At 36.3% G+C, this 52275-nt stretch overlaps 3 protein-coding genes across 5 annotated transcripts in view; all 3 read right to left on the reverse strand.

Annotated features, from left to right (window-relative positions):
- Nucleotides 1-8009: 8009 nt before the first annotated feature.
- LOC307158275 (uncharacterized protein) lies at nucleotides 8010-15649 on the reverse strand. 3 transcript variants are annotated; one of them, XM_079870708.1, is made up of 8 exons: nucleotides 15571-15640; nucleotides 14871-14962; nucleotides 14488-14688; nucleotides 10577-10770; nucleotides 10296-10355; nucleotides 9833-9916; nucleotides 9692-9740; nucleotides 8010-9432 (listed from the first exon to the last, which is right to left on the reverse strand). In XM_079870708.1, the coding sequence occupies exons 2-8, from the start codon at nucleotides 14947-14949 to the stop codon at nucleotides 8852-8854; spliced, it is 1248 nt and encodes a 415-aa protein (XP_079726834.1). In that variant the 5' UTR covers nucleotides 14950-14962; nucleotides 15571-15640; the 3' UTR covers nucleotides 8010-8851. The 3 variants fall into 3 exon arrangements, with proteins under 3 accessions (XP_079726834.1, XP_079726835.1, XP_079726836.1); XM_079870709.1 differs by lacking the exon at nucleotides 10296-10355; XM_079870710.1 differs by lacking the exons at nucleotides 9833-9916; nucleotides 10296-10355 and having other exon boundaries at nucleotides 15571-15649.
- A 3132-nt stretch (nucleotides 15650-18781) lies between these two features.
- On the reverse strand, nucleotides 18782-34549 carry LOC307159129 (uncharacterized protein). The gene is made up of 13 exons (XM_079872343.1): nucleotides 34482-34549; nucleotides 33863-33950; nucleotides 33441-33638; nucleotides 33147-33340; nucleotides 32582-32650; nucleotides 27231-27287; nucleotides 24856-24991; nucleotides 22841-23041; nucleotides 22537-22730; nucleotides 21650-21733; nucleotides 21442-21489; nucleotides 19482-19551; nucleotides 18782-19394 (listed from the first exon to the last, which is right to left on the reverse strand). Exons 2-12 carry the CDS (start codon nucleotides 33888-33890, stop codon nucleotides 19534-19536), a joined length of 1227 nt encoding a protein of 408 aa, XP_079728469.1. The 5' UTR covers nucleotides 33891-33950; nucleotides 34482-34549; the 3' UTR covers nucleotides 18782-19394; nucleotides 19482-19533.
- Nucleotides 34550-45673: 11124 nt separating this feature from the next.
- LOC307158651 (uncharacterized protein) overlaps nucleotides 45674-52275 on the reverse strand; it is a 17013-nt gene continuing 10411 nt past the window's right edge. Inside the window, exons 3-6 of the mRNA XM_079871405.1 lie at nucleotides 47398-47553; nucleotides 47111-47301; nucleotides 46627-46654; nucleotides 45674-46449 (exon numbers count right to left, since the gene is read on the reverse strand). Of these exons, the coding sequence (XP_079727531.1) occupies nucleotides 46247-46449; nucleotides 46627-46654; nucleotides 47111-47301; nucleotides 47398-47553 (578 nt within the window). The 3' untranslated portion in view covers nucleotides 45674-46246. The remainder of the gene's footprint in view (nucleotides 46450-46626; nucleotides 46655-47110; nucleotides 47302-47397; nucleotides 47554-52275) is intronic.

Here is a 52275-nt window from a genome sequence, read left to right on the forward strand (position 1 = left end):
AGATGAGCGGCTAGCGTGGTCATTGGCTGTGCTGCGGCAACTGCACGAACCTATGACGGGGCGTCAGAGCCTGCCAGAATGGGCGTGGCCAGAGGCTATAAATTCAGCCCATCGAGCCGTCATAGATTAGGTTAAATCGACTGAAGCGATACACCGATTAAGCACAAGCACTGCGGTTTACGCAATAGTCGTTCCCTCTTCTCAGGGAACCGAGGTTACGTTAGTAACCAAGACGTTCCCTTTCGAGAGGTCTCTCCTATTGCGTAAGTAGCTTACGCTATGGGAACCCCCTTCAAAACGGTGTGCGTGCTTGACTTCGCTCTAATATAGCCCGAGGCAGATGCCTGAAGCCGTGAGAGTAAAGTATGATCCCAATAAGCCAGTCAGTGACGGGCTTCATAAGGAAAAACACAAAGAATGGCCTAATGAGGGCCAGTCTTAATGATATAGTGGCTGGTTAATACTGTATATATGAACTATAGTTCTGTAACAGGACTGGAGATAACGGGCCCATGTTAAACAGAGAAAAAACCCCTATGTGATGTATGCATGGTATAACATATGAACCATAGTTCGTGTAAAAACAGGACCGGATAGTATCGGGTCCACGTTTCATGGGGGGGGGTTTGTGCTTACACATTCATACCGAAAGTATACTAGAATGCAGAACAGGGACTTGTAGGTTATAAAACCTGATAAATGTGGATGGTGAGGCCCAGCCGGCCGCTGCACAGATATCCTCGATGGGTATTCCACCTGACCAACCCCAAGATGAGGCCATGCCTCTTGTGGAATGAGCTCTGATGCCTAAGGGGCAGTGAAGGCCCTTAGATTCATAAGCTAGCACTATATCATCAACTATCCAGCTCGATAATCTTTGCTTTGAGACAGCGAGACCCTTGGTGTGACCACCAAAGCACACAAAAAGCTGTTCTGACTGTCTGAACGCCGCAGAATGCTCTAGATACACTCTGAGAGCCCTGACGGGACAGAGTAAATTTGTGTCTCTTTCGTCCTCTGGTGAGGAGAGAGCTGTTAGGGAAATAACCTGTGCTCTGACGGGAGTAGAGAGCACTTTAGGAATATAACCTTGGAATATAGTCTTGGCCTAAGGACGGCTCTGCAATCATTAGGTCCAAACTCAAGACAGGACGCGCTCGAAGACAGCGCATGTAGATCGCCCACTTTTTTAACGGAGGCGAGCGCCAGTAAAAGAGCGGTTTTGAGCATGAGGTGCTTCAGGTTGGCAGACTGAAGTGGCTCAAACTGGGCGCCATTTAGCGCTTCCAGGACCGTGGAGAGGTCCCAGACAGGCACAGCGGGAGGTCGCGGAGGGTTTAGCCTCCTTGCCCCTTTAAGGAAGCGGACAACAAGGTCGTTTCTTCCTAATGATTGTCCGGCCACCGGAGCGTGAAATGCTGCTATGGCCCCCACATATACTTTACATTTACATTTACATTTATTCATTTAGCTGACGCTTTTATCCAAAGCGACTTACAATTGCTATATATGTCAGAGGTCGCACGCCTCTGGAGCAACTAGGGGTTAAGTGTCTTGCTCAGGGACACATTGGTGTCTCACAGTGGATTCGAACCCGGGTCTCTCACACCAAAGGCATGTGTCTTATCCATTGCGCCGCCACCACTTTAAGCATGGAGGGGGTGTGACCCGCGTCCAAAAGCTCTTGTAAAAAGGCGAGTACACTCGGTATCTCGCAAGAGTGTGGGTTCAGGTTTCTAGCGGCGCACCAGCTAGAGAACACCCTCCATTTCTGAGCGTAGAGGCATCTGGTTGAGGGCGCTCTAGCTTCAGTGATGGTTTTCAGCACCCTATCCGGGAGGTCCCTGGGTACCCGTTGAGGGGCCATACGTGAAGGGTCCATAAGTCGGGACGGGGATGCCAGATTTTCCCGTTCGCCTGCATGAGGAGATCTCTCCTCAGCGGAATCGGCCACGGGGCTGATTTAGCAGTTGTGTCAACTCGGAGAACCAGAGCCGGTTCCTCCAGAGGGGGGCTATAAGAAGCACTGCACATTTGCTTTCCCTGATCCGTTTGATGACCTAAGGTAGCATCGCGACTGGGGGAAAAGCATACAACGGGCGGTTCGGCCATTCGTGGGCGAGCGCGTCCTTGTTCCTTGAAAAAAATAATCGCAATGAGTGTTGTCTTCGGAGGCGAAGAGGTCGACCTCTGCCTCGCCGAAGATGCTCCATATTAGCTGAACCGTCTGAGGGTGAAGAGACCATTCCCTTGGGGAAACCTTGCCTCTGGATAACATATCTGCACCCTGGTTCAGAATGCCTGGCACGTGCGCTGCCCTCAGCGAGCTCAGGTTGTGCTGAGCCCATAGAATGAGACTCCTGGCCATGGCGTGCAAGGTGTTTGACCTGAGGCCGCCTTGGCGGTTTATGTAAGTCACCACTGTCATGTTGTCCGTTCGGACCAGGACGTGGTCACCCTTCAGATATAGGAGCAAGGCTTTGAGTGCTAAGGCGACCGCTCTCATCTCCAGACAGTTTATGTATAAGCGCTTCTCTGGGCTTGACCAAAGACCAGAGACAGGCCTGCCCTCACCTTTCTCCTTGAAATCACACCTAAACTCACGCCCGACTGGTACCAGTCGACAGCTTTCCAGGGAGTCAGGGCTTTGATCAGTAAGTGGCCGGAGCGCCACGCGTGAGCTGGGACACGGCTGTTTAGCCAGCGTTGGAGAGGGCGCATTTGCAGTAATCCGAGCTGGAGTACCGCTGATGCTGAGGCCATAAGACCCAACATCCTCTGGAATCTTTTGAGGGGGGTGCGGGCGCCCGCTCTGAAAGACGCCGCTAGGTGCCGAACAGAGAGCGTGCGCTCCGAAGAGAGGCGCGCTTTCATATACATATAATCTATTACTATACCCAGAAAAGAGATATTCTGGCTGGGAGATAGTGTGCTCTTGGAAAAGTTGATCCTTAGACCCAGGCATTCTAGATGGCTGAAGATCCAAGATCTGTATGTTATTAACTGTGCCTCTGAATGTGCTATAACCAGCCAATCATCGAGGTAGTTCAGTATCCGCACTGCCCGCTGTTTCAGGGGGGAAAGTGCTGCATCCATACATTTCGTGAACGTACGGGGGGGGGGGGGGGGGATGGGTTGTGTTAACGATAGGCTGAACGGTAGAACCGTGTATTGGTATGCCTGTCCCTTGAAAGCGAATCTCAGAAATTGCCTGTGATGAGGCGATATTTGGATATGAAAATAGGCGTCTTTCAGATCCACTGAGAAAAACCAATCTCCTGGGCGAATTTGCGCGAGGATATGTTTGGTCGTCAGCATTCTGAACGGGCGCTTCGCAAGCGCTTTGTTCAAGCGTCTGAGATCTAGGATGGGTCGGAGACCGCCATCCTTTTTCGGGACGAGGAAATAGCGGCTGTATAAACCCGACTCGCTTTGTGAGGGGGGAACTGCTTCGATAGCACCCTTCTCCAGCAGTTTGAGCACCTCGGTGTGGAGAACGTGTGAAACATCTTTTCTCACTCTCGTCTCGACCACGGCTGAAAGCGCGGCGGTCTGCGAGCAAGCTGTAGCGAGTAGCCGTGTTTTATTATGTTCAACACTCATTTTGATATGCCGGGGATAGCCTCCCAGACTCTGGCCCGTACCGCTAGGGGTTGAATAAAGGCTGGGGACGGATCGTTGTGAGATAGGGACCCGGCCGTCAGGCCGTTTTGAGCTATAGAAGCCGTGTGTACATCGCTCATAAGCTGGGGCGCGCCCTGCACAGCGGGCGTACCCATATTCACATTTCCAGCATGAGTTAGAGGGAAAACTGATGCGGGAACAGTTTTTATGTGTAGATGTGCGTGCTGAAGAGTGGACACATAATCTACGTTTATTGTTTTTATTTATTTATTTTTCCTTTTTTTTTTCTTCCCTTTTTTTCATTTATTTATTTATTTATTTATTTATTTATTATTTTTTTTATTAGAAGAAAACAATATACAACAGGAAAAAAAAAAAAAAAAAAAGTCAACAAAGGTAATACATCTAATAATCTACGTTTATTGTCTCTCCCGCGCTGGTTGGGGGGAGAGTGAGTGTCGAGTTGACAGTATTTGTGTGTAGGGGTGCATGTTGTGAAGCAGGCACGCTCACTACTTTTATTAAACTTCCCGCGTGAGCCGGGGAGATATTTGTGGCTGTGGGAACAGTGCTTGTGTGCAGGGGTGTGTACATGACAGTAGGCACGTGCGTGCGCTACATTTATGAAACTTCCAGCATGAGCTGGGGAAAAGTTTGAAACTGTGGGAACAGTTCTCGAGAATATTGAAACCATTTTTTAAAACGCAGTGTAGCTACACAGCGCACACAGATGAGCGGTGAGCACGGTCATTGGCTGTGCTGTGGCAACTGCACCAACCTATGACGGGTAGTCCAATCAGGGCAATTCGCGCCCTGACACGTCAGAGCCCGCCAAGATGGGCGTGGCCAGAGGCTATAAATAGAGCCCATCATCCGTCAAAGTCTTTCGATTTAATCTCCTTCAGCGAACCACCACTTCGCTGAACCTCTGGATTAGAAGCCTTCGCCGCCGTTGACGAGCATCCGTCCTATGTCAGCCCCTGAGGACGCCGGCTTCCTTTTCGCCGCCTTCACCTGCTGTTCTGCTGAGCCAATCCGACGCGCCATATCCTTACTAAAGCTTGTGTTTGCCGTCGCGACACATTCTAAAAGAGAAATTTCCAGCGAGGCGTTGTTTCAAATTCCTCGCACCAACTGCGCCTCGTGCAGAGGCCCTCTCGTCGGTGGAGACCGTCACATCCTCTGCGCTTCCTGTCTGGGCCGTTACCATGCAGAAGCTGCACTCGCTAAGGGCGGCTGCCCTAAGTGTGACGAGATGGATCTCCCCACCCTGCGGGCTCAATTGGCTCAATTGGCTCCCCACCCTGCGTTCACAAGGGATGTCAGAGCGGACGGTCACGAGCAATGTTCAGTGCCCGCGGCTAGCTTTCTTTACGTTCAAGAAAGCTACCCCACCCTCGTGCCCCGTTAATGTGCGTCACTCACCGGCGAAAGGAGGAAAGGGAGTGTTTTAGTCCCGCAGAGGTCAGACCAACCTCCATTTCTCACACATTTCTCAGTCCCCTCTTAGTTCAGGCGGCTGGAAATGTCAATATTGCAGCAAATAAGCCTGTTATATGCACGCCTGCAAACAAACGCCAACACAAAATATGATGACGCTCTCTTATGTGCTCACGCTAACTGAAAGCTTATGTCATTTCCCCCTGTGGCGATATAAATTATGCTGTTCTCTTCTCTGAGCTCACGGCCAGCTTTCTTACGTACAGAAAGCGAAACCGCCCCTCGCGCCCTCCCGTTCACATGGCGGAGCTCGAGTATTTATGAGCGCTTTAAACATATGAGCCCACGCCGGGGGCGCAACTACCCAGTGTCAGAGGGGTATGCAGCAACAATTCTGGCCTAATTTCTATACTTCACATTAAAGATGTGATTGGGCCAGCCCAGTGTCAATCAAGAAAAGAACCAATGGGCAGCTGATCTACGTGTTTAATGAAAAATGTCAAAAAAAAACTAACGCTGACTTTTTTTTTTGACCAATGCATTACAACGGCACTAACCCAGCGGCGCCAATTAAGCAAAACAAACCAAAACAAATGGGATGCCGATGTACGAGTTTTATGGGCCATTTTTTTTTACAGTCTATGGTCTAGGCGTGTTTAATCAATTAGAAAGTAATGAAACGCAAAGCCTCCTAGGAGATGACAGATATAATGCAGTGACTGAACATGAGATAATCTGATTAATATCGACAAACAGAACATACATTATATCAAACATTATTACTAGGACAACGTATTTACGACTACTTACCAACATCTGGCACACGTGAACTGATGCCAAATATGGGTTGCTAAAAGTGCATCTATCAATCATAAAAGTGCTCCACACGGCTCTGGGGGGTTAATAAAAGCCTTCTCAAGCGAAGCGATGTGCTTGTGTGAAAAAATATTAATATTTAAAACTTTATAAAGTAAATAAACTAGCTTCTGGCCAAACAAACTTACGGATTCGACTTAAGTCTAAGAGCAACTTAAGGCCATCTCTTTTATGAATGATAGATGCACTTTTATAGACTTCAAAACAGAAACAGCCATTCACTGTGTTGTAAAGTTTTCTTTCATCGAAGCAGAGACCAGGAGACAGTTGGGATCACGTTCAACAGAAGTTATTCTTTATTGAGAACTCCGCTGTACGTGGCTGCAGGAATCCAACATAATCTAAAGTATATAAATTTACATGGTGTCTTATAGGCATTTTAGGAGGAGGGACTTTTGAAGGTGGAGACAAATTCAAACAAAGCATGTAAATGAGTATACAGGTTAAGGAACCCGCCCCAGACCGGCAGTCTCAATTTAATAACCACTCAAATGCATATGTGCTAATCCAATCAGCCAAACGATTCAACGTCTGGACTGTGGCTCTTGCTCCAAGAGCCATTAAAGACAATATGTTAGCGTCTCCGTGATCTGACTCATTTAACTTACAAAGGAAAAACAGGTCGGGCAGGAATATCTTGCTGTAAATTCAATAATCACTTTCTCAGTTTATATACTATCTAAATTAAAACCTCAAATGCTAAAATCAGTATTCTTCACCGTGATGTTATGTAAGGAAGCATATCTGAAATAGATTCTTAAATTTGGAATCCTTCAACTGCCATTATAAAGCTTGGAAGAGCCAGGACATTTTTTATTATAACTCCGATTGTACTCGAAGAATGTCATACAGGATGACTTGAGGGTGAGCAAATTTTGGGCTAATGTTCATTTTTGGGTGAACTATCCCTTTAAGGAATTAAATACATTTGCATCCTTTTTAATAAAAAAAAACTCTTTTTAATGGCTTTCAGTATTCTTCTTAGTAAATTTTGACACCGGATATACTGTATATATATACGAAAAGCATTTATGCATTAACACAAATGAATTTCTTGTACAATTTCCAATCTTTTACAAGAAGGACTTGGAGGGATGATTTAAACCTTCTCGATTGCCTTTCGAGAGACTTTATTCATCCCTTTATTAGCACAAAACATCTGCCCTTTACATTCCCGGTTTGGCCTACAATTCAGTTTTCATTCAGATCAGCTTTAGAATTCATATTTCAAAGTATCACAGTATGCAAAGATCATTTTAATGTAGAAAACAAACATAAAACATTATTTATACCAGAGCGCGCTCACCTTTCACCTTCACTATGAGGAGACAGCCAAGAACAATGAATACTACAGCAGTTTTCATTTTGGTTTTAATCTTGTAAAATCAGTTCAAATGTCTGGGCGGATATTATGAATAAAGTGATTTTCAGCAGCTCTAAATTTCTAACGAAATTTCCCCATTGTGGGATAAATAAAGGTTTTCTTCTTCTTCTTCTTTTATACTGCCAAGGTCTGGCAACTGAGGTGACTGTCACTTTTTGTTTCATTAGATCTTCCTCCATCTGTAACAAGAAATTGAAGCTTATCTTTGTAAAGAGAAGCTTTGTCACAAGGCAATTGTTTTTAAATGCAATATATATATATAGTTTCAGAATAGGCCTTTCCAACCTTTTATTAGGACATCAGTGTTCAAGCTGGAATTATCCATTATCTTCCACATATTCCACTGATTGTGTACACGTCAATTAAAATCTACTTTATTCACATTACGCTCATTAGATGATATTTTGATATATGATATATCATGCATGATATATTCATGGGGACTGTCAAAGAGAAAACATATAGCAAAAGTGATCAAGCAAAGTACTGATCCCCCAATAATTAGATATGGCCTATATATTGAAATGTTAGATGTGAAAATGGAAATGTTAAGTGTGTAATATCCAGTGATGCAAACGTCTTAACTTGAATACTTAACTTCTCCTTTTGTGTTGCACATAAGAAAGAATATTATATGAGCTTGGATCAACATAAGTGTGAGTAAATGATGACAGAAGCTTCATTTTGTGGGAACTGAGCCTTTAATATTCTGAAACTAGTAGGGTTTGTGTGCTGCATTCAGCTGCTTAACAGAAAATATATGCAATACACAAACATTTTATATTCAGATTACAAAGGGCAAAACACAGCGCCCCTGAACAAGTCACTATACTGTTCCCAGATAAATGAATAGTACTGTACATTGAAACTGAAGCACTTTACATAACAGAAAAACTCACCCAAAGCTATAAAAAGCCATTACACTCTATAGCTATAATATTTTGAATATCATACTTATTGATTTAATTTCACTGCATACATATTACAGTTCAATAAGTGTAGTAAAATATCTACTTAATTACTGTCATTATATTTTGACTGTATAGCCATGAGGAGAACTGGCCCTCTGGTATTGACTGTTTCTCCCAAGTTTTATTGTCCCCCTCCATTATCCATTAAAAAGTATTATGCCATGACTTTCATTTAACTCCTCAGGTAAACTGCGTAATTTAACCCTGTCATTTAACCATAGTTTGATTCTCGTCACCAAATTAGTCTTGTCATTACACCAAATTGTTATAAATAGAATAAAACCTCACATGATTTATAATTCTCACCACATAACGCATGAATTAACCAATCGATAAATAATAACTAATTATATAACTATAAGTAGCCTATATCCAACCTAAACCAGATATAGTACACTCACGTTTAGCGGTATTATATAGCAAATCTCAACTGCTGAGCTTTAATCTGCTAAATGTGATTATAAGGCATGAAGATATTATAACATTTTGCGTCATGCTTTTCTGTAAAGCTGCTTTGAAACAATGTGTATTGTGAAAAGCACTATCTAAATAAACTTTACATTTGTAACATTTCAAAAGGCTCACCATCACTTCCTGCCACCATCGTCTCTACCTTCTTCAGCAGCTCTGAAACCTGAGGTCTACTTCCAGTCTCACTGATATCGAGGGCATGAAAACAATTTCCAAATTTTCCAAATTTATGGTTTTCAATCTTTAGCTTTTCATGTTCATCAGAAACAGTGAGAACGAGCATGAGCCTCTCCCAGCACCTTTCCTCAAAAACAACCTCCATGTCTTTCTCTATCTCTCTCTCCTCTTTAATAAACTGATTTGCTGGTATGACTAGGAGGAAAGCGTAAGGACCAGCTGAAGCTAGACGGGTACAGAATTTTATGTTTTGTTTAATTTTCTCCGGGGAGAGTCCAGAGCCGAACCAGTCAGGGGTGTAGATCACAGCCACCTGTCTCTCATCCACCACTCCATTCTCTGCTGTAATCATCTTCAGGGCGGCTGAAGAGGTATTGGCCTGACTCTCTTCTCTGCCAAATATCATGTGTCCTACTGCAGTCTTCTCAGATCCAGGCATGCCCAGCAGGACAAGCATCAGTTCTGATTCAAACTGAAGATCCGTCTCACCTGGAAAAAGAATGAATGATTAGGAGTTCAAGCCAAAGTCATTATGAAATCATTGGAGTCAATTTGACCCACATAGAACAATAAAAACAAAAATTAGTGAGTTAAACTGTACTGAAAACTTTTCTGAAAAAAAAAAAAAAAAACTTCTTAAAATCAAGGATGGTATAAACAAATATTTTATTAGAAAAATCTTTATAGTATAAGATATCTTATAAAAAATATATATATATATATTAAAAAAAAAAAAACACACACTCACTGAAATATGCTTTAGGCAATTCTGTCTCTGCTCGTCTATCCTGTTGTGTCTGAAATGAGTGATACAAAAGATATTTGTTAACGGAACATGACTGCTGAGCTGGACTGCTGGATCAATTAACAGAGTTCCAGCATACTTTACCCAAAATGTGCACCAAAAACCGCTGAGTGATGACAATATGTTTTGCATTTTTGAAAACAACCAGTACCAGTTCTGCTCCAGACACTGTTAAAAGTGCAAAAAACAAATCAGTTTACCATTTCAAGTAGGCTACTGCTTAGAAACTAACTTTGTTTTTATGCTTGCAGCTAACTTTGTAGCATTTTGTGTTTTGCACTTGTTTAATCATCACTTTAAGTAACACATGTATTTAAAGGGTCTTTTATCTATTTCGATATATGTAAAGTGATTGTAAACCACAGAAAGTCAAATATCAATTCATGCTACACAACTGTTAATCTACCATAATAAGCTAAGCTGTTGTCTTGAGAGGCTACAACAGGTTAGGGGCTCACAACAGGTTTTGCAAGGGAACGCAAATATCTTTGCGAGCGAACGCAAAACTTTTGCGAGGGAATGCAAAGTTTCTCATTGGAACACAAACGTTTTGCGAGGGAACTGTGGAACACCAACGTGTCCCTTTAGCGGCTCCGTAGAAATGAGACTGGCGGAGAGATCATAAGGAAGAATTAGTATTCATTAGTAAGTATTTATTACAGTAGTAATTATATTACATTTAACTATGTTTTTAATGCAAGTAGACTATCTCTAATGACATATTTGTGACTATATTCTTTATTTACCCTAAACCGTACATTTAAAAAAAAATACTTCACACTATATTTACTGTTTAATTTGTATCATTTATCCTGAAGAACTGGATACCTCTGGCTGCAGCCATTGTTTAATTCCTTCCAGAGCTTCATCATTCCTCACACACTTCAGGAGTCCTTCATCCTCGTCAAATAGACAGTCGATAGTGAATGTTTTCTTTCTGGTCACATATCTCCTGCTGTCTGGTACAATCTTCTCTGGGTCAAATGTGTGATGCAGCACCATGAAGAGAGCTGGTTTAGACTCTGTTGAAATTAAGTGGGCATATGGTTGTTGTATGTATTCATTACTAAAATGAGTTAGAATCAGATAAATCACTGATGATGATACAAAATACTACATGCACATGTGTAGCAACTCATAATGTATTAGACTTTTTTTTTTTTTTTACAGTCTATGGTAATAACAAAGCTTATTACACGGCTCTGTGGAACACTTGATTCTGATACTTGATACTGATACTGATAATTATCAATCGCGCCAACCAGCGGTATGTTGTTCCCTGATAACAACCGGTAAAAACTGACAACACAGTAAAAACCCCTTCAGGGTGATGCAAGACCCATCCGCTTCACGTCGGAGTCCTGATCACCCTGCTGGGGTTTATTCTATAACAACTGGCTGGATGTACATTATCCCTTACATCAGGGTTTCTCAAATTCGGTCCTGGAGGGCCACTGTCCTGCACAGTTTAGGTCAAACCCTGATCAGACACACCTGAGCAAGCTAATCAATGTGTTTGATCAGGGTTGGAGCTAAACTGTGCAGGACAGTGGCCCTCCAGGACCGAGTTTGAGAAACCCTGCCTTACATGATATAATAACTGCACATCATGTAATAGGTATTACACTATTAATGTTATAATATGTTGACCTCATAATGTAATAAGGATTTTCCAAAGTAATAATGATTTTTCACATTATGCGATAGGTTATTGTGAGAAATGTATTGTATTATGAATTTTATCTTTCAATGTAATAATTTTGAGCACAAAATGTAATAACAGATCCATGTAAAATAATCTATTACATTAAAAGTAGGCTAATTAAGCTACACAACAGTTTCATTAAGAATTTTGTGATTATGACATGCGCATTATTATGAGTCACTTTAACCCAGAAATACATTTTAAGATTTATGCACTAATAAAATATAAGTTTCTGCTTTCTATTATTGTAATTATACGTTTTTATACAATTTAGTCTTTTAAATGGTTGTCAAAAAAAAAAAAGTATGTTCTATAAAAATGTAAAATGTACTAATAGTTTTAGTTATTGTCACGTATTGTCATATACTGCTGGTCAGTAAACACGACGAAGGAAATTCACAGAAGTCTTTGATTTACATCCAAAAATGCTCAGGAGAGTACAGGAACAAGGACGATCGAACACAAACCAAACACACAATGTTTCGTTACATCACATTATCGCAAGAACTGGGGAGAACTAAGAGCTTAAATACATATAATTAACAGAACTGAGAACAGGTGTAGAACTAATTAGAAACCGTGGGAACCAACAAGGAAGTAGAACACAGGCAAATGGACACAGGGAAAAATCTAACTAAAAACACAATAAAACCAAACAGAACAAAAGAATAAACCTGACAGCTTTATGATTCTTTATAGATATTCTTTATTTTTTCTAAATAAAAAAAAAAATAATGAACTAAAGACATTATTGGGTTATGCAATGCACTGACAACCAAAGAGACATTTAATAAAAAATAAAATAAAGAAAACTATCCGGTAAATATCTTTTTTAAATCCTGCCACTCTTTAGTTGTCATGGTAATTCATTTAATCAGCACAGGTGTTTATCATTATTTTATTCATTTGGCTTGTACTTAAGTTGCTGTCTGTTCTCTCCTCTGTTGTCCAGTCTCATTAATGTTGTTTTGAGTTTGTCTGCCTGCTGTTATTTGAGATTTTCAGATGGCTGCACCGTGTCGGGGACCTGACACTTGCACCAGCATGAAACAGGAGAAATGCTCTTTTTGTAAAGGTGTCTTTTTTTTTTTTTTATATAAAGTCAGCCCGCCCTTTCTGGCGGGCTAAAAAGTCATTTGTCTGTGAAAAGCACAGACATGAACCAATTAGGCTTCAGTATTTGGAGAAAACTGAGTTTCCCCCATACGTGTCAGAAACTGAAGCAAAGGGAACCTTGGAATCACCAACAGCATAAGTGTTCACATTCCTGAACTAATACTTACTTTGATTTAATTACAACACTCAGTTTGTTTGGATAGGAGTCTATCAGCTTGGCACATCTTGACTTGGGAATATTTTCCCACTCATTGTCATGGTGAAAGGTGAAAAATCTTTTCATGCCAAAATCCAAAATTGTGTGCCAAAATCGACTGGTACATGGAGCTATTCACTAAATCCCCAGTCTCAGAGGAAGAAAAGCAGTCCTAATGCATGATGCTGCACCTCCGGCTGTTTTTGTGCCATTCCTTTTACAGTTTTGGCCAAAAAATTCAATCTTGGCCTTGTCAGACCATAACACATATTTCCAAATACTTTTGGGAGACTGAATATGTTTTTGCAACGTTTAGCCGAGCTTGGATGTTTTTTAGTCAGAAAGGGTTTCCCTCTCAAAGCCCAGACAGGTGGAGAATATAGGAGATAGTTGTAACATGTAGGGATCAACTAGTACTTGCCAGAAAGTGCAGCAATTCTTTTAATGTTGCTGTAGGCTTCTTTACAGCCTCCCTGGCCAGTTTTCTCTTTGTCTTCTCTTTAGTTTTGGAAGGAAAATGTTCTTGACACTTACTTTCTCAACTTGTTGATGAATGTTGTCACTGTGTTCTAAGGTATATCTGTTGTCTTTGTTTCATGTCTCTATGTTTGTGTTGTGCTTGAACATAGGGCTCTCTCTTTGTCTTTGTTTGTGTTATCCATGTGCTCCTCTGTTCTTGCCTCCTTGTTTCCCAGTACCATGCCCTCTTGTCTAGTTGAGTCCTCGTTTGTCTGAGTGTTGTCACCTGTTCCTCATGTTCTCTGCTCCCTTGTTGGGTCCTTGTTTGCCTGAGTGTGTTCACCTGTGCCTTGTCTGAGTGTGCTCACCTGTTCCTCTTGTTCTCAGCTCCCTTTTCTTGCCCTAGTGTTTTGCCAGTTCGTTATATACTTTCTATGTGCCATAAACTTGGTGTGCTACATTGTTTGTTTGACAGTCTACTGTAGTTTCTAGTCAGATCTTACTTTAGTCTCACCTTGTCTATAGTCTCGTTGTGTCTTGTGCTTGCTGTGTCTTTTGTCTCGTTTGTCCTCCGCTTAAACCATCAGCCAAGCAGCAAGACCGGTGCAGTAATTGTTCGTGCCCTGAGAGTCCATCCCCTTGTACTGTGCAATCCTGCAGGCACCTACTGTTCTCCTCCAGTGTCTTGCTGCCATTCTGTGTATACCATCCCTCATGCTGTCATCCTGGGTTGGGTTCAGCGGTTGCTCTCTCAGCCTGCCTGTCTTTGTGCCTCATCCCTGCATGTCTACTGTTTGGACTGTTCACCTTCTCTCCCTCACAATATCCTGTCTTGTCTGCTGTCTTTCAAATAAACCCCTGATCACTCATTTCTGCATTTGAGTCCTCCCTCATAGATCCGTAACCGTATACCTTATGTATATAAGAAGTAGTAGTAGTAGTAGTAGTAGTAGTAATACTACTACTACTACTACTACTACTACTACTAATAATAATAATAATCTTATGGATTTTGTAGGCAGGGTAAACAGGATTTAGATTTTTAAAATGTACCGTAAAGGAATACCAATGTTTTATGGTTAATAATAATAATAATTGCATGAATATTTAAATCTGTTGCATTTCGCAGGTAGTTTAAGACGTTTTGAGAAAATTATTACATTATGAACATTTTATTACAATAATAATGGAATACTTATTATATTATGTGCAGTTATTACATTTTGAGTTGCTACAACATGCATTACATTAAGAGCACATTACCTGAGAGGGAATTAAGTTGATTCACTGCAGCATCAATGTCAGTTCCTGTCCTAGAAACAATAATGCAGAAAACCAAAAGGACATCACACTCTGCTACGGTGGACACCTCCTGTAGACCTGGTATTTGTTGAAGGGCATTTCTTAGGATGTCCTCTTGAGACTTCAATGTCTTCCCAGGTAAAAGGATATAATATTTATTTCCTACAAGAGAAATACAACTATTGGTTAATGTAACTTAATTCAGGTAAGGCATCTCAAACAATAAAATCATTCAGTTTATTTATTATTTTTAACAATCTTTAGAAGTCTAGAGTCTTTAGAAAAGAGCACTGAATTTAGTTATAATAATAATAATAATAATAATAATAATAATACTGGTATACCAGTAGGACGTTCATCTCTGGGTTCTTCTGTCACAACATTGCACAGCTGGTCATCTCCACTATCAGTTTTCTTCTCCATTTTAAGTTTAGTTCTGAAATTGACAGCACACAAAGTAATATGCTTGATCATCTTTTCTTTTTTTTTCTTTTTTTTTTTTGATCATCAGCCTATATCTTTATTTAGATATTTTTCCAAAACTAACCGAGACTATTTGTTTAACTATTTGTTATATATTTTAATTAAAATTTTATTTTCATAATCTGGGTCTGTTCTTGTTAAAATCTACACATTAAAATAATTCCTGAGATTCAATCATGTGACGTCAGTGAAAATAACAGCGCGCTAAGTCTTTTGAAGACAATGTCCATCCACTAGATGTCGCTAAACTATAATGAAATATATTGCCCTTTTACAGAGTCCAAATATCTGCAAAATCACAGTAAGCAAACAAAATACAAGCGTTTATGTAGTGCAAAATACATGGTTGCATATGTATTATATAAGCTATAAGGCCTTCAGAAATATTAAAATGTGTCGACATATCGAGGCCTACATATAGCTGACATTCATGCATAAATTGCCACAGCGGTTTATCAAACGTGTAGCATATAATTTATTCGAAAAATAAGTCTAATGCGGATAAGTTATGATAAGTTATGATAAGATATGTTTTTTTTTTGTTTGTCTGCTGCTACTCACCCGAACAGCAGCTCTCCTCTCTGCCTTCGGTAGCCTACGATCTTTCCGTTTCGTTTAGATTTTCAGACCTGTTACACGTTCTTGTTTCACTTTCACTTTTCTCTGTTAGAGACAATCCTACTTTTTTTATTTCTTTGTGAGTGTTTAACTTTTCAAAATTTTCCCAACATACTTTTGGGATATGTTCTTATTTTTTATTTTATTTTTTACATTTCCTAAGATTTACAAGCTTGCGTTTGATCTAGTAGGCTAGGGGTTAACAGTTTTGTAGCTGCCTTCAAAGGCAACTCACATGGTTCGCAGTTAAAATATTGCCTAAATATATATATAAGGTTAAAAATCATATTATTTAAATAAATAATGTCTCATGGCCAATAAATAATAATTTCATGTTTATTTCTTTTTGTTAAAAACTTTGTGTAAAGGAGGAAACTTGTTCCGTGTGGAAATTATAGTTTTGTTGTTATGGGGACGCTGCATGGGTGCACTCGCTAAGATCAGAGAGAGAGAGATGCGCTGCGGCTGCGGCTTGCGAAGCCTGCTGTCTGTAAGCCCCAGGAAGATTGGAAAGTTATAGATAAGTTTTGTCGGTGAAGTGTGAAGATGAATACCCCCACTAAGTTTACCCTCTCGGGTTCATGCGGCCAATGAGGTATATTTTCTATCTTTGTCATTTATTTGTATTACGCGACTGTGTTTGTAACAAGCCAATTAAGATATTATTTTACATGCATAAATGTATGTTTTGTCTATTTTTTTTATGTAATTTTGTTTAGTATTGTCTGCAAGTATGTCACAAATTTAAGGATAATTTATGCTTTCTGTGTTTTATTTATACCAGTTCTGACGGCAATATGGCAATATATGTCAATAAAGGAACATGTCAAGACATGTTTGAAGATTCTGTCACCAAATAAATGCCCGTTGAAACCCAGGAACGACTTGAGCCTTTATTAAAACTCGAGGAGAGTAACAAGTTTAGTAATTTTCCACACATATACAGAAGCATATCTCCATCTGATTATGCAGCTGACACTCAGACTCTGAAGTTAGGCACATCGTGACCTTCCAGTTCTCAGATTTGGGTTGCTGGGTGCCAGCATGTCTCGAACAACAACTCATTCAATCTCCAACAATGACAGTGGTTCCTTAACCTGTAACCAAGAAGACTAACACACACACCGACACGGTTCCAAGGTTGGATTTGGCCAGGCTCTAACTATAAACAGGAGTCTCGTCTCAAAACATCAAGATAAGATAATCAAGTTCTTTCTCTTAAGGATAGGAAACTTTAGTCTAAATAAGACTTTATTTGAGAAATGGTCCCTTAAACTATAGACTTCAATGATCCCTATTTGTTTTAACACGTTGAAGACCTTTCTCAAACACAAAACACGTCCCTATTTCATTTCTGACAGCCGGGCTAAATAAGCAAGCACTGTTACTGCATTCAGATATCAAATACATTAGAGAATACATAAAAAGAACATTTCAGTAATCACTGGAAACTTCAATAACAAAATAAAATCTCCAGAGAAGTAATTCAACTCATGTGATATTTAGAAAGAAAAATATTGATTAATACCTTGATTATAATCACTCATTACATATACATTGAAGCAGCAGTGGATTCCAATCCACCCCCTTCATAGTCCTATGAATTTAGATAATTTGCTGTCCTTTTCACCTTCATCCTCTTTGAAAATTATGGCAGATACTGTAATGCTTTTGCCATTGTTGAATTTCTTTTTCCATTTACTCCCTGCACAGTATATGAAAACATTAAAAAAAACAAAATAAAAAATAAAAACACTGGAAGATAGCCCTACATGTCATTTTGTGTCACAAAATGCTACATAGGCTAAGTGTTTTTCTTCTTCTTTTTTCAGAACATGAATGCTTTAGATCAATTAACGGAGTTGCAGTTTACTTTACCAGAACTATCTTCCATGCTGAAGAGCTTGGAAGCTTCACACCAGTATGTTTTGCATTGAATACAGAGATTTGTGCCACAGTATGATAAGTCTTGGTTAGACTTGTTTATCCACATTGGTTATCAAATGTCATAATATTGACACGTTTGTGTATTTACTCTAAATTGTTAACTTGAAAAACATAAAACAGTACCATTATCCTGAAGATCTGGATACCTGTGGCCATTGAAAAATTCTGTCCAGAGCCTCATTATTCTTCACACACTTCTTCAGGAATTCATCCTCATAGAACAGACACTGTGGAAATCTTTGCACTATAGCAGTGCATTACCTGAGAGGAAACTGAGTGAATTTTTCTGTCATTTTTGACTCCCATGTAAAACTCAAACAACATCACATTCCTACACAGTCGACATGTCTCATAGATCTGGGGCCTCATTTAATCCCTGCCAGAAGATATCAGTCTTCTAACAGCCTGAGAGTTTGACTGAGAAAGCCAGGCAAGAGCAGAAGCAGGAGACCAAGTGGTGCTAATAAAAAGAGTTTATTGAATAATCGTGTGTTTCAATGCTTAAACTTTGTCTGGATGTTTTAGTGCTCAAACTTCATCTACCAAATCCAACAAATGTTATTATACGACTGCAAAAACAATGGAAAATGACATATATGAATGATAATAATAAAATTATGAATAAATGATAAATCAAATTAAAACTACATGAATGAATAATGATTGTAAATTATTATAAAATTATATTATATTAAAAAAAAAACACATCACAGTTGTATGGATTCTCTCTATAACACACACACACACACGTTGCTATTGAAAATCCTTAGATCCTTCATATTTGTATAATCTTAATATTATATAGCGGTGTAAATATTTCAATCATGTGACGATGGCTAAGAGTCTGTTGAAGGGCATGTCCACAACATACAGCCATATTTTAATAAAATATATATACCCATTTGTAAAAACATCAGCAAAGAGACAGTAGTAGGCAAACAAAAAATAAGTGTTTATGTAGTGCAGAAATACATGGTTGCGTTTATATCAAATTATAGGGCCTTCAGACATTTATACAAAAATATGTCTTCTGATGTCAATGTGCATTCAAAATAAACAATCTAGATGATAGATTCATGCATAGCCCTGTGATGGACTGGCCGTCTGTCCATTCTGTTTCCCTGCCAGCCCTATAGAGGCCTACACAAGCCTAACTCAATCCATAATAGTTTTTGAGACAAAAGACAATAAATGAGACCAACACATTCACAATCAAGATTTGCTTTATTGCATTAATTACATATGTATGTCAATGAATGATAATACAAGGATCACTATATAAGACATTAAGCCCCTAAAAACACTTATAGATATGTTGATGTCACTTAAAAGTAAAGTGGAAGTAAGTCAACTGTAATTTAATCGTCCCAGTGAACTTATAGGCCCGGTTTCACAGACAGGGCTTAAATTAAGTTTAAGTTTAGGCCTTAATTCAGTTACAGAACATTTAAATAGCTTTTATTAACATGACTTAAAAAAAAAAAACATTACTGTGAACATCTTAAGACAAAACAATGTAACTGACATATTTTAAGATATGGGAGTGCAAGTACATTCAGTTACGGCAGCTCAACACATTTTAGTCGGGGACAACAAGGCTTAAGTCTTGTCTGTGAAACTGGGGGCTAAAGTCTCAGTATTTATGTTCAGACATGCTATTAATCACAACAATTATGTATTTGCATGCATTAGAACTTAACCAAACACATTTTAGAGCTTAATATAGTTTAATGTCAGTTGATAATTATTATCCAGTTACTAATTTATTTTATTGGATTATTCACTTAATTTTTTCCTGTTCTGTGTCATCTTCGCAACATCTGTGTGAAAAAATACAGAATTTGAATTCAGTTGTTTGCTATGGAAAAGAGCACCAGCTTACCCAAATAATCTCATTTGATACTCACCAGCCCTCAGTTTTTCATTCTTACTTTTTATGCATTTTTTTCTCCATCAGGATCACTCAGTCTGTCTTTTCTGACAAAACAGTTTTAAAGAACTATGTAAACAATAATGTGAACACAACAAGTCTATAATTAAATAGTTCTGTTGGGATAGTTAATCTCAAATGAAAATTCAATCATCATTTAATCATACCCATGCTGTGAAAGGAACTGGGGCTATCAAGATATTATGATCAAAAAATACAATAAAAGTAGTCCATATGACCTTAATCTTCTAAAGTCACAAGTAAGTAACCAAAACCCAATTTGACTACTTACTGTAGCTGCAATGTCCTTAGTCAAAGGACCAATAATGACAGGATTCACACTATCTCTACAATTCCTGGAAGACACCCTGTGTGTCCTTAAAGGGCCCCTATTATGGATTTTTGAAAATGACCTTTCATGTATTGTAACATAGCTCATAAGCTATTCACATAAACATAAGTGAATTAAAACATCCCGCAAAGTTTTAAATCTGAAAGTGCACCATAAAGTTGTTGTCTTTCAAAAGTAAGAGTCGACTCTGAGTCAATTAAATGAATTGATTTTCAAATGAGTCATAACTAAGCCGTTTCGTTGTGACATCAAGACGAAACATTAGAATATTGCCCGCCCACTTATTGCGCGCGCAGACACCAGGGAAAACTTAAACCTCAAACCGGCAGCTGATTCCTGTGGATACTGGAGAGCATCATGTCGGGAAGACGCAGTGCTCTACAATGTGAAGGTAAAGCCAGATTTTTTTCACTGCCCAAGGACGAGCATGTGAAGAATCAGTGGTTAAAGTTCATCTTTACCATGATACCACAGCAGTATAATCCTAAACTTTTGCTGTGTTCCCTTTATTTCACTGACGACTGCTTCTCAAATCTCAGAGTTCAATGCAGGATTGGCAAACCGCTTGCTCTTGAAAGATGGTGTTCAAAATACTTAGTTTTGAGTTTTATATTGTGTAGGTCTCGTGCTAACTGGCTAACTCACGTTATCACTGTCTTACTGAAATACTTCTGCTAATCAGTTGTGGACCACTATTACCTATAACTGTGTCTATTAATGCAGATTGTCATTCTCACTACTTTGAGGAAAGATTAATCATGGAGCAAGATTTGTTTTACCAACGTTTATGTTACAACAGTCATTCACGCTACAGCTCGGCTAATGTACTGTATACAATGCATACATGCACTGTTATTGATACAGTTTCTCGTGTTCACCGCAATATATTGAGTACAAGTAAAATAATCAAACGTGTTGATAGACATGCTTAGTCAAACTGAGTAGTGTATCACTGAAACGTCCTGCTCGAGTCGTCCTTGCGATGGAGGTTCGGGTTGAATAACTAGTTCTTCCAATGTTTCATCATCGGACTCGCGCTTGCATTGATATGGTAAAATCGACGTCATTGTTCATTATTGTATTTAGTTTACTGTGTAGGAAGCCTCAGGACAGCTGACGTTGTTATGGCAATGGGTGTTTTTGTTTTCGACATGCGCTGCACGCGGTAAACCAATCACAACAGACTGAGCTGTCTGGCCAATCAGAGCAGAGTAGCTGTTAAAGGAGGGATTTAGAGAGACTGATTCATTTGACGAGTCGTTTGAGAATCTTTGAAAAATGTGGTGATGTTCAAATGTATATTATGAGGAAATTAATCAGTTTTTTTTACCTTTGATGCATGTAAACCTGTTGTATGAGACTCCAAAACAACATTAGGAAACTTTAAAATAGCATAGGGGCACTTTAAAGATTTAGTTCGCCACTTTGTAACTTTAGGGGATGCATCTGAAATGATCACTTTATATTTATATTTGATCAATATTCCCATTTTTCCCCTGAAATTTTTATTATTACAGTCCAGGAAGTTCTTAAAAGCTCAACATTCATAGTGGAGAAATGTATATATGCAGTGAATTGTACTTACTCTATCTCCTCCTCTGAAACAATTACATATGGCAGCAACACCAACACTCTGTAACAAACAAATTCAGACTTATACTGTATGCTTATATGTATACTAGTTTCATTTCGAACAATATGGATCAGTGAAATGTACATATTTTATCAGTGACATTTTGTTTCCAACAAATAGTATACTGTAATCAGGCATATCAGCAACATAAACTTTTCACCATTAAATTGATAATCCATTGCCATCCATGGCCAATACATTGCCATACAATTTGCCAAATTGACGGAACTGCATCTGATTGATCCTGAAGAGGAAACAGCACATATATTATTAGAGTACAATACTTTGAGCTTTTAGAATTTACATGACATAAGACATAACATATATCATAGCACAACATTGTCTAATTTTGACTGGTCCACATTTAACCCAAGGTGTCAAATAAATCTCTACAAACACAACATTTTTTAATTGTAAACTTTAAAAGCACCATCACTTTAAATTTGCCATGCATATATAATACCTGAGTGCTCTACCATGTAGAAATATTTCAAAACAAACAAGCACATAAAACCTGATGTAATGCAGGATAAAACAATGTTTAAAAAAAACTTTGTCAGACTATAAATTGTAAAGGTTGATTGAATTACTTATAACATAGAAAGAGTGGTGTCTACAAAAAAAGTCAATAAAGTCAAGTTTTGTGCATACTCAATTTGTTTGATCATCAGTTCTGCAAAACCATTTGAATTTTCCTTTTGGTAAGGTTTCTCTGTTTAAATGTATTCAGCCAATGCAACTGCAAAGTAGTTTCTAAGTTTATTGAACTTCAGGGCTACACAGTAGTGGAAACTTATTAATACTAGTGACTATTCTTGATATTCAGTATACTTTTAAATTGGTTTGCACAACTACAGCTACTGAAGTTGAGAAAACTCAAAATAATTGCAGCTGTTATTATATTTAGAGGTAAAATAAGTGTAAGGACAAAAAAGCAGAAACGAGGGCAATGTGAATTTCTATGTTTACTGCAGTGGGACTGTTGTGTACATATTTCTGTTAAATTATGAATCTTCACAAGTATCTTAATGAACTTAATGATGATACCTGATGTTTGAAACGTTGAACAATTTTGGTCATTGACTCTTCATTCCTGTTGCATTTCAACAAACCCAAATCTTCATGAAACAGACAGTCCACAGTGAGTGTATTCTCCCTGGTCACATATCTGCTGCTGTCTGGTATGATCTTCTCTGGGTCAAATGTGTGATGAAGCACTATGAAAATAGCTTGTTTGGAGGCTGTTTCAAAAAAGGCAAAATAAGACGTTCAAAATGTGTGCATAGTATTTCTACTTTTCTACAATTTCTACAAGTATAAGTACTTGACTGGTGCTTAATCTTAAAGTTACCTGAAAAAGAATTAAGTTCTTTCAATGCAGCATCAATGTCAGTTCCTGTCCGTGAAGAAATGGTGCAGAAAACCAGAATAACATGAGAGTCACCCACACGGCGCACCTCCTTCAATCCAGGTCTTTGTTGAAGAAGTTTATCTAAAATCATCTTCTTTGAATTGCATGAATTGCCCATCTCAATTATGAAGTAGTTTTTTCCTTTAAGATGAAGAACAGATTTTGTTAGTTTCCAATCTTAGCAAAGAGTCTTTTTTGTGATTGTTTATAATATGAAACTTCACTGATGTTGAAACAGAATTTTTTTCCATTAGATACGGCAATTACTAATTAGGAAGAATAGGGCCAGATTTACTAACAGCTTGCTCCAGCACAAAGTAAACCCTATTTTGGAATTGTGCTCTAATGCTAATTTGCCTTGTTTAGTAAATCTGGCCCATAGAATCTTAAGATGTGCTTTAAGCCGGGTTCACACTGAAGGATTTTGGCCATCTGAGACAAATGTTGAGAATCCTAAAAGATTCCTGTGATCCTAGGCCAAAATCTGAAGTCTTTGATTGCTAGCAAAGTCATTTAAGTCAGCAGCCATCTTTGAAACGCCTCTCAGGCAACTATTCAGTCATGAAAGTGCAGCTCCCATCTATTTGAACGGGGAAACATCAAATTCTCCAAAGCCGTTCACCAAGTTTACAATTAAATTTCATATTTGTAATCACCAATTAAATCTGACAAAGACTGTCTCATGAATATAGGTTCTCACATTAAAATAGCGTTAAAAAGCTTATTTTTCAGGCCAGACCAGCCATTGCGCATGTGCAGTCCTAAGCCTGTGTCTCAGAACATTGACTGTTTATTATTGCAACCAGAGCTTCTAACGGAATAGGCTCTTTTATTTAGAAGGTGTGACTTATTCCGCCATATTGTGCATTGCACTTTCTCCCATTCATAGTAATTTGAGTGCACCATCTTTCTACATATAAAGTCTTTGTTGCTAGTTTTACATGTTTGCCAACAGATGATTAATGACTGTTGCGATCAAATTTTACCTCCTACGAAATTCTGTTAGAAATTTTGAGACACAGTCCTGTAGTATGACTTCTACGACAACCATCAAATCAAATCATTTTTCTTTTTTCTTTTCAAGACAAGCCATAATCAAAATTAACGCTTATAGAGATTGTTTTTGTTTGCTAGCCCCCATTTCAATCCTGCATGTAATGCCGTTCACATTCACCGAACGAGTCACGGATTGATAATGTAAAACTCCAGACGAGTCTTCTTGCGTGTGTCCGTTTTTAACGCGTCTTGACTGGCGTACAGTCTGACATTAATGACATCTGAGATCCTACAGTGTGACATGGCTTACAGCGGGGATCATGTTCATACAGCCTGACAGGCCACAGTCGTATTGGACTATTGTAAATCGTACAGTGTGCACCGGCTTTAGACCACTTAAGTAATTTACAGTTTTTCTCAGTCGCTTTGGTACATTTCTCAGATCACAACTGATCACAACTCTAGTCACTTAAGCACATTATAAAAGCATTTTCTCATTCTTTTTGTACTGGTTCTTTGTTGAAAAGTCTTACCCACTAAAACATCAATGGAAAATATCCATTGTGATGTGGAACAGAATCTGTGGCCCAACAGATCGGGACAAGAGGAGGTGTATCAAGTCTGCACTGTCATTCCCCACAGTGTTGCATGTAGTTCTGCCCGAGGGGTGTTTCCTTCCTGTTTGTCTTTCTAATTTTATATCCATTTGTACTGTTCATGTGTTGTCATTTTACTTTCTGTTCCGCAGTGACATTATACTGTAATTTGTTGACAGACCAACTATAAAAGAGTAAATTTGAATCCTGTCCAATCTCTTGCAATCAATAACCCAGATACAGATGTGTAACTTTGTACTGTTGAAATTGATTTACGCCATACAGATAAAATGCAGCCTTTGTCATGATTTGATAAATGTACCAAAGCGACTGAGAAAATGTTTTAATAATCCAAAATCTTACCTTCAATGATTGCAGTGACATTGATCTCAGGATCAATTTCATTCTGACAAAGTACTTGGACCATTTTCTCTCTTCTCCTTCTTTGTCTTACACAATCAGTCTTTTGTACTTCTTCTGAGTGTTGTTTAGTCTCACCCTGAAACAAATTTAAGTTCACTTATGATTATCACTTGATTGTTTGATTTTACACTTTTCATAAGGTAATCTGAGCAATTATAATCAAAACAGATTAGAAATGTTTGGTGATTAATTTTGCTAAATGTGTGTACAGTGATCAAAATTAAATCAAAGCATTAAAATGTTTGGAATGATGATAAAAAGACTATTAAAAGAATTAAAAGAAAGATAAAAAGAATATTTTTTTATTAATGTAATGTTGATTCTGGGCAAATTTGTATGAAGACGAAACCTTATTTTTCTGTATTTCTGTACTTTTTTGTTACTATTTATTTATTTAAACTGATACGTGCCTTGCTTAATACCTGTTTATTTGTATTTATGAATGCCATTATAAATGACAGATTAATGCTAATTGTTTAAACAACCTCTTCTAAAATGTTTAATTTTGAAACTCTGATATCATGTTTTTATGTGTATAAATTCTGTATGAATATTCCCAAACTCTCTGACAGTGTGTTTTCTCTATGGAATATGTGATTGTTGATTGTTATTATTATATATATATATATATATATATATATATATATATATATATATATATATATATATATATTAAAAAAAAATTTAAAAAAGGAAATCTTAAATAAATGCCAGTATTACATCAAAAATGAATGGAAACAAGTCTTTCGGGTGGAATTACATAAGTAGGCTACTTTGGGTGTCTTGTTCATCATATTTGTTTTCATATAAGCAGAACATCATGCATGGTCATTAGCAACACAGCCCATGAGTATGAATCACATGATATCCGCCTTTGATCTTATAGGTGTCTGGTCTACTATGAGAAGTGAGAACCGTCCGTCTTGCCCGCATTTATTTCACCACCTATATGTTTGTCTAAATTTCAGGCGAGGCGCATCTCAAATGAGCCTTTTGAGAGGCTGCTCACTGCAGTGACAATGGGTGGAGCTTGAAGTCCAGCTCCCCCTAACTGGACATAATGGGTGGATCTAGAAGGTCCAACCACACCCTAACTATAACCCTATCCTAAACATAACTAGGTCAAGGTTACTCGAAAGCAATTAAACATTAAAATGTCAGTGACATCGTTTTGTCTCAAGATGCACACCAGTAATGTTTTTTTTTCCTAAGGCACATTTTAAAAAACTCATTTAACTCAGGCCTAATCCTGGCTTAATCTAAACCCTGTGTGAAAACAGGCCTAAGGGTCTATGCTGCTAACCTCTACTGACTACTATAACACTGTCAGCCAACAAATGATACTATCCAGTTCCAAACATCAGACGCCACTCCTGCTCAGGAAACTGGTAGTTTCCTGTAGCTGCCTAAATCAAACAACAGTATTTGGAGCTAATGGTCTTGCATATACTTCCCTCAAGACAGAAAAAAAAACATGTTGATTAATAATTACTATTAAGAAAAAGCAAAATAAATAATATGCAAAGCGATATTTTAGCTCTTTCTCAACAAAATAGCCATGAATTAATGAACCGATTAGAAAATTCATTCTTAAATACAGTAAATCAGTGAGTCAGACTGTTGTCTCCTGCTGCTCCTTGCTGCCCTCTTTTATTAGCCTATATTAAAATTTAACAACCAGTTTTATCGTTTTCAGTTTCATTCTCTTCAAAAATACAACCGAATTGGCTTGCAACACCTCGTGAGCTTAGAATTATAAGGTTCTATCTCCACTTTTGGTCGAAATTGAGTTTTTGACATAATCTGATCCATTAGGTGTTTATTAATGCCTGTGTGGTGTTATTTTTGTAAAAACATATTTTGTTAGTAGTTATTAATAAAATAAAAAGGTTCCATCTCTCCATTGCCAGCTGGGATGTAAAAACTTTGATGCTCAATATCTCAGAACTACCCTAAACGGAGATAGAACCTTATAATTCTAAGCTCACGACCTGTAACATGAAATCATATGTATTTTACAAAGAAATAACATGCTCAAAATCTTGTAATAAGACCAGTTTTACTCGTTAACCGTTTTCAAAGCTTTCAGCTCTCAATAGTTTTAATATAGCCTAACGTCTGTGTTGTAACGGTCTGTAACACGGTTTTCAATAATTAAACTTAGCACTACATTTATGCTTCTCAAAAACACTGATAAATACTCTTACACACACACACACACACACACACACACATATATATATATAGCCATATAAAAGACAAGCAATGTTTGTCATATTTTTGTCTAGGTTGCAGACTGCATCGGGTCTACTTACCGTTCCTGCTGGCTGTGTCTCTGTCAGAGCAAAAGTCCTTTCACTTTCATTGTTGCTCTGTATTGGGATAGGATTGGATGACAGGAAAGAAAAGTCAAGATGGCTGCACGATATCTATATTTGCATTGACTTCATCTAAGAATATGAATAAAATTTATTAATTAAATATTTAAAAAAATATATATATTATTTTTCGAAGCCTTTATTCTTCATATGAGAAAAGATTATTGTAAAGTTTTCCAATCTGCATCTTTCCCGGGGAGAAGACATTTGAAAATGTAACATGTACATAATGACAGTTTATTAACATTTTGTTAATGTTTTATACAAATATAGCCCAGTGAAAAAAGTGGTAAGCTTATAGTTACATCTAAATTAAGTGGCTTTATTCACATCAAAAATATTATGAACCAACCTATATTATATACATTCATTTATACCAACAAAATTTGTTTTTATAGGTTAAATCTGGAAGAAATCCCTCTTTAAGGTAACAATTACCACCCAGCCATAGCTTTCTATTACATGCACTGTAAAAAATAAATTATTTAAAAAAAAACGTCAATGACTGTCAGCTACGGCAGCCAAACAAAAACCGCAAAAATAAAGTATCCTAATTTAAATAAAGTGCAAAAAACTTAACAGAAATTTTCCTTAAATGTTTTACAGAAAACACATTTATTTCACATATATTTCTTGAATTTTTTTACTAAAAAACGTACAGTTCTCTTGCAGTGAACTACATGCATGATTTACTGTGACTATATGTCGCACAGCATCAGCAACTACACAGTTCTTTTTAAATAAAGCAACATGCAGCATTTCATCAATGTTTCTTTGCTCATCCTGGAGCACAGGCTCTACTCTTCAGCACAGTAGTGACCCACAAAACAGACCATACAGAAACACTTTAAATCCTAACAAAACATTAAACACTAACAGATCTCTCAAGATCTGCATCTTCACTTATTGCAATCCAGACTTTATTTCTTTCATACTAACATTCTTATTGAGAATTAACAGGTTTAGAAGTTGATGTTTTATTGAAAATAATAAAGTTTGATGTCACCATTTTGGTGATCAGCGTTTGCATTAGTTGGGCTCTTGACCCTTCAGTTTTTAATTTTAGTTTTTCTCTGGCTGCTTTAACTGTGTCTCTCTGATACATGTTTGTTATGGTAAGAATCCAAGAGAAACTCAGATCAGATGATCTTGGTCACTTTCAGTGATGAGTCATTTATATCACCTGAAATGTAAAATTTGTTTAAGTTGTTAAATATTAGTTGTTAATTTTGCATGCCAATACTGGTGCAGAAAATCCTACAGTGTTATGATACTCAGATTTTATGAAGTCATTATACAGAAAGTGTTTTGACAGGATCTTACACAGACATCAAGAATCAGCGTATGAATCGCAACAATGGTGACAAGGAAAAAAAATTCTGATCAAAGCTGAACTCGACAATACAAACTACTAAAGTCACAAAAAAGCTTTGTTGATTGTCACCATTGTTGAGATTCATATGTTGATTCTTCATGTCTCTAATCTCCTAAAAAAATACCAGCTTAAAACATTTTCTGCATGATATATATATATATATATATATATATATATATATATATATATATATATATATATATATATATATATATATATATATATATATATATATACTGTATATATATATACTGTATATATATATATATTATTTTTTTTATTTTTTATTTTTTACATTTCAGAATATCAGATTGTTATAATACTGACGCCACAATATTATAAGGGTGATGTGAAAGATTATGACATATAAAACTAAAGTCTCTCTGTATATTATTTAACTAATATATTCAGAGATTTGACTCAAGGTCAGTGAATCAAGTGATGACCATATAATGACTATAACATCACCAATAAGTGACATCATTTAATGAAATTTTCTCCTGCATTTATTGCCATAATAAATGTGTATCAAAAACACTGTTAAAGCAGCCAGAGAAAAATAATGTTAAAAACCCAAGGCTCATGGGCCTAACTAAAGCAAATACTGGTCTCAGTCATGGTGACATCAAATTTCTGTTGAAGTTTTTTGCACTTTATTTAAATTAGCATATTTATTTTATGTTCGTTGTTTGGCAGCCATAGCTGCCAGTCATTTGACCCTTTTTTATGATTTTTTTTTTTTTTTTTTTTTACAATGAAGGTATATGATCAGGATAATTCAGGAAATACCTCAAAATTTAATTTAGGATGTTTTACCTTAATGTTACAGTTTTTTTTTTTTTTTTTTTTGGGGGGGGGGGTCTGCCAGTCATTTGACTGTTTTATCATTTAACTGTTTTGTTACTGTTTAATTACAGATTATATTTGTAATTTTACATACATTGTTAAGTAATTTAAGAAAACAGGAAAAAATCTGTATGAAAAATACAGTAAATTTTCTGTATAAAAAATGTGAATTACTGGAATTTGTCATTAATGTCACAATACCTAAAATAACAGCTGAATTTTTAATTTACAGATATTATTTGTAATTGTACAGAGTTTTGAGTACAATTTAAAATCAAAGAAAATGATCGTCAAAAAATCAGTTATTTTCTGTAAAATTATTATTTCTTTTATTTATTTACCTGCATAGTTGTATAAGTTGTAAAAAAATATTAACGTGTTACAGAAAAATTAAATCACACTGTAAAAAATTTCTAACCTCCCTAACTCAAAATTTTCTAGTGACTGGTCACATCTAAATTTTTCACTTGGCCCAAGTGAAAATCTGTAAATGTAATTTTATAATTGTTGGGGAGGTTAGAATTTTTTTTACAGTGCAGTCTTTATGTTTGATCAGCTTGCAGGAACCTTGTACAATGAACAAATCCTGAGGCCCCCTGATATGATAGTAGAGGTTGTAAATCTCTGCCTACGAATATAAAATATTTACAGGATTAAAAAAAAAAATAGTTTTGAGTTGAAAAACCCCAAACCTGATTGCTCAAAAGACCAATGGTGAAAGAATACATGGGTGATTCTATAATTGCAGGTACAATTTGGTGTCCAAAGTCATTATTTTCTTTTTGCTTTTTTCAAATGGTTACATTTGTAATTATTTTAATAATTTGTTACTCATTGTCATGGATCACAAGATGTTACAGGCCATAACAATATAATATTTTCTGTAAAAAGTTTCCTCTAATAGTTGAAAATCATGATTTCTTGTTGTCCGATAGTCAGTGTATTTTTTCCCATCATGTATATCATTGTGTAGGCATTTTCCTAATTATACAATATTAAATTGATTAAAAAATAACTTTTATCTTATAAAAATGTGTGTTCATAAATCTTGCATCAATTCTGTTATACCTATACTTTGCCTTTAAACTGGTGGAATTATCTCCCACAACATGTGTAAGATACAGGAAATTATGTCACTTTCCCTCACTGATAAGATCTGAAGCCCTGAAAGGTATGTGTGCTCTCTCTCACAAAATATTTTAATCTAAAAAGTTCTTACACCAAGAGTGTATTACGTCTTGTAAAACGTCTAAATTGTTACCACAATATCAAAAGGAAAACAGAATTTATCCCTGATCACACAGTGAGTTGTTTAAAAGTCTTTTAATCACCATTTCATCATCATTTCATCAGTGCCATTTGCTCTTAGCATTTATGCTAATAAATGGAGTTTTTGGCTAAAAAGTTTAAAATTGCCAATTATGTTCCCATCAAATTTTGTTACCAAGGTAAAGGTGAAGGCCTAATTTGTCTGTAACAGAGTTGACAAAAATATCATAAAGAAATCTTCTTTTTTTTTCACTAAAAGTAAAAAAGGAAGTAGGCTAACTTGTGATTCTGAATTATTATTATTTGATATGTTTTCAATAAGATACTGGAAAGGATTTCTGTTAGTGAACAGTTTTTTCTTTAACTTTTTTGAAATGCAAAATGTATCTCCAATTATAGAATCACCCACATGTTAAAAATGTATGTAGAAAAGGAAAAGTTAGGCTCCTTGAAACAAGTCAGTTATTTTTCCCTTGTTAGTCTGCACTGCAGGCTTGCAGGTTAAATATTTAAACTTATAAGCCTACTTCTGTATAACCCTATAGTTCTTTGAAGACTACAGGAATATGCATCCAAAAAATATATTTTCTGTCACGCCGTGAACAATCAGACGAAGGAGAGGATATATTTCCAACAGTCAGTCTATTATTGACAAAGGGAAATACTCTGGAGAACAATATATCAGGCAGCAGAACAGAAAACCACACTACGTATGAACAAAAACTGACAAACACAACTAAAAAGAAAACACTTGGATCAAGCAACAGTCTTAGAACTATGAAAATCAGTATAAGAGTCCATGAACAAAACTGATATGTGACAGTTCAGATTTCGTAGAATGTTTTATAGATTCGGAGACAATAAATAAGACTAACACATTCACAATCAAGACTCATTTTATTTCTTAATTTACATATCCATGTCAGGCACTGTGTAGGCTGTAGTAAGCGCACAATCACAAAGGACAGCAAACGAGTCTTTAATAAATTCCACTAGGAACACGAATCACAAGGAAGAAGCTCATAACCTTAGCATAAACAGTAACGGACAATGAAACAAGGGAAAACTAGGGCTTAAATACAAGGGAGAGTAATCAACTGAACAGAAACAGATGTGTATAACTTATTAACAACCAAGGAAACTAACTAGGGAACACAGGCAAACCAGAACAGGGAAAACAGAAAAATTCTTAAATAATCCCCTACAAAAAAACAGTAAACTGTTATGTTATAGTTTAAAGCCTCTTACAAGTACAATGAAACGGTAATTCAATTGTAGTAACACTGAACTTGTCGATTTAATGTTCATCTAATGGATATAAAGCAATTATCTATTTGCATGCATCTAAATCACAGAAGCTTAACACATTTCACAGCTTATTATAATTTAATTTTGTTAATGTGGCTATGATAATGAATAACAATATCTCCTGTCATTTAATAAATCCACGGTTCCTGATTAAATTGATCTTTCTCTTCATCTGTTTGTGTTTCATGCCATCTTATCTGTGGGGAAAAAATGCAGAACTTGAATTCAGTAAATTGTTGCAAATGAAAAGGTGACCAGTTGACCCAAATTATCTCATCTGATACTCACCAGCCCTCAAATTTAATTCAGATTTATTAAGCATCTTTTTCTTCATCTTAATCACTCATTTTGTCTTCTATATTAAGAGAAAAAAAAGTGCATAGACAATAATATGAACGAAACAGGTCTATATTAAATAGATATATTGGGATAGTGCATCCCAAATAAAAATTCAGTCATCCTCTACTCATGCTTGTTGAGAGTTACTCACAGAGTACCACAGAATAAGACAAAAGGAAATCGAGATGATGATGATGAATGGATAACAATTCCATTGTTTCTAAAGAGAAAACAGCATATATTATTATTAAATAAAATGTTTTTAACATTTAGAACACACAATAATAACATGTGAAAAATACAAATAAATATTCTTTACAAATTTGTAATCCAAAAATGTCAATTCAATCTCTGCAAACAGACAACTTTGAATTATCAATTAAAAAATATTGCAGATCAATTTTTGAGTTTTTGAGTATATATTTTGAGTACATAAGAATGGCCGTATTAATTTGTGTTGTCCCTTTTCATTGCAAGGACATCAAAAATTAAGGGTTTATGCTGATATTGTCTGAAACTTCCTCTTTCGACAGGTACTAAATATTGCTCAAGCAAGTCTGGGGGAAAAGGTGCTCTCTGAACTCTGTATTTTAGTTACTGTTCTGCCCACATTTCTCCTACATTATAGTTAATTATTATTATTATTAATTTATTTAATGCCTGCATAATTAGTTTTAACAAATTAATGAATTAAAAATAAACTCAAAGAGGTAAACCTGAGGCTTAAAAAGATGAACAATTTTGGTCAGCGCCTCTTCATTCCTGTTGCATTTCAACAAACCCAAATCTTCATTGACCAGACAGTCCACAGTGAGTGTATTCTCCCTGGTCACATATCTGCTGCTGTCTGGTATGATCTTCTCTGACTCAAATGTGTGATGAAGCACTATGAAAATAGCTGGTTTGGAGGCTGTTTCAAATAGACACAATAAGATAAATGTGTAAATAGTATTTGTACTTACATTCATTCATATCTAAGTCTTTGTCTGGTGCTTAAATCTTGAAGTTACCTGAACAGGAATTAAGTTCATTCAGTGCAGCATCAATGTCTGTTCCTGCCCGTGAAAAAATGGTGCAGAAAACCAAAATCACATCGCACTCGTTCACACTGTGCACCTCCTTCAAACCAGGTCTTTGTTGAAGGAGTCGATGTAAAATATGCTCCCGTGAATTGTAAGACTTGCCCGTCTCAATTATAAAGTATTTTCCTTTAAGATGGAGAACAGAGTTTGTTGATTTTTGTTGTGCATTTTTGGAATATGAACTTCAGGTTTCAATTCAAGGTTATAGTATTTTGTGACAGGTAATTAGATAAGACAAAAAATTATGAAGAACAAAAAATCACAACAATCTTATGAAGTCTTATGAATAATGTTTTCCCTATAATGCTTACTTTATTACTTTATGCTAATTTAATAATCCAAAATCTTACCTCCAGTAAGTTCATTTAGTAGGTACATATTTTTTTTCCTCTTAAGCAAACTCTTTTGTACTGATTATCCGAGTGCTGCTTAGTCACTCTGAAACAAATTTAAATACATTTTATCATTTTATTGGTTGATCACTATGACAAATAAGTTAGAACTATTTGTATCTAGATCTGCTTCAATCATCAATGTATCCATCACCATGATTTTAACTATATTCAGTGAGACTGTTGTATTGTGTTGCTCTTTACTGCCCTCTGTATGTCAGATTACAAATAACCTGTTTAAATACCTTTATCACTTTCATTTTCATAAAACAAACTGTAGGCTACGTGTAATATGAAATCATATGTATTTTACACAGAAATAACACTCAAATTCATGAAATAAGACCAATATTACTCGTTAACATTTTTCAAAGCATTCAGCTCTCAATATAGTTTTAATACGACGCCTGTGTTAACACGGTATTCAGTCATTAAACTTAGCACTGTATTTGCTTCTCGAAACGAAACCCAATGATAAACACACTCACACACATACAGCCATATAAAAGATAGGCCTAAACACGAACAAATATTTTAACAGTGTGTCTAGGTTGCAGACTGCATCGGGTCTACTTACTGTTCCTGCTGGCTGTGTCTCTGTCAGAGCAAAAGTCCTTTCACTTTCATGGTTACTCTATTTGTGACGGACGGTAGAAAATACGGTGGCCGAGAGAGCTCAACAACGCGCAGCAACTGAAGAAAACACATGCAAATAGAAAAAAACACCCGCAAATTAAATAAGAAAACATCTTCATCAGTTTCACAACACACGTGTGCTCCATATGGAAGTAAAATAATGCCAAATGTTTTTGAAACAAAAGAGCCTGTTGAATTGCACTACTTGAAAAAAATATGCATTGCATTAACCATGCTTGCATTTTAATGCATTGTATTTTTAGGGCTTGCATGTTTATGGGCTGAAATTCAGGTTGAATAGGCTATTTAAGTTGTGAATATTTCAATTCAAAACATTTCAAACACATTTTCATTATTAAAAATTCAATAATCCATATTCCCCTTTCATAGCCTATTTCACTTCGAAAATAGTCAAACTGTTTAAAAATACAACCTACAATATTCAACAGACAATTTTTGGTCCATTTTATTTCGCTTTGCAAATTTGCTTCCACAAATTCAGTGGTTCAAATTCGACAGAAAATTCTACGTTGACATCCAGGAACTGCAGGAAAAGCAGTAGATTGCTGAGTATACTCTCCATCTGCTGTTAGTCTATCTCACCAGCAGGAGGTGCAAAAGCGCGTGTTTGCAGTGTAACGTCCGTTTCACACATAGTACTCCGTGTGCAGTGCGGTTGCGGTGCTTTCACATATGATGCGTTTGCAGTGCGTAACTGATCCGCGGCTGTACCACAAAAACATACTCACTATTTGTAGCCTATTTCAAATCCAGAAATTATCAGCAACTTTTATTTAAAAAAAGTTTTGTCAGCATTGCAATTCTCTTTGTACACAAATACTCTTTAATGGACGTATGCACGTTTAAACACAATTTAAACAACGTATGCCTATTATTCCATGTATTACTTCTACTTAGGCTATATTAAAGGGTAACTAAACCCCTGGTCAGAGCCTGACTCCACCCAAGTTGTTCGAGCTAGTGGTCAAATATTTAACCATGTAGGCTACTTATATTAATATCGTAAACATTTTAAATTAAAACTTAAAATTGACAACAGCCGACTCTCATGACTTTTCTTTTGCATTTAAATTTTAATACAATAAATCTTGCATGTCACAAATAACTTGTTTTTCCACCTCCACGAATGAGACGAGTGCTGTTCATTATGTCGCCTTGTTGAGGTAGCCTAAGTAGTTTTCTGAAGATCTTAGACTGTGAAAAAAGTAGTATTTAATTAGCCTAATTAGGCTACATTTATGGTGAGATTACTACATTTTATTTAATTAAACGCATTTATGGTGAAATTACTACATTTTATTTAATTAAACGCACTTATGGTGAAATTACTACATTTCCAGGTCAATCTGTGTACATTTTAACCATGAAACATGCGCTGTCACTTTAATTCAGCGTTTGTAGCACAGCAAAAATAGACTCGTGCGGAAACGATCGCTGCACTGCTGTGTACGCACTGCAACTGGAACGGACCGACGGACTGCAACCGCGTGCAGTGTGAAAGCTCTAACCTGTTAACATGGGTATGGAAAAAAAAAATATGCATGCACCTGCACTTCAAGAAATCTGTTAAAGGGGTTTAACATCTGTTATGCCCTTTTCACATAATATAAAAATATGTCTTTGATGTCCCCAGAGTGTGTATGTGAAATTTTAGCTCAAAATACCCCACAGATATTTTTATATAGCAATTTTTTTTTGTGTCTATTCCTTTAAATGCAAATGAGCTGCTGCTCGCGGCACAGAGAGCGAAGCTTCAACAGCTTTTGTCATTTTACCTCACAGAGACATGCACTGAAAATTTCTAAAAACTTTTATGTTCAATTCGGAGTCAGATGATGCCAACAGAGTCAATGATGGAGAGACTCAAGAAGAAGTGACAACATGTAGAATGCATCAGGACATTTCTGAATGGTTAGTTGATGAATTTATGTAGCTGATATAGTTATCTTCTAGTCATTGATTAGCATATTCTAGGGTTGGTGATGTCACAAACCCTGGAGGAAGCTAGTATTCACAACTTTCCTGCGAGTCTTATTGGGCGTCGCCATGACACTCGATACTTCCTGTTGACGGTATCTCAGTTCCGGTTTAGCGTAACGCTTAATGAAGCTAGCACACAAGGGATAACGTTACTGGCGTCGTGGTACAAACGGGTGAAACTGATTACTGACAAGTAGTAATGCTGACAGATTAAGCAATGGCTCCTTGTGGCTCAACGTGTACCGTTGTCGGGTGCACAAACAACACGCGAAAACTGAAGGATTTTATGAATGGGACCTGTTTCCATACGGACCCTCTTTGCAGAAACAGTGTTTCTTGTAACTTAGAAAAAACTGCAGTACAACTGTATATATTTTTTAAGTGGTATGTTTATTGTTTTCAATAATTTGAAAATTAATTCGAGAATTAACTTGAATGTGCAGAAATTTGTACAAATAGAGAGTATGTAGGCCTATTTGCTGTAGCCATTAAATAAGAGCATTTAGTTTAATATTTGTTCAAATATTATAATGTTATTTTTTCCATCTATTCAATTCAATTCAATTCAATTCAATTCAATTCAATTCAATTCAATTCAATCGGGTCAGACATGATTTTGTTAATGGGTCAGACATGATTAAACTTAATTTTCATCATTAAGTTTTGTTTTGTAGAAAGCCTTTCTTTAAAGTGAATTTCGTTTTGTATAAATTGTATCTTAATTTTAATAAATTTTCCATCAACCAATTGCCTGGATTTAATAAATAAGAAGACAATATAATATAATATATAGCAGACTATATAAATCATGACATGGAAGCGCCGGCGCGCCGCGGTCACTTGCATTGCACGTGAACAGGAGCGCATCTCATCATAAATTAACCGAAACTCAGACATGAGAAATATAGCCTATCTATAGAACGCTTTAAATGTCTTTAAAGAAACAATTCTAAATGAAAAGAAATAGGCTACTCTCTGATTATGTAATCCAAGATGTGCATTTCTCTCTAGGCTATAGGCGCGTTCACTACGGAGGATGGCGATCGTCAACTTCATCTTTGCAGCAGACACTGACAGAAAAGACTGGTTTATTAATAAAAATCAATGCGTGCGTGTCACCGGATTTACAAATGCACATCTTGCTTGTTGCACGCACAATCGGCACACATATTATGTCGAAATAACGAGATATTGTGTTGAAATAATATATATAAAATCTTGAAATAATAATAATAAATATTTAATAATATTTGATTGAATGCCGAATGTTGTGCTTGTTCAATTTAATAAAATTAATACTTTAATTGTGATCATTAAAATAATTGAATATTAAATATTAAGTGGCCAATTTTTGCTCATTTATTAAAAGTATTTATATAATATATCTAGCACAGAACATGTTAAAAAACTAGATGTACCGCATGGCGGTACAAAATATGACCGCCGCTCAGGCCTGCACTGGCTTTCCACAAAAATAAATGACGTGGAGCAATTTGGCTGTATTGCCTGTTTATGTATACCTAAAAAAAGTAGTAGTATGTGCATGTCTGTCTGTGTGTGTGTGTGTGTGTGTGTGTGTATGTGTGTGTGTTTGTGTATGTGTGTGTCTGTGTGTGTCTGCGTGTATGTATGCGTGCGTACATGTGTGTGCGCGTGTGTGTTTGTGTGTGTGTGTCTGCATGTGGATTTGTATGTGTGTGTATGGGTGTGTGTCTGTGCGCGTGGATGTCAGTGTGTGTGCATGCTTGCGTTTGTTTGTATTCCTGCATGTGTGTGTGTGTGACAGTTAGGGTTGCCAACTTCAGAAAAGGAAAATGCGGGACAATCGTGGTTATTTATAGGAAAATGAGGGACACTCAAAATATTTGTAATCACACAGTGTACGTCATTTCAGTGTCTGCAGTTAAGTTTGTGTTTAAAAGGTTATCAGACATAAACACATTTGTATTGCTTAACCTATTTATGTATTTAATTCTAAAAATAATTTTAATGTCATACATGAAAAAAGTCACATTACAAACAAACCATAGTTCAAAAAAACAGCATTTATCTAAAATAGAAAGCTTTTTTTAACATTATAGGCTACACTAGGCTTACAGTTCAAAAGTTTGGGGTTAGTAAGATTATTTTTTGGGAAAAAAAATAAAGAAAGTAGCCTAATTGCCTACTTTTATTCAGCAAGGATGCATTACATTAATCAAAAGTGACAGTTAAGATAATGTTACAAAAGCTTTCTATGTACTTTCTAAAAGCTTTAAAACATTAATAATAATCAGAAATGTTTTTTGAGCATATTATTCCCTCAGGTTACATGTTTTCTTGCGTGGCTGGATGTTAGACTCATGAACAATAATCACGTTGTTTGCATTCGCCAAAATTGATTAGCCGAAATCAAAACGTGGACAGTGAAAGGAAATTACCGTTAGCGCGAGACGAGTCCGGCTTGAAGCGGAAGCGACCAGACGGCAGAGGATGTTCGCAAATCAAACAATGATTTGTCTCAAAACAGTGATTAAAAAAAGCTGTGATTGGATGATGACAGCCTTGACAGGTGTCGGTGATCATTCTCAAGTGTCGTGGTCAGCACTGCTGCTGTTGCTGTTGTAGCCTATCAGTCAGTGGTTTATCAGCTTGTCAAAAAACACTGGAGGTCACGCACGGGACAAATAAATTCGGCCCAAAATACGGGACGTCCCGCCTAATTCGGGACAGTTGGCAACCTTAGTGACAGTATCATCCTAAACCAGCAACCCAACACCACCATCTACAGGCCAAAGAGTGTACAGTCACTAAATGTGCACATAAATGAATTTATTTTATACCCCCCCATGGATGAAATTCTACGAAACTTAGCATACCCCCAGAGGATGTCAAGTTAATCATACACATGAAATATGGTGCAGTTCTGAACATCTCAACTGAAGATAGGGGCGATTAAAGCAGAATAATATTGCATTTTCATTTTTTATGGGAGGGGCGCAAATCACAAATGAGTGATTATGGGCTAGGTTGATGTGGGCCCTTAAGAGCAACATACCATAAAAATGTCTTCATCCTCGGTGCCACGGTTCAGGTAGTTATTTAGGAAAAACTGCATTTTTTGGGTTTGGGGGGGCCCAGCGCGGGGACGGAGTGGCCCCCGGGGACCAAACGAAATTTTTCCGTAAAAGTCTAGTGGGGCTACATGCCCACCAAATTTCATGTTCCCCGGTGTTTCGGTGTCCCTGGTATCGTTGACGAAAAATTCAGTAGATGACGAAAAAAAAAAAAAAAAAAACTTTGACAATCCCAATATGACCGCTTTCGCTAGCTACGCTAGCGGCGGTCATAATTATCTGGCGCCGCACGGCCCACGTATTAAAAATGGTTGGGTCTAAATCGGGCTTGGGCTCATAATTACAGTTAATGTATCGGGCCGGGCCGGGCTCGGACACAACGGGCTCAGGTAGGGTCGGGCTTGATTTTTTGGGCCCGATCTAAGCTCTACTTGTCATTACCCAAGCAAGTTGTTTGGGCTTGTTGAGGCTCGCTGATAGCAGTATCTTCAGGCTAACGTAAACCGGAAGTTCATTACCGGCTTGTTCTACGTTGCCATAGCGATCATGGGAAAGGTCAGAGTTCAGGAAAGTTGTGAATAGTTCCTACCAGCTGTTTGTTGTAGTCCTTAAAAATCAATTTCTTTAAAAGCAAATATCTCCCATTGCTTTGAACTTTGAGCATTGTAACTTTGCAGATGTTGTTTATGCTCAAATAGCAACATTACACACTAACTAAACAAGTTAGAAAAGTGAAATCATAATCAACCACCCCTTTAAATGATGGTTTAAAAAAAAAGTTAGAACTTTTTTCAGGAAATTCCTAATAAACTTTACTAAAGCAAGATGCATTTTTTAAGAATGTAGAAAAAGAGATGCTTTATTCAAACAATTTAATAACTTTTTAATGTATCTAAATACAGCCAGTAAGCACGCAAAACAAAGGAATAGAGAAATAAGGTAGATGCACCATTGTTCGAAACTGTGCTAGAGAAGTCATGTAAGCAGGCCTATGTCAAGGTGCTTCAACAAACAAGACTTCTGTATAGGATGCACCTGGGTTTTCTCTCTAATGAGAAAGCATCAATGGGCTTTATGCACAGCTGCACTACTTCCTGAACCTTAGGCAGGTCCTTTGTTTCCTGTCTGCCATTATTGGACAAACTGATTAATCCAGGTGTGCCTGACCACCTGGATTAATCAGTTTGTCCAATAATGGCAGACAGGAAACAAAGGACCTGCCTGAAGTTCAGGAAGTAGTGCAGCTGTGCATAAAGCCCATTAGATTATGAGAAGTGCACATGCAAAACCAAAATGGGCGTTTACCAATCAGTGGCCAATTTCATACTACATAGGCTTGTTCAACTTGAGCCGGCGCTGCACAGACTGATCGATGAATGACATCAAAAAAACGATATAAGAGAGTGATTAGAGGGCAGACAGCTCCGTATCTTTTCAATCACTCTTGCTGTACTTTGATGTCGGTCTGTGCTGTGTCATGTCGAACAAGCCTAATGTTTTCCAACCATTTTTCAACAGACTAGCTAAAATCATGAAGGCCCACCCCTAAACCAAGCCCCCAGTGGACTAGAGCAAATCGGATAAAGCGGTTGAAAATGCCCATTGTGGTTTGAAAACACCCCACTGATTGAGAAACACCCACTAGTGTTCTGCAGAGATACATGCCTGAATGATCTTGTGCTCATCAACTCCAAATCACTGTTAGTTTAATGTCACTGTCTCCACCCATGTGTGTTATGTTGTTATGTTGGCTTTCATCAAAATTTCAATGCTGATCCAACACACATTAAACATTGAAATGTCAACCAAAATGATAGTTTGGGTCAAAACTCAACATTGTATCAATGTCACCATGCTATCATGGGTTACAAGTAATGCCGGTTACATAATCAGGTATCTTTTTTCAAGTAGCTTAACTAGTGAAGTATCTTGTTTCTTTAGAACTAAATATCAAGGTAACTTTTTCAAATAAATAACACAAGTTACTTAGTTTCCCATTCACCTCTCCTGTCCCCGTGTTGCGTTGAGAGATATCAGGAGTGAGGTGCAGAGGCGTTGTGTGCACTGTCTAAACATGATATTGTAGTTCTACATTAATGTGAGCATGCATCTACTTGTCTAACTTGCACAAAATCAGATTTAGTATTCCTCAAAACTAATAAAAACAGTGAAATGCAAACTCAGAATATTACGCAAACCTGCAATAAATTACACAAATATACTTTATGTATTTAATCTCACTTTAAATTTTTTAATTTAACCATACTAATAAGCAAAAATGGCTTTAGATAAACATCACTGTCATGCTGTGGCTGTAGCGAAGCGCACAACGATTGAGATTCAAAGAAACAGTCATTAATAATTAAATCCAACAAGCACAGGAACATTTAGAAGATAGATTATACAACCACGAATAACACAAACAATATCAGACAATGAACTAAGGAAATTAAGGGCTTAAATACATAGACAGGGTAATCAAGGTTAAACAGAACAGTTGCAGAGCTAATTAATAACCAAGGAAACTACTAGGGAACAGAACTCAGGCAAAGCAGAACAGGGAAGAAAATGAAAACACAATTAAGCTAAATGGACAATCACATTTGTGTTTTTTTTTTTTTTTTTTTTTGCACTTTCCTTCCCTGTTTTTCTGCAATCCAGAATGGCAACTTTTTTGAGATGTGCCCTTTACTGTACAGGCGTGAATTTGAATTTCATTAAGCCTGAGGCTTATTCATTTCACTTTTGGTAGTAAGTGAAAGTAACTTTCCCCCAACACTGCTGATTTGCAGCAAAGAGACATTTACAGCCCCTCTGTTGCATTGTGCTGAGCTGAAATTGAATTTTGCTTCAGTATAACACATTTTAATGCAAATTCCTATTTCCTATAACTAACCTATAAATTTATTATAATAATTTAGTTTGTTCATGCTTTTCATAAATGCTGAATAAATAGATCTGTTTCTCTTTTGAGGGCACTGCTATACAGACATTATCCAGTCAGCAATGCCCTATAATAACTGGACAGCTATTAAGTTAAACCTTGAATGTAAGGCCTCTAAATGATGCCTGTCTTTCTTAATACCTTTTTTTATATAATTAAAACATACCAAAATATTGTAAATTAATAAAGGTAACCACTATAAAATATTATTCTTGCTTTTTAGAGAACAGGGTAAGGGTACACAAAAATTGTAAACTGAACCAAAAAAAAAAGTGACTGCACCAAAAATTACAGTTTAAGGAACTCAAATTGTAATTTATGTAGAGGAAGACATTTTATTTATTTGTAATATGATGGAAAATGGTTTCAGTTTTGATTTCTTGGAAATGCTCTGCTGTGATCAACCCAGTCTCCAGAGATCACTACATTGCATAACTGTCTTGGAGTTGTAAGGTCATGTACCGGTATTAACATACGCAAACATAAAGCAGATGCGATTAGTAACTCCAAAGTTTCTTCTATAAAGCCCAGGTGCATTTGCACAGTACTGTTGTTTCCATGTTTCTGTGGCCCTCATATTTCTGGACTTGTTCTAGTAAAAAGAAGCAAGTTTTTCACCTGTAATTACATAATAAAATAGTTTTGTTTTATGACTTTGAAGGATTGTTGTATAAGCTATTTTTTATTGGGTGGGGACTGCAGTTTTCAAATTATAACCACTATAAACAGTTATGTACTTATGTACTAGCACATGTGTTGGTTTTATAATAAGGTGATGCTACTGTTTCAATGAATGTGTCCTTTAAAACCAAACTGTCAGTTTATCAGGCACGTTTGCTAACTTGTTTCCTCGCCAATGACCTCATAGCAAAATTTGGATGCAGAGGTACCTCCCGAAACTGTATATATATTAATTCATATTAATTTCTTGCTCAAAATAGTCAAAAGTTGGAAAAAATTGACCACCAGCTGAACTTTTAGAGGTCATTATTTCCCCTCAGCTCAACTGTCACGGAATCACACGCAGAGGATACTGTGGGAAATCATGTTGCCTTCAAAAGAACGAACAACTGCTTATGCAACTGTTAACTTAAGAGTGATTTAACTAAGTTTTGATGGTATAAATTAATGTATATAAGTTGTTTCAGTGATGTTAAGAATTATTTTATTTTTTTTAGAATGTGACACGATCATTGGGTTTGGGTTTGTTTTCTCGTCTTAATTCCTTCCTCCATATTCTGCCTGCGGAGACAGAATTTTTCAGCTTTCGGACACATCATTATATTTTGTTGTTAGTCACAGTTTTGCTTTCTCAATGTACCGACTTCCTCTTTTGGTCTGGAAGGAGTAAAGGCTTATTCTTTCTTTCTGAGCATCTGTCTGCATCAATCTCTCACTATATAAACTCTCCTCAGTTTGTCTCATTTTACAAGTTAACTATGGCAGAGTTTAAGAGCATTCAGGACTCCAGCAGCTGCACTCAGAGCAATATTTAATGTGTACTAAATGAGGGCATGAACATGAAACCATCACACAAATGGATATGGCTCATACCAACCTGCATTACATTAAGTGAAAGTTAAGTTTTACCTGTAGTTTATATAACTAAGTTAAGTTCTTATACTAAAGACCTTGTCCTTGCTCTATAGTCCCGATAGAGAGTGAAACTTGATTTAAAACTTGAGAGTGAATTGAATGTTGTTAATGTAATGGACTTTAATATATTTTGGACTTCAATAATTCTATAATTCTATGATTTGAAGATAGTAAGAGCCTTTAACCTGTTTAATTTATGATTATTATATGTGATGGCAATAAAAAAGAGTGTGCCAAGTGTCCGCTATATATCAGGACCTTTGATATAACTCTAATATTTCTCTGTTCAATCAAATCTATTTAATCAAATCTCTGACTTTTTAACAAATATAGTCCTAAAAATTTGATTATATAAATAAATGTAACATATATAGAGATGACAAAGAAGAACAATCAATCTTTGATTATAAATCAAAACATAAAAACATAATTATTTATTACCTTCTGATGGTTGCTTGTGGAGTAAACAGTGATGCTTTCTTCTAATGTGTGGCACTGTCATACTCTTTATGGCTCTGGTAATCACAGTCTCTGTAATCTGTAAATCTCACAGATCCATTGATTATAAGCTTTGTTTTGTTTTTGATTATAAGATTATAAGATTGATTATAAGATTTGTTTTGTGATTATAATCATGTGAAAATGAGTCATTAACCTGTTAGCATCGGCCCGTGGGCGGGCCGTGGGGGCGTGTCTATACTTTTATTACTTTTTTTTTACCTTTGTTTTATAACAAATATTCAACTGACTATCATAAACTATGCATCATTTGAAAGCTAAAACACTCAAGAATCAGTAAGTGTAAATAGGAAATACATGTGCCAGAATAAATTTGTTTACACTAAAAAAAGTGGTAATCTAAAAATGGTGACATCTATATTAAGTGGTTTAATTCAAGTCAAAAATAATATTTAACATCACTGAACCATTAATTAATTAATATATAATTTGAATTAATTTTTTATGTTTTATATCAGGTAGAAATAGTTCTTTAAGGTAGCAATTGCAGGTTTGTTTATAACTTTTTGCAGTGTACTTATGTGCTTATGTTATCTATTGTTTTAACTTCATTTTGCAATTTTATGTGTTTGTGTTTTTCTTCATAGTGAAACACCAACTGGCTGAGGTAGAGAATGAAGTGGCCAAATAAACACTTTCTAACTAATATAATATTGCAGCTTTCGCAAGAGTGCTATTGTTCCCGATATAATCAACATGGCAGAAGACATGACAGTTAGTAGTGTCATAGTTATGGACTTTTATATTCTATTATGTAAATAAACCATAATATTCTGTTTTATTTTTGGTTTCCTTGGTTACTTATTATCTCCTTGTTTTCTATGGTTACGTATAATTATCACCTATCAGTCATTATGTTTGTCTTGTATTTAAACTCCCTGTTATGTCCCTTGTTGGTTCTCGCATGTTAAGTTGGCTGAGTGTTATGAAGATTAAATAAATGCGTCTCGTCTTGCATGTTGTGTATTTTTGTGTTAAAGTTAAGCCAATAAAGGCAGTTATTTGTACAGACTCTGTCAGCTTTAAATAGTTTATTAAGTGGCCAGTCAACAAGACAATAGTTAATATATGAGATACTTATAAATCTACAGAACATTGGTTTAGTCCTGAGGGTACATATGTGGAAGTACAAGGAAATGAAATAGTCCACTGAGTAAAGCAGAAATAATAGGAAAAATGAAAGAACACATGAATAAAAAGTGGCAAGAAACAGCTGTTTATAGGCTAGGCTGTTTTTTGAACAATGACATGCAACATTAGCACATTTGAAAATGACAGTTGACCGTTTGTGCCTCAACTATTCAGTCACAAAACACTTATTTTAAAAGTGAAGTTCATGCATATCTATAGAATCACATCTCACATACTGTAGACATTTCTAAGCATCATCATATAACCAGTTACCTGCTAATTTATATTCAAAATTTTATTCTCTTCATGCTGTCTACTATAAATGCAGTTTTGGTGATATTTCTGTATGTTGTTGACATGATAATTTGAGCAGCTGATAGTTACTGCTGAAAATCACAAAATGCTAATTTCATTCTTCATTAAATGAGAGGCAGACCATGTTAATTAGCACTGCATTAATTAACAACAAAGCTTTTGACCTAAAACATATGCAATAAGCACCACCAAGATAATGAGGATAACAAGGACAACAAGAGCAATAAGCCAACGAGAGTAACGAGAGTAACAAGTGCAACAAAGGAATTCATGCGAGTCTCCATCAGGGATTAGTCTGCCATTTTCAGCACTCTGGTCTGTGGATAGATTTCGATTTCCACCATCTTCTGCAAGAACGAAAGACAGCTTTTATAAAATATAATACCACAGGTTTTTGTTTTATTCCTTCACGTTCCTTCATTTATTCCTTCATTTATTTTTATAACTATAATTAATTACGATATTGCATAGTAAGAGTGAACATTTTACTGAAGAATGAAGAATGTAAAGCTTGGAATACTTACTACTCAAGAAATAATATGAAGTCAGTTTCTGGAAGGGAAATTAATATATGAATATATTTGTGTTAACTACAATAAAACACACATTCATCTTTCACTTTGGACCCTTTTCACACATTTGCTGGTTTCAGAAGCGGAAGTTGTCATGAATGGGTAAACTTCTATACAGCAAATATGATCATTGCATTCCTGATTGTTGCAATAGCAAAAGAAAAGAAAAATACACGATAGCTTTTCCACAAGTTTCTAAACGAGAAAAATATATAAAGAGATTGATTACAACAGTCAGAAGAGAAAAAGGTGTCAAATTTAGCCGACCTTCCCTCCCTGTATTTATGTTGTATTTATTTTTTATAAAAAAGTATAGTGTTACAAATGTACATTTAAAAAAATGGAAATATAAAAACTTTGCTAGATTTTTATGTTAATAACTGGAAACACATCATCGCAGTTTGTGAAAAGTGTCCATGGTGATCAACATGCCTACCTTTGAATTGAGGTGCTGTGCAGCTTTAGCAACTGCACTGTCATTCTTCTGACATCTCAGCAATTCGTTATCATAAATCAGACAGTCCACTGCAAATATGTCATCTCTCTGTATAGCAGTGTTGCTGTCTGGGATAAATCTCTCAGTGTTAAACGTAGAATGGAGTATCACCATGATGACTGGCGTGAAACCTGTAGGGCAGTTAAAAGTGGATTGTTAATTGGATCATTAAAAAAAAAAATCGGTTAAGTTTAATTAATTATGTTTTATTATTAATCTGGCTTCACCATTTGTAGCTTGATCAATGTACTTCATTGCAGCGTCAATGTCAGTTCCAGCACGAGAAACAATGGTGCAGAAAAACAGTATGAATTCACATTGCTCAAGGGAATTGACCTCCTTCAGACCAGATACTTTATTACGAAGACTTCTCTTGAATTCATCTGGGTCCAAAATAAGAGGGGGAAAGATAAAACAGTTGAAGAACAGAATACAATTTAGAATATTCAGCATTTTAACTACACTGTAAAAAATATTTTTGCAATTTAGTTATTTCAACTTATTTTTGTGAGTAGAGATAACTAGATTGTCCAGACAACAAGAAATTTTAAGTTTTCTTGTCCTCAACTAGACTGAAAGTTGAATGAACAACTTAAATTGTTATTTTAACTCAAAAATGTATGTTTAAACAACTGCACGCGATTTTCTGTTGAATTAACAAGTATAATTGTTATTTTAACTTATAAATGTAAGTTGAAACAACTGCACTAAATTTTCTGCTGGTTTTACTTCAATTATACTCTAATGGAGCATAAATGACTTTAATAGAAGTAAATTTACTTTGTAAACTAAACTTAGTAAACTAAACTTAATTTATCTATATATCTTGCTGTCTGGTAGACTGCATTAAAACCTAAACTTCAATATTATTTTAGTGTGTAACGTTAGCCTACATTAAAAACATTACTGTTATTTAAAATTATGAGCACAAATTAATTAAATTACACACACAAAAAAATTGTCTAGCTGTTTCAGTTTTTATTCATGGTCAGATTCAATCCATCGTGGGCGATTCATGAAAATGAACCTCTCAAGATGATTCGGTGAATCATTTTTTTCTCTCTGAGAATTTTCGAGAAGCCCGCGGAAACTGGATGATTTTCTTTACCTCAGTTTCATCTCAGTTGCAGAGCGCCAGATATAGGTAAGTTTTCACCATAATATTTGAATTAAAAAAGTAACTGTCAAATTGAATCGATATGGGTGATATAAATATATCAAGTAATACGTCTGTGGTTTGAAATGTAACGGTTTTCATTAGGCTAACGTTACTATTCAGTGTTTGGATTTTGCCGGCCTCGCGCCATTTCGTTCATGTTTTAAGAAATCTTGATAATAGGGTGAATTACTCACGATGTTGTCACGAATTTAAGATTATTGAGTGTATTTCTGCACATAGAAGATTCGCTCATTGTACTTTCTCGTGTTGACAGGTTCAGTCAAGTACTTTGACTAAAAGCTTGTTCATCAACCGGAATTTTTTTTACCTCAGTCACTTCAATTCAACTCAGTTGCAGAGCGCCAGATATAGGTAAGTTTTGACCACAATCTTTGAATTACAAAAGTAAATGTTAAATTGAATCGATATGGGTGATGTACAATTAAGTTAATACGTCTGTGGTTTGAATGTTTTCATTATTAAGTTACTATACGGAGTTTGGATCTTGTGCCATGTCGTCGCGCTTATGTTCATGTTTTAAGAAAATGATAATAGGATGTCATGATGTTGTCACGAATTTAAGATTATTGAGTGTATCGAATCAGAGTGTTTTGCACATACTGTAGAAGATCATCTCATTGTATTTCCTCGTGTCCGACTTGCAGGTTCTGTCAAGTTGACGACGCTTGTTCACCAACCGGATTTTTTTTACTTAAGTCACTACATAAGTTGCAAAGCACCAGATACAGGTGAGTTTTCACAGTAATCTTTGGGAATTCTTAAAATTAACTATCAATTTGAATTGATGTGGGTAATAAGTAACTTGTTATATCTGTACTTTTAAATGTGACTGTTTTTATTAATATGGGAAATGGTTGTGATTGAAACACTGCATGTTTCAGTGATGCCTGTTTGAGTCACTTGTAATTTGAGAACACATTTCAACCATCTTCCTAAATTCATCATGTGAATCGTTTATAAACCTGTAGTCTGAAGTTTTAGGCATTTGAAAGCAAAAATATTAAAGGGTTAGTTCACCCAAAAATGAAAATTCTTTCATGCATTAATCATTTATTGTAAAATAATTCTGTAATTAATCATCCTCATGTTGTTCCAACCCCATAACCCCTAATTTCTACCAACTGCGGAACGGCTGCGCATCCGCTCCGGAACGGCGGTGGAGTCAATAGCTTTCCATTAAAGTCAATGTGTGTATTTTCTCTGAATGCGGAACGGCTGCGTTCCGACTCCGGCGATCTGCAGCCCTCCAGAGCAGATACGCAGAGCTTCTATTTTTGCCGGGTGCCGGAGAGCTCCACAGCAATTCAGCACTTATATCCAGCGATCATATACGTGAATTCACGAGATGTCGTGGGTCCTTGTGACCGCAGCTGTCAGTCATGGCCGCAGCCATTCCACAACAAATCCAGACCTGGTGGGTATTGAAGGATGATGCAGCACAGAGCCGACACGCAGCGGAGCCGATCCGCAGCCGTTCTGCAGTTTGTGAAAATCCGGGTTAAGACTTTCGTTCATCTTTGGAGTACAAATTAAGATTTTTTTGATTAAATCTGTGAGCTGTCTCACTCCTCCATAGACTTCTAGGCAATTTCATTTTGCCGGTCCAGAAAAGTTAGTACAAACATTGGTAAAATACTCCAAGTGACTACAGTGGCTCAACCTTAAGTTTATCAAGCGACGAGAATACTTTTTGTGCAAAAAAACAAACAAAAATAATGACTTTATTCAACTCTTCATTTTCTACAACGCCACGATGCATGCGCGAGAACTGAGAATATGACACAGATGGGTCTCAATGTAGTGTTTAAAATGGTTCTAAAGTGTGCATTTCCTGGATGTTCGAATCGTGAGAAACCAAGAAGAAAACGTAAAAGTGCCTTACCAGTGCCGCAAAATGAATGGCTTACCTTTTACACTTTACCATCAAATGATCGCGAGCGTCATCTTCTCAGTTCTCGCACATGCGTTGTGGCGCTCTCATGAGCTCATTCAGAGGCCCACACAAAATAAAATGAATAGTTGAAAAAAGTCTGGGTGTTTTTTTGCACAAAAAGTATTCTCGTCGCTTGATAAACTTAAGGTTGAGCCACTGTAGTCACTTGGACTATTATAACGATGTTTTTACAATAGTAAAACCTGAACTTTTCTGGGCTGGCAGACATCGATTACCCAGCAGTCTATGAAGAAGTGAGCCAGCTCTCAGATTTCATCAAAAATATCTTAATTTGTGTTCTGAAGATGAACGAAAGTCTTACGAGGTTTAAACAAAACCTTTAATGCTTTTCAGAGTTTCTTTTTGAAAGGAATGTTGTGAACAGGATGTTTCATGTGTCGGTATGTTGTGGGAATGGCATTTTAGAGTGTTTAGTTTAATTGATGAATTTGTTGAAGCTTGAGAGCATAAATAATTGGTAACTTAGTTGATATTAAAATGGCATTTAAGCCAATTCATAGGTCTTTAATGTGTTTAACAATGTTTAAACGGTTTCTTTTGGAACAAAGGATGTTTCTATATTGAATGCTGTGGGTTGATCTTGTTTAATGTTATTTAACAAATGAATCCACAAGAGATGCATTGAGACAGGTGTAAAACACCTTTCCATGAGGTTGTTTTCTGCAATTTCATTGCAAAAAAAAATTGTATTGTATATAACACCTGATGTACTTGTTACATCATAAGAATGGCATCTATGCTAATGTTAGTCTTTCTGTTTATTCCAAGGTTTACTGAAGTCAGCCGGATCCGGGCCGTATCTAGATCAGGTGGTGGACCTGCGCCTGGACTCATCCACAACACATCCCTGAAGTGCCAGCCTCATCAGCCCTGTAAAGGCCTCATTGACACTACAGCCATCAGCACTGATCCTCAACAAACTCGTCTACATACTGGCGTGACTCCGACTTCCAATCAGATGGAACTGGATAAACATTCTGAATGTTCTGATCCAATCTGACTTCTGATCTGTAATGCTGCCTGAATCATAATCATACACTTCGCTCGTTGGCCAGAGGAGAACTGTCCCCCGACTGAGCCTGGGTTCTCCCAAGGGTTTTTTCTCCATTCTGTCACCTGATGAAGTTTTGGTTCCTTGCCACTGTTGCCTTGGCTTTTGGCTTGCTTAGTTGCGGACATTTAATATTCAACAATATTATTGATCTGCTTTACTTAAGGTGGAAGATGACGCAATTTTCTTCTAGAAACAAACTTTGTTGTATTATTTTCATGTTATCACTGTAAAGCTGCTTTGATACAATCTGTATTGTAAAAAGTGCTAAATAAATAAAGGTGACTTAACTATTGTAAATTGTATCAGTGATCGTTAATTTTCCATAATTTAAAAAAAAAAAAATCAAATGTATTTTACAAATTAATGTTCTAGTAGTAATTAATTATTTGGTACTGCTGTCTGCTGCAGGTTTCAAAACACTACTTTAGTTGGCTGAACTTATTGGATGTAGTTTAGAAAACTTAATTTTAGTTTGGTGAACTCATTGGATATAGTTTAGAAAACTTAACTTTAGTTGACTTAACTTAAATTCGAAGTTAACTTAACTAAATTAAATCAGTTCATTGTACTTCATAACTTGTCAGGTAAACTTTTCCAAATTTGTCAGGTACACTTTTATAAATAAGTTAGTTTAACTTAAAAATATCCATGCAAAAAGATAACAAAAAATAATGAGTTAAGTCAACAAAATAATTTTTTACAGTGTAGTTACATCTTAGCCTTTCATTAACACAAACTTTCATTAAAATGTTATTTTATTAATCAGTTCATTATCCTTCAATCCTTAGGCAGCCTCGTTTTCATTCCTGTTAAAAAAAAGTCTAAATATGAAATGTAAGCAGTTTGAATGCATTTATGGTCAACAAATAACATTATTGGCAGTTTATTGTATGGATCTACTGCATGTTTTCAAATGG

The sequence above is a fragment of the Squalius cephalus genome, assembly GCF_949319135.1.
Source record: "Squalius cephalus genome assembly, chromosome: 5".
Taxonomy (NCBI): Eukaryota; Metazoa; Chordata; class Actinopteri; order Cypriniformes; family Leuciscidae; genus Squalius; species Squalius cephalus.

Excerpts from the sequence above, each read along its gene's own strand:
- LOC307158275 (XM_079870708.1), bottom strand. The coding sequence starts at position 14,949 with ATGGAGAAGAAAACTGATAGTGGAGATGACCAGCTGTGCAATGTTGTG. Across the intron at positions 9,917-10,295 it reads CCACAGTTCCCTCGCAAAAC|TGTCTGGAGCAGAACTGGTA; the intron begins GTTTGTGTTCCA and ends CACTTTTAACAG. Across the intron at positions 9,433-9,691 it reads ATTGCCTAAAGCATATTTCA|GTGAGACGGATCTTCAGTTT; the intron begins GTGAGTGTGTGT and ends TTCTTTTTCCAG.
- LOC307159129 (XM_079872343.1), bottom strand. The coding sequence starts at position 33,890 with ATGTACCTACTAAATGAACTTACTGGAG. Across the intron at positions 33,639-33,862 it reads ACTAAATGAACTTACTGGAG|GAAAATACTTTATAATTGAG; the intron begins GTAAGATTTTGG and ends TCCATCTTAAAG. Across the intron at positions 23,042-24,855 it reads TGTCACTGCAATCATTGAAG|GAAAAAACTACTTCATAATT; the intron begins GTAAGATTTTGG and ends TTCATCTTAAAG.